This window comes from Hyperolius riggenbachi, chromosome 5 (assembly GCF_040937935.1).
Source record: "Hyperolius riggenbachi isolate aHypRig1 chromosome 5, aHypRig1.pri, whole genome shotgun sequence".
Classification (NCBI taxonomy): Eukaryota; Metazoa; Chordata; class Amphibia; order Anura; family Hyperoliidae; genus Hyperolius; species Hyperolius riggenbachi.
This window is the reverse complement of record NC_090650.1, coordinates 93,518,118-93,586,699: the sequence shown is the minus strand read 5'-3', so window position 1 is coordinate 93,586,699 and position 68,582 is coordinate 93,518,118. Positions and strand designations below refer to the sequence as shown.

The 68,582-nt window shown below is 44.7% G+C and overlaps 2 protein-coding genes across 2 annotated transcripts; one reads left to right on the top strand and one right to left on the bottom strand.

The window, feature by feature from the left end:
- Positions 1-8,543: 8,543 nt before the first annotated feature.
- On the top strand, positions 8,544-31,265 carry TOMM7 (translocase of outer mitochondrial membrane 7). Its single transcript, XM_068238644.1, has 3 exons — positions 8,544-8,692; positions 20,192-20,240; positions 30,914-31,265. The coding sequence occupies exons 1-3, from the start codon at positions 8,572-8,574 to the stop codon at positions 30,927-30,929; spliced, it is 186 nt and encodes a 61-aa protein (XP_068094745.1). The 5' UTR covers positions 8,544-8,571; the 3' UTR covers positions 30,930-31,265.
- Positions 31,266-35,294: 4,029 nt separating this feature from the next.
- Positions 35,295-52,287, bottom strand: IL6 (interleukin 6). Its single transcript, XM_068238270.1, has 5 exons — positions 52,188-52,287; positions 42,580-42,749; positions 39,601-39,714; positions 36,747-36,890; positions 35,295-35,471 (listed from the first exon to the last, which is right to left on the bottom strand). Exons 1-5 carry the CDS (start codon positions 52,285-52,287, stop codon positions 35,295-35,297), a joined length of 705 nt encoding a protein of 234 aa, XP_068094371.1.
- Between the last annotated feature and the right edge of the window lie 16,295 nt (positions 52,288-68,582).

Genomic DNA, 68,582 nt, shown 5'->3' with positions numbered 1-68,582 from the left:
TGTCAAATCGAACAGCCCCAGAGAGCTCAGTGCTGCCTGTCACACATTCCAGGAAGGCTGCAGACGGAGAGGCTCCTGGGCCCTCCGGGCCAGGTTCCGAATTGGATGTGGCTGACCCAGCAACATTTGCCACTTCGGTGGACAGTCCCTCTGCTGTAGACCCGCTAGCGCTGCGGGTTACCACTGCAGCTGAGGGAGTGCCCACATTATACACATCATGAATCACATCACATTTGGTCTTAAAAACATCTGAAGGGGAAAGATCTGGCCTGGTGCCGTCTGCCCCTTCAGTGGGCAATCCATCTGCTGCAGCCCAGCGAGCGCCGCTGGTTCCTCCTGCAGCTGACGGAGTGTCCACATGACACACAGCATTATCAGCCCTACATATATTGTCATTTGGGACATCACATAAAACATCAACATTATCTGTATCTTTACACACATTGCTACTCAGCACTTCACAAGTAGCATCAACAGTTCTTGCATCGATCGCCTCGATAGTCCGTGCGTCATAAATGACATTATCAATTTCTGCATTCTTTGTATCAACATGTCCCACTCCAGGCCTAGGCACTGGAGAATCACTAGGGCTGGCTCCTAGCACACAGTCCATAGCCCCTAGGGCCTCACCAGCACTCCACATTTGCACAGCATTATCAGACAGTACCTTGCAAGAGTCCTGAACTTCTGCTGGGGATGCAGGCTCCACGGGGTTTGGAGTAGGCTCATACCGGGCCACTAACCGTCCCAGGTCAGTACCCAGCAAAACGTTGGTGGGGATTTTGTCAGTTACCCCAACTTCTTTCAGTCCGCTGCCGGCCCCCCAATCCAGGTGGACCAAGGCGGTGGGTATGGCTGGGGTGACACCCCCAATTCCTCTGACAGCAATCATTTTCCCAGGTAGGTACTGCTCTGGGTTTACAAGCTGGGGATGTATGAGAGTCACTTCTGCTCCAGTGTCTCTCAGCCCAGTGGCAACTGTACCCCCAACCGTGACAAGCTGCAGATTCTCTGCATAGCCAGTGGCATTCCTGGTAGCACACAAAGCCGTTGGGACTTCACTGGCATTTGAGGCCTCACTGGATTTTGGGGCCTCCCTCTTCCTCTCTGGGCAAGTCGTGCTGATATGACCCACCCTGTCACATACAAAGCATTTCCGAGTGTCAGGTTGCTTGAATCCAGGAGACAGTGGTGCTTGCCTCCTCTGGGTGCTGGGTGAAACAGGTTTAGCAATCTGTTCTCCTCTCCAGCTGGGCGTAGTAGTCCTCCGGGACTCAGGTGCTCTATGGGCGGTGTAGGCATCGGCCATTTCCGCAGCCTCATCCACTGTCTTTGGTTCTCGATCCAGCACAAACAGCCGGACCTCAACAGGACAGATGTGTAGGAACTGGTCTTTTATCATCAGCTCCTGCAGGGCATCCAAGGTTTTAACTGACAGTCCTTTTAGCCACTGCTGGAAGGCAGTGCGCAGGTTGCAAGCATGATCCAGGTAGCTGTCATTAGGACCTCGCTGCACTGTCCTGAAACGTTTTCGATACACCTCTGGCGTGAGGTGGTATCGTGCAATGATGGCTTTCTTAATTGCCTCAAAGTCTGTTTCTTCCTCCTGGGGGAGACTCACAAACGCCTCCAGGGCCTTGCCTCTCAGCCCTGGTGTGAGGTATCTTGCCCACTGCTCACGGGGCACCCCATACTGCCGACAAGTCCTTTCAAACCCCTGTAGGAAAGTGTCTATGTCAGAGTCCTTGTCCATAGCGGGGAACTTATCCAGGGGGATTCTGTGGACTCGCTCACCTTCGCGTTCTGCGGGTCCAGCAGACCGGTTCTGCTGCTGAAGTTTAGCCAGCTCCAGCTGGTGTTGCCGTTCAGCTCTTCCCTCCTCTGCCCGGAGTCTGTCCCTCTCGGCCTGGCGTCTTTTACTCTCGGCCTGGCGTCGCCGTTCAGCTCTTCCCTCCTCTGCCTGTCGGTGCAGTAGGATCAGCTTTAGGCGCAGTTCAGGATCAGCCGAGTTCAGTAGCTGTAGATCAGCTTCCAGAGATGGCATCTCCAAGTTCGGTGGATCATCCAGGACATCGTCTCCACTCGCATCCTGTGGTGAGAGCGATTCCTCCTCTGGCGTGTCGTGAGCTGCATCCGCTGACGTTGAAGCACGGGCTCGCTCTGCCTCATCATGCTCCTCGAGCGCACGAACTAACTGCTCCTTAGTCTGGCCGCTCACCGTCTCAATGCCTTTGTGCTCACACAGGTTGAGTAGTATCTCTTTGTTTTGCCTTGCATAGCTGGATGCTTTCTGAGCCATCGTGTTGCAAAAAAGAAAAAGAAAAAGGGGGGAAGGGAAAGCAAATACCAAGTGTGTATCTTTGAACAAAAAAAAAAACGTATATAGATTCTGCACTGAGTAGACTTCTGTAGGCTAGTTGCTTCTAGCAAGCTTCCAGCCTTTAGTACTCAGAATAGCGAGCTAAACTGCGTACTAATGTACTAAACGATGCCACCACTGCCAGCCAATTATGTCAGGAACCGGCCCGCGGCACGCCTGCGTATACGGTTCCCGACTGCGGGTTTGACCAGATTAAGCGGGGAACAGCCTTATTTAAGCTACAACCAAGGCTGGAACCCCTCAAACACTTCCCACTGCCACCACTAGCGTTGCTAGACACGTTCACTCAGCTATCGAGTGCTCAATACGCAATCTGCGTTTTCGTATTTGGGTCAGCTTTGCGCTTAGGCCAAATACGGGAACGCCACGCACCCACACACACACCCAGTTGCAATCTTACACTGTCGTGAAGCAAAGACCCACTAACAGTCGTTCCGAACGATACAGTTAGCCACTCTGCTGTCGCTACTCGCACTGGCGTTGTTCGTACGTTGGGTCAGCTGCGCGCTTAGGCCAACGTATGACAAACGCCCCCACACACAATGCAATTACAATTTCATACGGTAGTGTTGCTCAAGCGTACAATTAGGCATGAACTTATACACGGTTACACTTCAGTCTCTTCTAGGCTATGAGTGTTAGTTTAGTACGGCAGAAGTCAAACTTATTAAATAATAATTTAATATTCCAGAAAAACATAGAACAATGCAGAACTTAATATATACAAAAAGATTACAAAAAACAAAGTAAAAATGTTACAAGATAAAAGTTACAAAAATAACACACACGGATATTTGCGTAAAATAAAAATGGGGATTAAAAAAAACGTTACCAGCTTAGGTTAGAACGTTGTTTGACGGGAGGACGCCGTTTCGACCAGGAGTCGCGATCCTCCCTAGCTATTCGCTACCTCCGAGAGAAGACAGTCACTAGGCATCCGCCTCTGCTTTTTATACTCTGAGCTACGCCTGTAGGCTGCAACTTCCTTGGGGAGGGGAGGAACTAGGTTTTAATTAAATCTCAGACATATTCCATTTCCAGGTAAAAGTCCATACATCAAAGATTGTGAAGTGAGCCTTTCAACTCCAGGTGAAAACTTGATTACGGCTTTTTCCTGTCTCAGTTCTCAGACATAAATGGGATTTCCAGAGATCCACATACATGAAAAGGGTACTATAGCACCTCCACTAATGATTTAATTTCCACAGGTAAAAAATGGTATCAACAGGACTTCACCCATTTCTAATAGCCTGTCATGTACATTTCAAACGTTCCTGTGTTAGTCTCCAGACTCTGGTCCTCTGGCTTTGTGTATTGAGACAATGGGCCGTCTCCTGAGTTCAAAAGCCAGGCAGATAATCCCATTAGCACTCTCAGAGGAACTGCATACAGACTCAAAGCCTCTCATATGGTCAAGACAATCACCCATTTCCTTGCCCAAGCAACTCAAGGTAACCTGCTCCCTTCTGGCAGAAAAAAATGAAAGAATATGTTCCTGTTATCCTTAATATCATCAGCACCTCAATATATCTCCACACTACCCACCCGGCTACCTACCCACCCGGCTACCTACCTTGTATTTGATATTGCGTCATATACTGGTTTATCGCCAGTATATACGCATATTGAACTGTTTTGATTTACTGTGTATGACTCTGTGCCTGTCTTGACCATTCTTCTGTTTTCTAATTCTGTACTTTGCCAGCCCGTACCGTTATCGACTATTGGCTTGGTTTCTGACTATTCTCTTGTCTCACGTTTCTGTACTGTTGCCGCCTGTACTGTTGCCGAACCTCTATTTGTCTGACCTTTCTCCCTTCAGTGGAACGTCTCCCACTGTAGGGTTACTTTCTGAGGCTTGCCTCTCTGAGACGCCCGCCCTAGCAGACCGTTACTGCCAGAGGCCGAGACTCCTCCACTGGTTCCCTTGGAGGATCTCACACACGGGGTTCCCATTCAGAGATAACCACACCTCTGAGGAATTACCGTGTGGGGGACATTTCCACAAACTTGCGAATTTATACTGCATTGTTCTTGCTGCATTGTTCGTGTGTCTACTACCTTTTTTGATCAGCCCGCATTACCGTATTAGCAATTCCGCAGATTGCTATATAATCGGGTCAATCCTTGTATTATTGGAGATTCTGCGGATCACCAATAATCAAGGCTCTGGGTGTGACACTGATCTTGATAGATCATTACAACATGCGACCAGCGTGAGCTCCCGAGCCGACAGCTTAAAAACACCGCTCCGGAGGCACTTCCGGTTTCCGCGCCGCATCACTTCCGGTCGGCGCACTCCACCAATCAGAGCGCTGCTGGAACGCATGATGCGGCCGGAAGTTTGGGTGGCACACACGCCAGAAGTCGCCGGAGCGCTTAGGAAGAAGAAAGAACGGTGAGAAGGGGTCCCTCCGCTACGAAGCAACATATTTAATGCTGCATAAAGGCATATTTGGGCAGGCGTCCCCCAGGTTATTTAAACCTATTAGGCACAGCGCCCCCCGACCTCCTCCAGACCAACAGATACAGGGGGAATCCCAAACTAATTTATAGTTTTAATGGGACAGAGAGAACCGGCTTAACCACTGTAAGTACAGTGAGGTAGGGGCAAAAAAATAAAAAATCACAGGCAAATCTTGCCCGACCGTCCTACCGGATCCCATGGAGCAAGGTGATCGAGGAAAAAAGACTGGGGGGGGGGGGGGGGGCAGCTTAGTTCAAATTTATAATGTATGATCCTATGGGGTAGAGGGGGCGGGGAAACTACCCAGGTGTGATGACATTAAGCATAGGGAAAGTGTTTTATAGTTGGAATTTCTTATCAGTGATGGTCACACTGTAGTCACTTCCTGTCTGAGTCAGGACTGAGTCAGCCACTTACATACCTGATATTTAACTCTTTCAGGTAGAGAAAGAAAAAAAGGAGCACGGCACAGCTATTTGTGTGCTAGGCACTGTACATACACATGTCTATCTCATCATGTCATATGTCACTTCGGGTATCCTTTAAAATACCCCCATAAAGTCACACCCGAGCACACCACCATGAACCTAAACTTTCGTATACACACAAGATGAAACTATGAAACTGGACCTCTGCCAAGAATCCAGACTATGTTCAGCAGCCCCCGACCCCACTCATCCATTTTGGCCGTGAGCATTGTTCTTCCTTCTTACCCCGCAACCTAGTATAGCCTGTACATGCCTGTATAGCCTTTACTCTGCAATGCAACCTGAGGGATTAGAAGTTGATCCTCACCAGGTGACATGCCTCATATATATGTATGCGGCTTCAAGGGAATGTCTGAGGACATAAATTAAAAAAAGAGTTACTTACCTGGGTCTTACTGCAGCCCCTGCTAGCCTTCCTGTGCCCTCCTCGCAGTTCTGGTCTGACTGTGAGAGCCGCTCACGCAGGAGCAGTAGATGCCGAAGTAGCGAGGGGTACCCCCGGCCCGGGCCACCAACTGGGAACGGAGCTGCGACCAGGGCACAGGAAGGCAGCAGGGGCTGCAGTAAGCCCCAGGTAAGTAGCTTTTTTTTAATGTCCTCGAATATTCCCATTAAAGCTAGTTACACATGCTAGATGACAGTCTTGTCCAAGAGTCCCGATCTCTGCCAGGCGACATGCCACGCACGCATGTGCCGTTTCCACTAGTATGCAGCGTATCCCCGCATTTTAGCTGCATGGGGAAACACTACCTATTTCTTCTATGGACTGCTGTCCGAATTGCACTCCATTGAGATTCTGGAAGGCATGCTTCAGTTTCCTGCGACACGCACCCAAATCCCTGATGCGTGTTGCGTGTTCATTTCGCATCACTACAAGTGACGGTGTGAGTCGTGCAAAACTAATGCAGGCTAAGTGGAAACTGGCCCGTGTGAATTTTGTCCAACTCCCCATGATCCTAGGTAGAATCAATGGATACAAAACTTGCAGACCTTTGGTTCTTGTAAACAGTAAACTTGCTTTAAACTGCCAGCCTTCATGTACAAGTTTATGCTTGCAATTAGCATGCAGCGGATAGGGGCCTTGTTCAATTTAGGGTTGCCAGGTGTCCGGTTTTAGACCGGACAGTCCGGTTTTTGGCCGCTGTGTCCTGTCCAAAAAGGCATGTTAAACCGGACAATTAAGATGTCCGGTTTTATGCCTTTTGCCACTTGCCGCCACCCGTCCGCCAGCGCTGCGCGACCGCTGATTCGCTGCCTGGCTGTCAGTCAAAGGCACAGCCAGCCAGCTTACGCGGCGTAAGTTACGCCAGCTTAAGTACCGCCCCCGAGCCTGCGCTTCCCGACGTTGCTACGGCAACGCCAACGCTGCGTTGCCAGCGCACGCATGACGTGCGTCACTCACGTCATTTGCAATGCGATTCTGCATCTGCGAAGGAAGCAAGGTAAGGTCAGGAGTCTGGAGATATGGTGAGTGAGTGACCCATAATTCTCTGGTTGTATTTCCGCTCTTTGTGTGCATTGGCTCCGCTCTATCTCCCCTCCGTATAGTCCAGGCGTGACTTTCAATCTCATTCAATCTCGCCTGAGCTTGCTGCTTACTATACTTTACACTTGAATTCATACTATTGTACAACACAATTTATACTGTTAGGGCCGGTTCACACTTGCGGTTCCCTGCCAAACGGACCGGATGACCTGACCGGATCCGGACCGGATCGGAACCGTACGGTTCTGATCCGGATCCGATCCGGATCCGGTCAGGTTGCATCAGGTGTTCATCAGGATGCCATCCGGATCCGTTTGGCAAAAGATAGTAGAAAAGGAATAAAAATGTTGGGGTCTGGGAGGTCAGCAGAAGGTGGACCTGTGGAATCAGGCCCTCCGCTGTTTAGCACTCACCTCCACCTCCGACATACTGCCAACATCTCCAGCACGTTTAAAGTCACTGCTGCTCCACTCCAAAATGCTTGCCCATGTGTCCCCATCCAAAATCGCCGCTACAATACGCATAGGAAGTGGGGTAGAACATCCGGATTTTTAGCCAGTGTGTTGTGCGCTCTCCGGTTCTCATTGGTTTGTATTGGCCGGATGGTGCAGTCCGGCTCCGCTCCGGATACGGCTGCCGGAGGAGCCGGACCAAAAAATAGCGCATGTTGGGTCTTATGCCGGAGTCCGGATCCGGTCCGGATCCGGTCCGGACGAAACGGACGCATGTGAACGGACGCATAGGCTTTCATTGCTATGCCGTGCGTCCGTTCCGTCCGTTACGCATGCGGTCCGGCTCCGGCACGGCGATTCCGGGCGGCGACCGCTAATGTGAACCGGGCCTTATACTGTTATATTTGTTATATTTGCTCAAAATGTGTACATACATGTATGCGCAGATTTATATTTTAACTTTATGCCTATGTATGTCCACTTTATTGTTCTCAATAAAAAATTTTGGTGGGAAAAAAAAAATAAATTTTAAAACTTCCCGCAAGAAATCGACCACTTCACTGTGCAAAAACGCCATAAATGCATTGCATTATTTGCATAGTTTTCCAGTTTTGTAATAGTTTTCTGCTCTGTCTCTTATTATGTGCATTTACTGGTGAAAAGCGGTCTCTTATTATGTGCATTTACTGGTGAAAAGTGGTCTCTTATGTGCATGTACTGGTGAGGACAGTTAGTGACATGGCTATGTACTCTGTAATGTGCTGCAGAAGATGTCAGTGCGATATAAATACTGTAAAAAACATTTTTTAAAAAGCCCATTGCTTAGCCCCACTCTACATAAAAGTGTGCTTCTGACTCCGCCCCTAACTCCACCCCCTGTCCGGTTTTCTCCATCAGCCGACCTGGCAACCCTAGTTCAATTCTCCTTTCCGCCTATGTTTTTTCCTAGGAGACCACTTTTCTTTTTCTGTTTAAAATACATTTTTAGTCCTCTGCAATTAAATAAACACCAAAAAGTAAGTAAAAAAAGAACTGTCAAATTTATTACGAGTATTTTCGTGCTTGCTGGTGGCTTGAAAGGCATTTTATTGATAAGGTATGAACAAATCATCTGGTCCTAGGAGAAAGCTTATTAGGAAAAAAGGGGAATTGAATAAGGGCCAGTGAATTCTGCACTGCAGTTCTCAGTTGCAGGTGTGCAGTCGGAGCAGCAGGTGGCGCTGTAGGCACAGGCACAGCCAGCAGTGTTCCTCCTAGTGGTTTCCGGTGCTCGGCAGTTCCGGTCTGTATCCTGCTGGATGTCCTCTGCAGCTACCATGCCTGAGCTGAGCAAAGAATCCAAACAGCGCCTGCAAAAGGTGTTCAAATGCGGCCAGTTCACAGTGCGCTGGGGCTTCATCCCCCTCGTCCTCTACCTAGGTCAGTGTCTGCACCAGCCGCCCTCTCCCTCCCCGTGTATTGCTGCTGGGCGCCGCGCACGCTGTGTCTCCTCCACATGTAGCTTTCCATTATCTTGCTAAAGGCAGCCTATTGTACGGAAATGTAACTAAACACAGCAGCTCCTGGCGTATTCTACGTGTCCCCATCACACACAGATGAATTGTAATTATGAACGTGGACAAAGTGACTACAGTGTATGTTTGTAAGGTAAAAAGGGAGGTTTGAGGCAATCCATACTGAGTAGAGCTACTGCCAAAGTCGTGCAGAGGACAGTGAGTTGAGATGGAAAGCTTGTCTTTTTACTATTGTAAGGGCTGGAACCCACTAGAGTGATTTTGTGAGCGTTTAGGAAGCGATTCAAACTGCTTGCGATTTCGCTAAATGCTCAGATAATGGTAATGAATGGGCCAAATTCCACTGGAGTGAGGGCCCTTTTCCACCTGCAATCGCTAGCGTTCACGCTGAACGCTAGCGATTGCTGAATCGCAAAACCGGCGATTCCCCCGACGTTTGCGGCCGCGATTTTGCTATGCTATGCACTGCATAGCAAAATCGCGGCAATTATCGCTCCGCCGCGCGTTCGCGTTCCCCGCAAAAACGAATCGCGGTAGTGGAAATGACCTACCGCGATTCCCATGTTAAAAAGCAAACCGTAGCGATTGTAAAATCGCTAGCGGTTTGCGTTTTTGCGATTCAGCATCGCAAACGCCGCTAGTGGAAAAGGGCCCTGATTGTGATTACTAAAATCGGAAAAGCAGGACATGCAGCATTTTTAGTGTTAGCCTTTCTGCAATGTAAAGTATATAAATGCTAGCAATAGCGTTTTGTAGAGATGTCTTACCTGGAAGGTTAAAAGGCAGCCATTCAGGGATTGATTTGTAGAGTAGATTCAGTCGCTTCGAGGCGGATTATCATTGTTGATCTTTAAAGTGCCTACATTTTCCACTTTTACATACCGGTATATTTTTTGCATTGGGGGTTCAATGCATCCCACTGCATTGTGAATAATTACATTGTGATTCAAAAGATCCGCACCATCAGCATAGATGTTTTTATTGTTGCTCAATAAAATCAATAAAATCCATAAGTGGGTATCTGTACAGATACCCACTTATGGATTTTATTGATTTTATTGAGCAACAATAAAAACATCTATGCTGATGGTGCGGATCTTTTGAATCACATTGAGCTGTACTTGTGACTCCAGAGGAGATCTCGGCACATCATCTTGCTACCATTGGTGCAGTGTCGTTCACCATTATACTTGTGAATAATTACAAACGTATGACCCTGTGGCGGAGTGCACCAACATGGTCATATGCATTGTGCCGCCCTCCCTAAAGCTCAGTGCTGGGCAGGAAGCACATCACTGGGCTTCCCATCGGTCCACGCATGTGTTCCAGGATGCACCACGCTCTGTTGTTTACGTGCCTCAGCCATAGACTTCCATAAGCCCAAGCACCATGCATTAACGCACTGTTGCCCTTGCATCAGCTCGGATACCTTCTGCGCACCGCAAGGGACGGCAATAAGTGGGAAAGTCTCCATACACTTTTATTACGGTTGTGTCCCCTTGGGGAAAAATAGGGTAACGCAACTCAGGAATTACCTGCTAGTGTTGAAGGAGCCTGATGGCCACCAACATTTTAAAAGCTGTTGTCTTCAAAAAATGTTCCAACTCTATTTTTCTTCGGTCACTGGAATTAAAGGTGGCTGAAGGAACATGAACTGTGCATGGGGTTAATCAGACTTGGGGAGTGAATGGTTGTCTAATCAAGGACTTTGTGAAACTCGTTCGAAATCGACCATCCGATAATTATTATTAAATCGGTGCTGCAGCAAGCATGCCCCGAACTAGGCAGGCGGTAGGCTTGCGGAGACACGGAAGCTGCCGAGTTGATACATTTCTCCGTGTTCCGCTCTACTGCAGCTGCCTGGGAGGTCTCTGTGTCTCCATTCACTTAACATTGTTATCGCCACATCAGAGGGAGCGGTACTTCCCGACCTCACACCACTTGCGGTGATCTTTATGAATTAACATTTTGCTACATTTTTTACAACAATCACCGCACAAGGCGGTGATTTATCGCTCTGCTCGGTAATGTCAGCTTTTGATGCGGAAGGAGCCTTTATGAATGCAGATTTTGCTACGTGTGCGGGAAAGTCAGATGTTTTAAGCATTTCCGCATGCGGAAATGCTTTTTGAATGATAGCCTATGTAGTGATGAGAACCAAAGGTCTGAAATAGGCTGTCACATGTGGGTTTGATATGACTGTGTAAAACTTAAAGCTATAGGCTTGCTTGGCTTACTAAGGGTGAAAAGGAATAATTTGCATATTTAGTAGCGGTGCATTGATGGTAACCACAAATGTTCACTTATAGTTGAGTAATTGCATATTTCTTTCTTTTTTAGGAAGGCAAATTACACCAAGCTTTGCTTTTTTTAGTAGGAGGTCTTTTTGGTCCCTTTTATCCCCCTATACATTACGAGTAGTTTGGGTCACCCTGAGCTGCTTGGGTACTCTGTTGTACTGGTCCTAGCCCTATCTCATACATCTGTATCAATCCCTGCCATGTACTGATGAGGAGCAATAGTCAGAAACCGGCTGTCACATGTGGGTTTGATATGACTGTGTAAAATTTAAAGCTATATGCTTGCTATACACCTGCAGCTCTGGATGGTTGTTTAGCTTACCAAGGGGAAAAGGAATCATTTGCATATTTAGTAGCAGTGCATTGTGGGTAACCACAAATGTTCACTTATAGCTGAATTATTGCATATTTCCTTCTGCTTTAGGAAGGCAAATTATACCAAGCTTTGCTTTTTTTAGTAGGAGGTCTTTTTGGTCCCTTTCATCCCCCTATACATTACGAGTGGTTTGGGTCACCCTCAGCTGCTTGGTTACTCTGTTGTACTGGTCCAAGCCCTATCTCATACAGCTGTATCAATCCCTGCCATGTACTGATGAGGACCAAAAGTCTGAAACTGGCTGTCTACGTGTGGGTTTGATATGACTGTGTAAAATTTAAAGCTATATGCTTGCTTTTCACCAGCGGCTCTGGATGGTTGTTTGGCTTACCAAGGGGGGAAAGGGGTAATTTTCATATTTAGTAGCAGTGCATTGTGGATAACCACAAATGTTCACTTATAGCTGAATTATTGCAGATTTCTTTCTGTTTTAAAAAGGCAAATTACACTAATACAGTGTGCGGCATTGCAGGAAGTGACGACAGTGGAACTCACAATGGAACACGGAAGAGGTGAGTCATCCCCGCCCGCTGCCTCTTACTAATAGTGGCGGCTGCTACTGTGCTTAAGCAGGAGGGGGAGTGCACATGGGGGACCCAGGTGAGGGGGGGTTCCTGCTGAGCTTAAGCTGGAGGTAGAGCACACATGGGGGACCCAGTTGAGGGAGGGTCCAACCCCCCTCCCCACCGCTGTGCCCAATACCCCCTTCCTGCCCTCTACCCTCATATGCGGCGTATGCTACGCCGCGGGTCGGCTAGTTATTATTATTATTTATATAGCGCCAACATTTTCTGCAGTGCTGTACAGAGTATATAGTCTTGTCACTAACTAGCCCTAAGAGGGCCTCGACATCTAATCTCTACCATAGTCACATGTCCATAGTAGTCTAGAGCCAATATTTGGTAGAAGCTAATTAACTTATCTGTGTGTTCTTGGGATGTGGGTGGAAGCCGATTCAATATAATTCTGAGGTCATACTACATACTGCAATTATACTGTATGATTCAGATAGAATATTTAGGATTTTTAACATATTTCTATCCCACATCCATAAAATATCATCAAACAATTTACTTTCCAAGCGTTTCCAGATGAAGTCGGTGTTCAGAGAGGCCTTAAGATTACGATGACTAACTTATTGGGTGATGTTACACTTTTCCTGTGAAGCCTGGATATATAAAACTTAAAATAGCTTTCTTGGTGCTTATGCCAAAGTATTTGCTGTGAGTAGGAGAAATATTAGTGTTTAATTACAAAAATGTACAGTTTCTCCAGAAACTACCCGCAACTTGTTCCTGTGAAGTTCAGCAGAATTGTGTGATGTCACAACACTGCAGTCACTGCCGGCTGGTGCCAAAGTGGGGGAGGGCCTTGCTTATGATGCAAATGCATGAAAGATCACTTTGGCATGCATTGATTGTGCCAGTGCTGCACGTAAGTTTTTCATTGTCGTTGTGCTCTGCAGTTTGTTCTGAAATATGGATGCCGATAGGTCCCCACCGATACACAGGCACACACACTTACACACAACTGAACAGAGACAGACAGATTTGCTCAATGCTGAGGATGGACACTGTTCTCTCCCTTTTGTGATGTCTGATTTGCTCTGCCTTACTGCTTCCCTCCCTGGGATCAGATGTCCCTGTGCCCCTCTCCTTTCTTCCCTCTGATGCTGTGGAGTTTTCCCCTCCTTCCCATGTAGGAATCCGACAGCACTTGCTCTCTGCCCCTTTGACAGCAGCTGTGTTCAACATTTCAGTGATGGCATTCTCCTGTGTAGTAAGGGTCCTCACTTGATGACATCATCAAGCGGGGCCCTTAAAGATACAGAAGAATGCTGTCACCGTAATGCAGACCACAGCTGCTGTCAACGGGGAGGAGAGTGAGTGCCTGCCGCTGTCTGCATCCTACATAGAGAGAGGATAGGAGCCGAAAGCACAGGGAAGGGATGAGCAGGGCACAGGGATATCTAAACAGAGGTAGGGGAGAACAGTTACCAGGGTCTGGCAGCGCAGGAACCCCTGCAGAGGTTGGGGGTCCTGGGTCAATAGCCCCTTTTGCCTTTATGGCAGCGCCGGCCCTGAGTGGGTATACATAGCTCTATAGTTTCCCTAAAATGTGGCTAGGAGACACCCTGGTGTGGTTTAAATAGCAGAGCAAGCAATGCATGTAATGCCCATGAAAGAATTTTAACAGTCAGGGTTTAGTAGAATAGACTGTATCGGCATGAAGTCAGCACGTTTTGCAGATCTGATGTCTGCTTCCTCCTATACAAATACACAATTGAAGGGAACCTTAAAGGGGCACTACAGCGAAAAACTATAAAATGTAAAATATTTGCAAACCTATACAAATAAGTACGGTACATTTTTTTTCCAGAGTAAAATGAGCCATAAATTATTTTTTTCCCTATGTTGCTGTCACTTAAATAGGTAGTAGAAATCTGACAGAAGCGACAGGTTTTGGACTAGTCCATCTCTTTATAGGGGATTCTCAGGGATATATTTATTTTCAAAAGCACTTAGTGAATGGCAGTTGCTCTGTCCAACTGCCAAAAAAACTGTGTATGGAGCAGGGAAGCTGGCCAGCATCGTTTAAATCCTTTTTAGGGAATATCTTTATAAAGAATAAAAGCTTTGCTGAGAATCCCCTATAAAGAGATGGACTAGTCCAAAACCTTTCACTTCTGTCAGATTTCTACTAACTACTGTAAGTGACGGCATTATAGGAGAAAAGTAATTTATGGCTTATTTTACTCTGGAAGAAACGCACTTCTTATTTGTATATGTTTACACATATTTAAAATTTCAGTTATTCGCTGTAGTGCCCCTTTATCTCTCAAAAAAAAAGTTTCACTTACCTGGGGCATCTACCAGCCCTCTGCAGCCATCCTGTGTCCTCCCAGGCACTCATGGCACCTCCGGTCCCCCGCTGCCAGCTAGTTTTGTTTTTGCCGATTCGGAGTCAGCGGCCCGCCACGCGTACCTTTGCACACAATCTCCCTGGTGCAGGAAGCTATCGCGGACATTAACACGTACATTTTTACGCGTTATAGGTGCAATGCGTAAAAATTTAGGCGTTGCACATGTAACGCGGAAAAATGTACTTGTTAATGTCCGCGATAGCTTCCTGCACCAGGGAGATTGCGTGCAAAGGTACGCGTGGCGGCCCGCTGACTCCGAATCGGCAAAAATGAAACTAGCTGGCAGCGGGGGACCGGAGGTGCCATGAGTGCCTGGGAGGGCACAGGATGGCTGCAGGGGGCTGGTAGATGCCCCAGGTAAGTGAAACTCATATTTTTATTTATTTATTTTTTAGAATTAAGGTTCCCTTTAAGTAGCGCCTCATAACTATCTGCTTGTCGTCGGATTTTCGGGGCTAACGGGTCCTGGATCAGGGCTACATAGAAAGGGAGAAGCCTTATTAAGATCCAGAGGCTTCCCCCTCCTGAGGTAAGTACACCACATGGGCACTTTATTTTATTACAGATTTTCTTTAAAGGTAACATCAATCAAATAATGCTTCCCTATGGTATACTTACCTGGGGCTTCCTACAGCCCCTTGCAGCCGAAAGGTCCTACGCAGCATCTCCGCTCGCAGCCATTGGCCCTGGCCCGTGATCCCCGCCGGTGCAGAGGGTGACCTCGAGGTCATCTCTAGCCCACCTTGTCCACGGTGTACTGAGCAGGCGCGGGACTACTGTGGGTGCGCAGTACAGTGCGGACAACGTGGACTTGATTGACAGCGGCGCAGTAGAGGAGGTCGGCCTCTGCAGCGGCGGGGGACGGTGACTGCGAGCGGAGATGCTGCATGGGACCCCAGGTAAGTATATCATGGGGCAGCATTATTTGATTGATGCTTCCTTTAAGCAATATGGTGCAATGCTGGAGAAGTTAAAACATAATTCTACATTTCCAGTGTGAATAGGCCCCCTTAGGACATCCATGCAAAGCTGACCGGTTTACCGATGCAAAAATTCAAATATAATGCTTGTCTATTTCTAAATCAGTCTTTTGTATAAATACTGCTTACAAGGCGGAAGGCAACGCTGAGGTTTATTACTGTTACAGTAACCCTTGTCAGATGAGGAACAACTTGCTTGTTGCTCTATGGAAGTGGTTTCCCAGAAGGCTTGTGGTTACAAGTGAGTGACGTGGACTGACTCAGGAGACTTACAGCTACAATGGAGATTTCCTCTGTTGCTTTGTGGTCATCTATGTTGGCACTAAGGGCACGTCATCTTCACAGCATACCAGTGTCAGTGAGAGGAAGGAACTGCATAACACTATTAGTGCTGCAACGTGTGTGTTTCCTCAATACATCGTCCAAGTAACTTGCTCCATGCAGTGCACAGTGTACAGTACACAGATAGCTGCTTCCGCCTGGATCTCCATGTATGGGTTATGCTGTAGAGATCCATTACACACACCTCCCTCTGATTCTACGGATGGGCACAAACCTGTGTATTTATATAGCACTGACATCTGCAGGGGGGGCAATTCATTTTAACCATGGAAATTGGAGTGCCATGGGAAAACCCAAGCAAACATGGGTAGAACATATAAGCTCCATGCATGTTATCCTGGCCCATTTGCACCTTGCACCCTGGCTTTGAAAGGCCAGAGTCATCCAGAACACCACCATTGAAAGCTTTTACTTTTTTTTTTTTCTTGCGGCTGCAACTACTACGTTTTGTACACTCATTAGATTAAATTTGACTAAGGTAACTGCTAAAGACCACCTCTCATGAGAATGTAGTGTGTGTTCAACAGCTCCCACAATCTCCATGCATCTGCGAGAGATCCGGTTTCTTAGTTAAACGATGCCCAACTCTTGTTCTCCCGCTCTGTTGTTGTTCCTTCGCCCCTCTCCATGGTAACAGAACGCATCACTAGCAAGGTGTCTGTACAGCATGGGCCCCAAACAGTCACTGGAGTGGTCGATTCCAAATCCCTACCGGGTGACGGTGGTTGCATATGTGTACCTAGTTTTAGTTCTTACTACAGGGTGGCACATATAAAAGAAGCTGCAATAAACCCTGGGATCACACAGAAGGGAGGGAGAGAGTAGCAGGCAGCAGGAGTCGGTTGTACAGCGGAACTGTAAACTTGTAAAAAAAAAACCCAAACAAATGGTTTCACTTACCTCAGCCGTCCTATCCCGCACGATCCTCTGTTCTCCCGCCATGGCTAAGTTTCGTTACTGTCGACGGCAACTGCGCCTGCGCGCTCCGGGCTATGCGAAGCTTTCTTCGCGTTCCAGCCCGCAATAGCATCCTGCTATTAGTGCAGGACGCTTTTGCGGGCTAGAACGTTAAGAAAGCTTCACGTAGCCCGGGGCGCGCAGGCGCAGTTGCCATCGACTTACAAGTTGACGGTAATGAAACTTAGCCATGGTGGGAGAACGGAGCATTGTGCAGGACCGGCACGGGAAAGGACGGCTGCTGGGGGCTTGGGGAATCCCCAGGTAAGTGAAACCGGTTTTTTTTTTTTTACAAGTTTACAGTTCCGCTTTAAAGGGACACTTAAGTCAAACAAAAAAAATGAGTTTTACTCACCTGGGGCTACCAATAGCCCCCTGCAGTTGTCTGGTGCCCTCGCCGTCTCCCTCCGATCCTCCTGGCCCCGCCGGCAGCCACTTCCTGTTTCGGTGACAGGAGCAGACAGGCTGGGGACGCGAGTGATTCTTCGCGTACCCAGACACATTAGCACCCTCTATGCTGCTATATGGTATATGCTATAGCAGCATAGATGGCGCTATTGTGGCCAGGAACACGAAGAATCACTCGCGTCCCCAGCCTGTCAGCTCCTGTCACCGAAACAGGAAGTGGCTGCCGGCGGGGCCAGGAGGATCGGAGGGAAACGGCGAGGGCACCAGACAGCTGCAGGGGGCTATTGGTAGCCCCAGGTGAGTAAAACTCATTTTTTTTTTGTTTGACTTAAGTGTCCCTTTAAATAGTGCACACACTATCCCATAGAGCCATATCAATCCCTGCCATGCACTGAAGAGGACCAAAAGTCCGAAACAGGCTGTCTGCATGTGGGGTTGGTGTGGCTCTGTAAAATTTGAAGCTATAGGCTTGCCAGACACCAGCAGTTCTGGATGCAAGCTTGGCTTCTGGGCCATAAGGAGATAATTTGCATATTCAGTAGTGGTGCATTGTGGGTAACTACAGATGTTCACTTTAAGCTGAATTATCGCAAATTTCTTCTGTTTTAAGAAGGCAAATCACACTTAGCATTTAAATAGTGGTGACACTTTTCTACTGCACTTAACAGCAAACATGGAAGGGCTAACAATCTATTGGTAAGTGACCCTGCGACTCTACATAAGAGCATACAGCATGCAGTATAGCATCAGACTGAGTATTCCTATCCCTCCGTTTCATCATGGTGTTGGACAGCACTAATTACACAGAGAAGAGTAATCTTCTGATGCATCATGATGGCGTAAGGTGCCCATACATCTAGCAACATATGGGCAGATCAACTAAGAGGTCGATATTTCTCTGTTGCCTGTCCATACACCTCAGGCTGATTCTTGATATATTTCAGCACAAAATCGATCAGGAATCGGCCTAGCGACCCTGACTCGAGCACTGTAATAACAGCGCAGGAGTTGTGCAGTAGCAGGATAAGCCATACACCGGCTATATCCTGCGGCCAATTCATACGTACGCCCCTGGCTGCCCCCTGAGTTAAAATGTTGTCACCCCCGGTGTCCATGCAGATTAAAATCTCACTTGTCCTGCGACTTCTGGCCTTCTCCGCCGATATCCCCGTGGCGCGTGTACCAGGTGGTGACGTCACACAAGAGCTTGGTGCCACACGGGGGTGACTGCAGAGTAGGCAGGGAGTCGTGGCAGCAGGACAGGTGAGATTTTACACTGCATCGGACCCTGGGGGAGCAGTTTACACTTTGGGGGTGGGGGGGCAGCGGCTGGGGGTCCCTTACGTTTGTAGGTTGTTGCGATATTGAAAGCCATGGGGCTTGATCCTCTAAACGGTGTTAACTGTTAGCAGGGGTGTGCTAAGCAGTTAACACGTGAAGTGCCGCAAATGTCCGCGATTGCGAGACTCTGCACACGCAAAAGTGTGCGTGTTAACTGCTTTGCACGCCCGTGCTAACAGTTAACACCGTTTAGAGAATCAAGCCCTTTGTAGGTTGTTGCGATATTGAAAGCCATGTGATCAAGCACTTATGACCGAAATCTTTCCAGCATGTCTGATCGTCACATTTGATCGCTTTCGGGCATGCCTGTTGCGGCACCTATTTTCATCCAATTTAATAAAATTATCTAACTGGATGCTTGATCGGGCCGCAAAAGCGGTAGGTGTATGGGCACCTTTAAAGTTTTGAACTAGATTGCAAAAATGAAGACATCATATTAGTACCTTGGATTTTCCAGTGTTCTTACCCCATTTGTACTGCGTTTGCAGAATTCCAAGTGCAGCACAGTAGGACACCACAATTCAATTACGATTTGAAAGCAGCTGAACTTTTCATTTACCCAAGCATCTCTGCTTCAGTCTTGGCCTAAGGTCTGGATTACATTGAATGTGCGGTGTTGGTCCATAAGCTGCCGCCTTGATGTGGTGTCCTTACAATGTGATGGCAACGCATCCATTGTAGGGCACTGCTGCATGTTCAGCACAAAGTGGATGAATTGCTGTAAGAGCCAGATTACAATGAAGGTGCAGCACCAGCACATAAGTTGCCGCATAGATTTTAATGCCTCTGTGTTGTGGCATTGCATCTGCTGTGTACTTAAAATGCATGCAGCAGTGTGTTTTGTGCTGAAAAGGATGCGTTGCATTTACATTGTAATGGCTCTGAGCTGCAACTGATACGATGAGGCAGCTTATTCACTGTAAACCAGCCCTACCATTGAGAGGCACAGAACCTGAATCTGTAACTTATGCTCTGCAACTCATTTACTGTAAACCGGCACTACCACTAAGAGGCACAACATCTGCCTTCTTACTCATTCACTTTAAATGGTGATGGTCATGTCTAGAAGAACCCGTATAGAAGCATGTGATCAGCTAATAGATTCGCATCCTGCTTTCAGGGCTCTTTCACATTAGACAACGCGTGCAGGAGCCGTTCTCCTGCACGCGTTGTCTGCCTGCGGCGTGTCGTCGGGTATCTGTGGTGCGACGCAATCAGCGGCGGTAGCTGGTAATTAAACCCCGCGGAAAACGCCGGCTCGCGGGTGCGTTGGACAAAAAACTGCACCCGGGTGCGTCGGAACCGCAACGCATCGAAACGCAGCGTCGGGTGTGAAAGGTAAAATGAAAGTCTATGGACTTTCATTTTACCTTGGTTAACGCAAACGTTAGCCGTTTGCGTTAACGCACAAAATCCGCCCTAATGTAAAGGGCCCTAAGCACATGATCATGACTAGCAAATCAGAGAATTGCATGTCATCTGACCAAACTGATCACATGCTTCTCCATGAGTCACCATCACTTACTGTAAACCGGCACTAATACTGAAATAAGCACAGAATCTTCCCTTTGACTTATGCACTGCAGTCCATTCGCTGTAAACCGGCACTAACACTGAAATAGGCACAGATGCAATGCAGTTTATTTACTGTAAACCAATTATTTACTGGTATGTCTAGGAGGTGTGTCTGCACAGAATGTGATTTTCAACATCTTCCCAGCAGTTGGAAGCATTAGGATTTTTCTATAACTACAATTATTATTTTTTCTTTTTAAAGGGTTTAAAAGGGGAGCTGACCCTGGAATGCCTGAGCCGACAGTATTAAGGTAAGTTTTGAGTTGCTCCTTAGTCTGTCTGTATGTGTGTGTATATGTACACACACACACACACACACACACACACACACACACACACACACACACACACACACACACACACACACACACACACACACACACACACACACACACACACACACACACACACACACACACACACACACACACACACACACACACACACACACACACACACCTTGACTAGTAGCAATAAGAACAACAAGGTTGCAGAATTGTTTGGTTGCAAAAATGGAAGATATTAGCCTCACAACATTAAATAAATGGGTTTTCCTGGCATAGGGGCAGGCATTTGTTTATAAATCGACCACTATCCCTCTGGTCCCAAAGCAGGTTTAGCATAGCTATTCTTGTGTGTGAACCTTACCATGTGGTAAAGAGTGAACCTAGCCTAACAGGCCTATTTCATAGGGGATTCCCATTCTAACAACACAGTCTCAAGCCTGAGTAATTTTACCATTTGGAGTATAGCGTCACCAGCCACAGTGAAAAACACTTCTCTGTTAAAAGCTGAAACACTGCTGACATTAAGCAAAGTGGGGAAATGAAAAATTCATTCGACTGATCCACTGCTGGTAATTGTGTCAGTAGCTGGGGTTTTGGTTTTGCCCAAGCAACATATTCCTTAGCATAGTGTACACAGGCTGGGAGTTGTGATTTGGGTGCTCAGTCCTATGCTTAGCAACTTAAAGTGGAACTAAACTCAGAACTTCCTCTCTGCTCTATAACATGTGAAGGCTTACATACTTATTTCATTTAAAAATATGCAAATTGCCTGGCAGTACTGGTCCTCTGCCTCTAATGCTGGGAATACACGGTTTGTTTTTGAGCCATTTAGATGGCTCGAGAGATAATTTCCGACATGCCCGATTTCCCGTTCGATCGTTTCGCCACTCGATTTCTCATAGAGGTGACTAGAAAAAGATAAGAAAAACGAGCGGAAGATAAGAGAATCGATTGCAGAATCGAGTGGCAAAAATGATCGAATGCAGAATCGAGCGGCAGAAACAAACCTTGTATTCCCAGCATAATACTTTTAGCCATAGCCCCTGAGCAAGCATGCAGATCAGATGCTCGACTTAGGTCTGACTGCATTTGCTGCAAGCTTGTTCAGGTGTGCAGTTCAGACACTACTGTAGCCAGAAAGATCAGCAGGATGCCAGAAAACTGGTAGTTTTTAAAGGAAATACATGCCCCCCCCCCCCCGCCTTCCCATATCCTTCTCCCTTTAATTGTTCTTTAAAGCTGAAGTGTAGTCTGGCCCAACCTATAATATGAATCTGGCTCACACAACTTATTATTGTCCGACGTTATCAAAACTGCCTTTGTCCCAGAGTAGTCTGTGTGGAAATCCCAATTCCCCCCTGTGTGGAAATCCCAATTCCCCCTCCCATGAAAACCACGAACCTGAGAAGGCAGCATTTTATAAAGGGTGCACACGCATGCATGAATACTGTCGTCTGCAGGGTTTGGGACTTGATTCTTTGGTCTGTTCAGGGCCTAGTGTTGTACAGAGGCATTGCTAGCCTGCATGCTGGCAATGCATTCTGTTGCTATGAAGCAGGGAGAAGGGACGAGTGGCGCATGATGGATCGGAAAGGGGTTAGAAGCAGAACAGTGGCCTCCACCTGTGCACAGATTAGATGATCTGGCAATCCACATCTTTCACAGGAGAATTGGGGCAGCCGTACACAAGCAAGATTCTTGGCAGAGGTGGCTCCGACAGGCGGCCTCAGCCGAGAACCATATAGCATGTGTACAAGGCTTCGGGTCCAGTGCAGCTGTCAGCCAGAAGCTTCCTATTCTGCTGAGCAAACAAGCTTATTTCCTTCACTCTGTATATCAGGGAAGGATAGCTTATTAGGCGTAATTTAGCAGGATTTAGAAGTTGTTATAATAGCTTGGCAGATCTGTTTTGAATTTTGACCGTAAATCCGCTTTAATGTTGTGTTTAAAGGAAACCTGAGACAAATAAAATGAAAGCATGTATACTTACCTGGGTCTTCCTCCAGCCCCCTTCAGGCCATGGGGTCTCTCGCTGTCTCTCCGCTGGCAGCCTCGGTATAGTTGTTCAGCTGCACCCAGCCATGAATGCGCAGCCTCCGCCATACTTCCGTGGCCAGGAGCGTTCTGTGCCTGTGCAGTAGTACTGCGCAGGTGCAGAACGCGATGGGGGGAGACGACTTAACTAATCTACCAGGACGGCCAGGGGTGGATCGGAGGGGCACGAGAAGACTGCGATGGAGCCTGCGGCCTGAAGGGGCTGGAGGAAGCCACTGGTAATGCTTTCATTTTACTCGTCTCAGGTTTCCTTTAACAGGGTGGACATTTTAAAGCAAATAAAAAACCTTAGGTACTCTAAGAAGCGGGAAGGCTCTGGATCCTGTAGAAACTTTTTGGTCCTCTCTTCATGTTCTCATTCCAGTGCTTTCCCACCAATAATATTATTAAACCTATAGTTTGAATAAATCTTCGGCCTTCCTCGAGCTGCCTGTGGAAGTACTCATGTCCCTGAGGATTTTGGAAAAGGAGCAGATCTGCACTGCACACATGCGAATCCCCACTTATGGATGTGCAGTACGGATGTGCCCATGTTCAGAGGCACTCGGGGGCGCAGGTGCTTCCGAGGAGTCCTGTAGGTGCCAAGTTTGAATGCGGTGGAAGGAGGAGGAGAGAGTATTAGAAATGCACTATGGGATCCAGAGCCTTCTGAGCCTTCAGTCTTATTCGGTGAGTATCTGTTTTTTTTTTTTTTTTTAAGTAAATGGGTATCGTCAAAAATAAATAAATAAATAAATAAAAATGAACCAGATTCTTGAGAGGGAAGCCTCTGGGCCCTATAGAGCTTTCCTGCTCCTCTAACTTGTTCCAGCGCTGGTTCCCCCGGTAACAATATTCGACCAGATTGGTCAAACACTGTTTTCCCCCGCCGAAGGAGGCTTCGGAAGTCTTTGGGGAGCCTGAGTGCTCCTGAAGACTTTTGAAGTCCCCTGTGGCGGGAGATTCAAACAGGGAAGCAAGCGTTGCAACGAAGGCATTGGGAGAGGAGCGGGAAGACTCTGTAGGACCCTGAGCCTTCACTCTCCTTAGGTAAGTATCTGGTTTATTTATTTATTTTTATTTTTTTTACAATTCCTATTAGCTTTAGGCTTCTTGCACACAGGGACGTTACAGGCGCACGTTAGTGCAGCCTGTAACGCTCCCCCAACGCACAGCAATGTAACACAAGTGGGCTGTTCACACTACCCACGTTGCGTTACATTGTAACACAGCAAAGTGCTGCATGCAGTACGTTATAGGCGGCTAAGCCGCGTTAGACTGTTTGCACATGCTCAGTCATGTTGGGGCGGAGGGGAGAGTGGCCGGGCACATGGCTAATTAATATACACTGCACTCAGTGACGTGCAGTGTTTACTTCCTGGAGCGGCCGCTCTGTGCGGCGATTGGCCGGGCGGGACCACGTGATGCCGCATGCGTCCAAGAGTACGCATCACGGCATCACGGACGCCAGAGTGAGCTGCACAACGCGGCTCACTCCGACGTCCACACCAGAGAGCACCAGGCGTTGCATTATATATATATATATATGCCCTATAACGTCCCCTAAACGCAACGTCCTGGTGTGTAACTAGCCTTAAGGTCACTTTTATATTGAATACTTTAAACTACAACTGCCTAAACCATTTGGTCTGAAACATAAAAATAGCATAAAAACAGTTAATTCAATCAAAATATGTAACAAAATAATAAAGTATGTTTTTTATAATACATTATAATAATGTTTTGTGCCAGACCAAATGCACCATATTTCAGGATCTATCCAGACTGAGTAAAACAGGAAAAAGAACACGGGACATTGGGAGCCCTTATGGTGTATTATCAAAAGAAAATTGGTAAAAAAGAATTAGGAGTATAATATCATCATCTTTTTTTGAGTGGATGCCTCCTTATATAAGGGAGGCAAGAATCCTATTTGAATTTACAGCTATAGATAAAACATACATACATATACGTTCTACATCAAGGGCGCCTCCTTCTCTGCTGTATCATGTTTCAGGACCTCTTTTCCTTGGGCTGTTACATAGTTATACATGTGCCACAGTCGCACTGTAGAGTTACTGCACCGTCACCCTTTCTTTACCTGAATGTGCTGTAGTACAGAGGCGACTCTACTGCTCAGAGTGCTTGTCATGCGACACTATGGCCAGTTGTGTATTGAGAATTGCCTATCCTGCTCCTCTCACTTTTGTGTTGTAGCTTCATGAGAAAACTTTCATGTGGTTGCTAGTTCCTTAATAGAACTCCTTCTTCTTTTGTGAGCTTCTTTATATAGAGAGTAGCTTGGTTTTCATTTGCACTTCCTTAAGTTCTAATTCTTGAATTGAAAACATTACAACACTCATAGTAAATTTCCTACTGAAGGGGTGTCCTCTTTGTGTCATCCTTCTCGTTTGTTAGAAACAGTGTATGTGATCTCATAACTGGTGTTGTAACTCTTCAGCTATTGGATCATTTCTCATTTTAATGTAAATTCTCTGTATGGGCATTTAAAGGACAACACTCTTTAACACAGAACATTCACTCTGTTGGATTTGTATTTAATGCTAAATTTCATTTACTTTCCGTCTCTCGGGCCTTTTGAGAACAGGGTATGCATTCAATGTGGCCTTATCATTAAATTGTGCACTTATTGAGGAGATCATCAGATCAGTTTAAAAGTTTTATTTTTTAAAGTGCTAGTACAGCTGTAATTAATCATAATTGAAATGCGGGTCTGTGATGGAGCCCTGATCAATACCACAATATCACAATGTAAGCAAGTATTATCCCGGCTGCAACCGGCCGTCAAAATTGTAAACGCCGGTCTTACAGGCAAAAGCAAAGTCCCCAGAATGACCAGATACAATAAACATACAAATCTTCAGCACAGTTCCAGTGTGCAATAAAATCCCATAACCGATCACCACAAATAACCAATATGCTTACCAAATGCTAAGCCCAAGCTGTAAGGTCTAAAATCACTTAAACAGCCAGGTCCCCACAGATGAAGTTGAGGATCTTCCTGGTCCCGTAGTTTATGGTCACAACTTTGGATACATGAACTTTCGCCAGATCCACATTCAAATGGTGTTAGACCCAAGATATAAGGTCTTAAATCAACATCCAGATCCCCACACATGAACTTTGGCCTATAAAGTCGCCAAGAGCGTATTTACCTGAATGATTAGGGCAAAAGTTAACCCCCCTAGTGACCAGGCCATTTTTTTACTAATGGGGCCACTGCAGCTTTAAGGCCTAGCTGCAGGGTCGCACAACTCAGCACACAAGTCATTCCCCCCCCCCCTTTTCTACCCACCAACAGAGCTCTCTGTTGGTGGGGTCTGATCGCTCCACGTTTGTTTGTTTATTTTTTTTTAAATATTTATTTTATTAATTTTTGATTAAATTATACTATTTTTTTTTAATACTCCCCCGCCCCTCCCCCCTCGCCCTCCCTAGGCTTCAGCCGATCACTTCCCAGCCTTTGGAGGGGACAGCCGTGTGACACGGCTGTCCCCAGTACAGCACTGCCTTAGATCGCAGCACTGTGCAGGGTAATTAGATGGCGGTTTCACTGTCTAACAGTCTCCGAGCGGCAGTCGCATTAGCGCGCGCAATCTCCTGCTAGCCCAATAGAGAGCCGCACGCCAATAGGCGTGGAGCGGTCCTCGGGCTGCCGCCCCATTCACACCAATCTGTGTGGAGCGGTCCTCGGGCTGCCGCCGCATTTACACCAATCTGTGTGGAGCGGTCCTCGGGCTGCCGCCGCATTTACACCAATCTGTGTGGAGCGGTCCTGGGGCTGCCGCCGCATTTACACCAATCTGTGTGGAGCGGTCCTGGGGCTGCCGCCGCATTTACACCAATCTGTGTGGAGCGGTTGGCAACAGGTTAATGGGCGTTACACTTGGGGTCCCTGTAATACAGACCCACATAATGCGGATCTGGTAGAAGCTGCAATATCCAAAGCCGTGACCAAAAAAACGACAGGACCGGAATATCCTCGACCTAATCTGTGGGGACTGGCTGTTTAAAGAGAAACTCCGACCAAGAATTGAACTTTATCCCAATCAGTAGCTGATACCCACTTTTACATGAAAAATATAATGATTTTCACAAACAGACCATCAGGGGGCGCTGTATGACTGATTTTGTGCTGAAACCCCTCCCACAAGAGGCTCTGGTACCATACGGTACTCTGGGCAAACTGCCACAATGTAACATTGACACACACAGGAAATGGCTGTTTATAGCTGTCTGTTAAAGCCAGAACAGCTACATAATCTGCCCACAGTAACAATGTCACCATGTAATACATGTCAGAATGTGAATCTGGGAGAGGAAAGATTTTACAATGAGCAAACTCTGACTAAATCATGTATACATAATTATTGTAAAAATTAAGCACCTTTTTATATTAAATTATTTTCACTGGAGTTCCTCTTTAAAGGACACCTGAAGTGAGAGGAATATGGAGGCTCACATATTTATTTCCTTTTAAATGATACATGAGGCTAAAATGGTGAATCTATCTTTACTTACCTGGGGCTTCTTCCAGCCCCTTGAAGTCTGTGTCCCTCATCGCAGTTCCGCTCTCACCCGGGTTTATTGCTGTCCCTTCTGTAGCAGCCAGCGACCCGGCCGAAGCAGCGCCTTCTGTGCAGGCCTGACAGTCTTTCTGATCTCTTTGGCTGCAGAAGTGTCTGAATCACACACCTGAAACAAGCAGGCAGCTAATCCAGTGCTTTGTGATCAAATTTACTGGAGATAGATGCCCCAGCATGGCCGTCTGATCATAATTTCGGCTGAATTGATTGATTTAATTGAGCTTGAATAAACCTTTACCTGATCTAAACCCTTGTTTTTTGGGGGGTTGGTTCATCCGGCGAGGTAAGATACCTCTTGTATTCATTTGTCTTTATAACGTATACTCTGAGAGATTTATTTTTGGGCACCTCCACCTTTCTTCATTGCCCAATACACCTCCTTTGGAGGTGTCCTTCCCACTAGTGTAGGACCATCCACCTGCAGGACCTGGAGTACCGAGAGGGGACAGTAGGTGATGGGTGATATAAGGTGTTTGCAGGTTCTGCAGCCCACCTTTGTGAGTATAACTACTCTTGCAATACTGAGTTAATGTTATCCTACGATGCTGCACCATTTGGCTCCAGGTCTCCTCTTTCTCACCCAGGCTACCGTGGTTCCCCCACAGTGAACGTCCCTACTTCTACATAAATGTAATATACTAAGCAGTTTAAGTTTACCAGAAAATGACATCCTCTTCACAGCAGCGATAGTGGAATATTGCTGGGAGTGTGTTTTCCGTGTTTTAAGTTCTCAACATTGTGGGGAACTTTGACAAAACAAAGTTAGGCTCTTTGTAATTTGGAAGAATCTCCACTGCAACATATGAGGAACTAATTATGCTAAACTATTTTTACAGCAGTTCTGCTGACAAAAAGAAGCTATTTTCTTTTTTTATCCCTAAAAAAAAAAAAAGCCCAATAGAATAAACAAGAAGTGATTAGAGTTGAGGGAGTCCCCTGTTTCATAACATCTCTGATTGCATCAGAGTATGCAAATCCTATGAAGGGATTCCACGGCTAAATTTTGGCAGTGGATGATGCAAAAGCTACTAGCTGAAACTTCTGATATGGGATCCCCAGGACGTGAAATTGGACACAATGACTTGTGTGAAACTCCACACAGTAGTCACTGTATTGTAGCCTCCCTATAGCGCCATTTGGAAAAACTAGCTATAAGGAGCTGTGGCAAGTCAGTCTGCACCCAGTGGCTCTTCCAAGTGAAGATGCAAACATGGCCATAGATGCCTGCATGACCTTATTGGGAGTAGTCAATACTGGGAGTGTTGGTTTCCCTCCCAATTATATACTGTAGCTTTACCGGGAAGTGGCTATAGAAAGATGCTGTCTGGGTTTCTTACTTTTTTGAGTGCTATTTTAACAGTTGGATTGAACTACCACCACCCAGTTAGTGATTTAGAAAATAAACAAAACCTTGAGATTCCCTCCATTAGGAATTGGACTACTCCAAAACATGTAAGATCTGTACGATTTTTACAACCTACTGTAACAGCAATATATAAAATAAGTAACTTAGAGTGCATTATTACCCTGGTACAAATGTATGTTTTGTAGGTATGCATACACATGTACTGTATCTTAGATTTCACAATTTTCTTTTGCAATGGGCTCCTTTAAAGGACACTTGAAGTTTCATGCTCCCCCAATAAAGTTTCATACCTTACCTTGGCAGTGGGAGGCCTCTGGATGGTCCAGATGTTTCCTAGACCCTCCCTAAGCCCACTGATCCATCGTAGAGACCTTTTTTTACCTATTCAACTCTGCACAAGTCAAACTGTTTTTTTTTTTTTTTTTTTGGGTGGTCCACCTGGACAAGAGTAAGGTCCGCACAAGCCCAGTAGAAGAAAGTGCCCATGCGTAGAGTAAGAATGCTGCTCGCAAATGGCTTAGTTTTGGTCATGTTTGGTCCCCACTTGCGCATGCCCAGTACAGATGTGCTTGTCCACAGTGGAAGAAAGCTATGTGACTTGCGTGGAGTCGAATAGATAAAGAGGATCCCTATGATGCATCGGTAGACTGAAGGAGGTTCCAGATAGCCTATGGACCATTCAGAGGCTTCCTACTGCTGATAAATGTGTGTACATTTTTTTTTTTTGGGGGGGGGGGGGGGGGGGGTCAACTTGTGTGTACCAGGCATTATAGTACTAGTCTTACTATGAAATTAACTTAAATCCCGTTCTGTTCTCCTGCATAGCAATTATTAAAAAATATATTAGTTACTTTTGCAAGCGAGCCTGTAGACCAGCATGTCAAATTCAGCCAGAAAACCTTAGTTTGTTTTGCAGCTTAATATAGTAAATATTACATCAGACTGTTATGGCTGCTGTTTAGAATTCAATCTTAAAAATGAAACCGTTAAACTGAAGTTAAATATGATACACTGTTCTATGTTACTAATGTTCTTATTTATTTATTTTTACTAATGGTAAATAGAACATCAGATTTCAGGAACGCCCTATTTAACCACTTCGGGACCGGCCGTCTAACCCTCCCTTAAGGACCAGGGCATTTTGCAGTGGAGGGGTGTGCGCACGGTTTGGGGGGGCCAGGTGGCCGGATCTTGTCTGTGGCTGGCTGGGCAGTGTCCCCTCCCCCATGGTGGCAAGTGTCCCCTCTTACGCCAGCAGCCATCACTCACCTTCCAGGCTCCAGCGATGAGCCGCAGTAGCCCCCTTCTTCTCCAGCCGGCATCTCCACTCCAAATGACGGTCGGGGCGCGGCTTGATGACGTCATCAAGCCGTGACCCGGCGCTGACGCCAGACGGAGCAAAGATGCCGGTCAGAGCAGAGGGGGGCGCTGATCGTCGCTGGAACAGCAGGGAGATGAGTGGATCCTCTTCTTTCCCCCCCTGCCGCCGCCGCCACTGTCAAAGTGATCACTACGATCCAACGGCGATAGTAGTGATCACGTGATCAGCAGCCATACGCGATGGCTGCTGATCACTGAGGGGAGATGCCAGCTGTCATATGATCGATGTGATACGATCGCGTTGGGACGGTTCTTTAGCGCGGACGTTAAATCAACGTCTGGTCAGAACTGTACCACCACCTGCTGGACGTTGATTCAACCTACGTCGGTCCCCAAAAGGTTAACTTTCTAGATACTGTGTTTATCTGAAGTTGAGGTTGTGTTTTTTTTTTATATATACTCTAAAGCTGACCACACATCAAACACAATAAAACGGCAGGTGTCTGTGTCCACCTGCCTCCATGTGTGTGCCACTGCAGTGTGCAAGCGCAGGGGCGTGGCCGTGCAGAGGTTGCGGCTGTAGGCGGGCGCATGCACAATACAGCGGTACACTTTAAACTAGCGCCTGTCATTGTTACAGGTCTGATGGCTAGCGAAACAATAAAAAGATGGTTTCCCCAAAACCTAAAGACAGCTTGTGTAAAAATCTGACGTTCTCTGAAAGTCACATTTTTCTACCGGTAATTACAGGGACCAGTGGGCACAATCGAAAGAATGGATGTACAACCCTTCTGAACATACCTTTGTGCTTAGGTCAGGTCAGCTATCATTTAAGCATGGCTGTACTCACTGCCCTAAGTTGATGCATCATAGTCTTGCTTTGCAAATGAGCAGGATTCTGCATCGATCGCTGTAAAAACAGTGCAGGAGATTTGGGCGCAGCCAGCGACACCATAGGCCGTGATAGGAATTACAGCTATAGTAATTATTATAGTAATCAAGACTAAGCACAAATGACTATTAATGACATCTTTCCCCCACTATCCACGACGACCTGGAGGTTGAATAGTAATTAACGCCGCCGGGACTTGTGCAGGAGCAGGGAAAGCCATATATCGGCTTTACCATGCGCCCAAATCTCCCGGTGACCATTTCATAGGTACGCTTGACATAGCATATACACCATACGACAGTGTGAGTACAATTCAAGCTCTACTAAAGTCACTTGTCCTGTTTACCCAGCACTTTGTATTTTATTACTTTGAAGAAAAAAAAAAAGATAACGCTTTGTTTGTTTTATTGTGTTTTAGCTTGCTCTGGGGATGAAGACGCCAGATTATGAAGCATTTACGCCCAAAGTTGAAAATCTACATTGTTAACTTGGAAGAGAGAAATACAGGTGCCACACGTAATGACTACACAGGAAGATGGACTTTAGTATCTCCATCAGCATCCATGGACTTATTACCGCCTTGGAGTTGGATCCATGAATGCAAAAGAGCAAAGAGAATTATAAAGACCATGTCGCAAATGTTTTGTTACTGTTAAAGTTATTTTATATACTTGTGTGTGTGTGTACATGTCTCATCTCTGCACATGCCTTCCCAATGGAATCACTTTCAGTTTGTTTATTTTTTTGGTAGTAAAAATATAAATTATTTACCTTTTGTGTATTTTCCTTTTTTATTATTAAAGATTAACACATCATCAGTGACCCCAGCAGGCACGAGGAATTGTATAGTGTTTCTAGCGCTTTTTTTTTTTTTTTTTTCTATATCATTTTTTGATTAGAAACAACTGAAACCGTACAAGTCAGCATTTCAACTTTTTGTTTTGTGAAGTGTCTTCTTGTTGTTGCAGTAGTCTAAAGATGCCTATACACTAATCACTACTGATATTAATTATATTATACTTGCTGATGGCCCGGTGTTGCCCGGGAATGTATTTGGCTGGTGTTGGCCCCGCCCATTTTTTCTAACCTTAACACACCCTAGTTTGACTTAGTTTGTGAGCTTTGTGGTCTTTGGCATCAATAATTTTCAATGAAATAAAACCAATCTGATTGGCTGTTTGTGGCTCCACCCCCCCTTTCTGAATTTGAACCCGTCACCCAATGGCCAACTGTACCAGGTTTGAGGCTTGTGCCATTAACAGTGCAAGAATGGCAGCAATTAAATATTCCCCTTGAAAATCCAGAGGTGAATTTTGATTGGCTTTTGTAGGCTCCACCCACTTTTTTGAGTATTAAAGGGAACTTGACTACTTAACGACCAGTAAACTTTGCTTCTATACGCGGTTTAGATTCACTTATCATCCTGATTGCTATTAGAACTTGGGTTTCGTTAGGCTTTAGGAATTAAAAATACAAATTAGAAGCAAATATTTATGAAATAATTTATTTGATTCCATCCGTACAAAAATGAATAGGAAAAAAAAAACGATAACAGTTGTAAAGTTACAATAAAGTACCATGCAGCAACTAATACATTGAACAAGACTGATCTTACATATTATACCCTTGTTATTTTCATGGAAAACATTTTCTGTTCCCATGGCAACTGTCAGGGCTATGTCACACCAGCAACTTTCAGGGCCCGTTTCCACTATAGCGTTGCGGAATCGCCGGCGAATCACCGCAGGCAAAATCGCATGCGGGTGCAATTCCGCATGCGTTTTTTGCCGCGATTTCGCATGCGATTCCGCATAGGTAAGGCTGTATGCGAATTTAACCATGTCACTGCCTGTGTAAATTAACATTAATACCAATGCGAAATCGCGGCAAAAAACGCATGGGGAAAACGCATGCGATTTCCCTATTAAATACATTGCGTGCGATTCGCCTGCATTCCACACGCAGGCGAATTCTGAGGGCCCTACCCTGCAGATTTTTTCTGCACAGAAAAACGTGCGGGGAAACGCACAAGTGGAAACAGTCCCATCCACTTGTACTGACTGTGCGAATCCGCATGCGGGCAACGCATGCGGATTCGCGATAGTGGAAACGGGCCCTCAAACATTTGAAATGGCGACAATACTTCTACAGTACTACAGTGCAATACAAACATTGTGCAATTTTAAAATGCTGCAGAAATGGCATCATTGTTCACCTCTTAGGCCTCATTTCCACGAGCAGGCAGTGAAAAACCAAACTCTCACAACTGCTTGCTGCTGCCTGGCAACTGCTCACTGCCGACTTTTAACTGCTTGCCAAACACACACAGTTCAACTGCCCCAGGAACTGGGTCTCTAGTTTCAGGACATTAGCAATTAAGGCCCTTTGACATGGGCAGTTGATAGGCAGTGAAATGCCCGTCGACCTCTCACAACTGCTTGCTGCTGCTGCCGCCTGGTAAATGCTCACTGCTGCTTGAAAACTGCTTGGTGAGCACACAGATCAACTGCCCATGTGAAAGGGCCCTTACTGCAGCCAGAGTGAGTGAGTGTGTGACAGTTCTATAGTGCAATCAGTATTTTTTACAATTCAAAGTTTTTTGTTTTTTAACGATTCAGAAAACAATACAATGCACCTTCTAGACAAAAAGACATTTTATACATCAGCAATGGAGGTTACATACAGAACAGTAAAAATAAGGAAAAATCAGCAACTAGAGCCTTGCTCAGCTGTTAGGGCAGGGAATGTTACACAGTTCACAGTTTTAGAGTTCATTGTCACAACTTATTGTAGCATTCTTCAGCAAGTGTCAAAATACAGAATAACTAAACACTGCATGTCATTCAGATTATATTCATAGTGCACTATTGTTTATTTGAAGAATATTATTATAGTGAACATGTTTGTATTAACAAGTCATGTAGTAAATTGTAGAGAAACTCCAATCCAAGCAGCATTGTAAAGATTAAGAGGCCATACAGCTAGAATGAGCTGACCTTCAGCTTCTAAACTATAATTTACCCTCTTAGAACAGAAGGTAGATTGTCTATGACTGTCCCACATCCAATATGTATCACATTGCTGACACAGGCTCCACCCACTGTCCTGAGGTGAAACATATTGGCAGGGAACTTACTTGACCGTGTGCTTTTACCCCCAAATCCGGGGTTTCTTTTGTTCTGCATTAGCTATTGTTTGCGCTCATGGTTTACTAGTCATTAATAACTCTTACTGGGATTATTATTAAAATACATCACTTAAAGCAAAATTTACAGCTGACTCCGCTGTAAGGAAAAACAGCTGCTGGTCCGAGGAGGATCCCATAAGAATCTGACCAGCTACTTGAAATGACTGTAGAAGGGGCAGGACCTTTACCTCAGAGCACAGAATTTGATTGGGTAGTCACTTTCAGAATAGCATGATGCACTTTTCAACTACAAATATTTCAGAATGGCATGATGAACTTACTCAACTGCAAAAAGTGGGCCACTGGCTTCTGTAGTACAAATAGTGGGCCACTGGTTGCTGTAGTACACACATCTGTAGTATGTGATAAACACATTTGTAGTCCAGAATTTGGATTACTTTGGTGGTTGAAAGTGGCAGATCTAATATAAATCAGTAAAGTATGTTACTACATTACAATATCCTTATCATCTGTGTCTTGCCATACGTTGTTTGTTCAGCAAGCTCGGATTTGCTGAATCAGAGATTTACATATCTATCACCTGACCAAACTGATCACATGCTTCTCCATGAGTTGTTCTAGACAGGACCAGCACTAGGAAGCCTATTTATGATGGAGATCTTACTATGCTATCAGCACCATGGCTATCTTCACTCCAAAATTTCTATGAAATATGATTTATGTGTTAGTCTCCCTTTCCTATTTGTTGTGGATGCAATACTTGACTGAAAGGTGAATATGTTGAAAAGTATACTGACATAAACCATCGCTATTAAGTTTTGTAAACAATGTTCTATAAAAAGTCTGCAATTATTTACTGTAACTTGTCATTCTAATGTCTATTACACAGTATGACACAGGTAACCATTTAAACAAATAAATTAAGATATAAATATAAAAATATATAGTTAAATAAATATAAAAAGATCATAATAATAATAAAAAGATTCCTAAATAACATACAAATATGAACCTCCTGTTTTCAATAAATAATGGAATTTTAGACAGTAATAGAGGTTAGATGGTGACAGGATCGAGGTCAATTGAGGATATCAGATTTGTGTTTGTGTAATAGGAATATGCCTGCCTAAATTTATAAAATATTGGTTTTGGATAAAAATATATATAAATAAATATACTAATAAAAAGATTCCTGGAAAATAACATAAAAATATAAACGTCCTGTTTTAAATAAATAATGGAATGGTAGGCAGTAATAAAGGTTAGATGTTCGTATCAAGGCCAATTGAGGATATCAGATTTGAGTTTGTGTAATAGGAATATGCCTGCCTAAATTTAAAAAAAATATTGGTTTTGTTTAAAAATATATATTTAAATAAATATACTAATAAAAACATAATACAAAGATTCCTAAAATAACATACATATATAAATCTCCAGTTTAAATAAATAATGGAATGGTAGACAGTAATCGAGGTTAGATGTTGACAGGATCAAGGCAAATTGAGGATGTCAGATTTGTGCTTGTGTAATGGCAATATGCCTGCCTGAAAATACAAAAAATGATTTCATATTGCGCTTCTAATCTATGTGGTTCTATATATAGAACAACTGTAGACCACTACACAGTAGTGAAGATAAACCTGAGTGTTCAGTTATGGTTTTTCAAGCTGTGCTCGACAGCCCGGGTTGTCTTCTGCATGTAGTCTTTGAATGATTGCAGAATGATGTAAATTGTCATTTTTTTGGTCCACGGATCGCTTGATTGTAAATCCTCAGATTTCTTTCCATGGGTTTTCTCTTTCTCTTCGCTGGGATTGTTTTCCATCTAGAAGACAATGTAAGAATTAACTAGGGTTTCCAAAGCGAGACAGGTAAAAAGGGCGTAAGGGCAACAAACTGCTGTAGACAGGTGGAGATCTATAAACCTGACTCCTCTCAGGCAAGTTGGGTGTGGTTGCGCTCTTTTTTGAAAAGAGGAACTGGATGGGCTTAGAGTTAGCTATTCCACGTAAGACCCAGGAGGTATACCCCTCCAAAGGAGGGTGAACGGCACAAGGAGAAAAGAGGCGCCCAGCGTATTATAAAAGTTAAAACCAGTTAAAAAGAAAAACATTGAGGTGGCTATCCTCAAATGAAGACACAATCACACAATTACTTTTAATGTTCACTGACGTGTTTCATAGTACTGTACCCACTTCATCAGGCCTAATAAAAGTGCCTAGACAGTGCTAAGAGCCAAGATTTGACACCTCTTGTGAAAGTGTTTGGGCACTTTTATTTGGCAAGCCACCTCAATTTTTTTCTTTTTAACCTCCTTGGCGGTATAATTAATTCTGATTCTAGGGTCTAAAGGTGGTACAATTTTTTCATGTGCTTTTAGACCTTAAAATAACGAAAAAATCATACCAGCAGAGAGTCTGCTTCAGCCCCAGCACTTACTCACCTCCCTGGGCTCCAGCACTGCAGTTTTCCCTCTGTCCTCCAGGTGGTGTTGTAACCCTAAAGTGAGATTTACAGCCGTCCTCATGACGATAGACGGGGATCTCACCAGGGGGGAGAAGAGCCTCAGAGGAGTGGAAGAAGGATGGTTGCCGATGTCGGGATCACCCGGGAGGTGAGTTGAAATGCCCACTGCGCGCATTGCCCTGCATAGAGCCTCCGGGGGCTACCCTGAGTGTAAGTCGGGGTTACCGCTCTGAGCTGCGGTTTTCCACCCTGACCGTAGGTCAGGGTTACTGCCAAGGAGGTTAACTGGTTTTAACTTAGTTTTATCATACACTTGGCACCTCTTTTCCCCTTGTGCCATTTAGGTTGGAGTTCCACTTTATCATAGACACAAGAACTAATCCAGATACAGGGGAATTTGTAAATGACAGTGAACTGTAATAGCATGAACTTTACTACAGTGAATCAGTGAAGGGTGAACGTTAAATGAATCTGAAATTTTCCCCTCTGTAGACCCCACAGCATTAAACTTCTATAAAGTAAAAAAAAAAATACCTCAGATATGACGAGACGTTAAGCATGTCTGCACTAAATTTCCTTGTTGGGTACTATTTTGTTTAAAGTGAAAGTCACATGTTCTAGAAATGATGCGTACCTTTTTCACGGTTTCTGTCAGATCGGATGTCTTCAATTGTAAGAATTCCACTTTCTGCCTTTTGCCTTCAAAAGATTCCTTTAAAAATGTCAGGTATGGTTGGAACCTGTCCAGATCCCGGTGAATCTCGTGCAGACATTTTTGCTGCAAGAAGAGAGAATTATTAAGTAAAGATGAACTTTCACACAACCGAAACACATATTTTTCCTTAAATTGTAGTTTGAGTGTTTTAATATACTAAAACTATTGTGTAAAGTTAACAGTATGCACAAGTGTAATCCTGAATTAAGACCACCACCCTTGTCAAGTGTTGTCAGAGGATTCAATAATAAATTATGTAAAGAATCCACCTTCTTCAGCGGTAAACGTAGTGAGTGGGGCTGTAGCTGTATACATTCTGTGCTGATGCTAATCTCCCAACATGCATTTTGTTCAATACTAGTTGGCATAGTCACATGATCTAGAGCTTAGTTCGAGATTTTTAGCTAATTTCAGAGTAAAATAGAAGGGGAATGACTGAAAAAAAAATCTAAGTAACTCATGCTGGTAATATTTACCAATATTTTACTATGATCTTACCTCTCCCTACTCTTACACAGAACCCTTCGTAGGTGGTGCCTAAGGTTTAACCTGCCCCCTGATGGCAGAGCCGGATTAAGGCTAAATGGGGCCCTAAGCAAAGTAACTGATTTGGGCCCCCCATCATGTCGTAATAGAATCAGAAGATGCAGCTGCACAGCAACATGCCGCCCACACCGGGGCAGCCGAGCTACTGGTTGCTATGGGCAACAGCCAGCTTTCCTCTGTGGGTGCACAATGCAGGGAATAGCAGCGGCAAAATGCAGAGTGAAAGATGAATGGCTGGGACATTTGCACTCAGGGGCTGGGGCACCCCTGTGAAGAGGGTGCCAGATATCACACCAGCACTTTCCCCCTGCATCTTCAGCCTGGCAATAGCAGAAAGCTCTGGACACTGCCAAACCGGAAGCCGTTCCCCAGACAGAATTACATAACCACCCTCACCACTGAACAACCGAATTCCTCCCAAATTAGACAGCCACCATGCAGCCTCCATCCCAGTGAATACAATAGTCCAGCAGAGAAGGCAGCCGCAGCGGGGGAGAATGACAGCATCAGATGACTCGCATTCACCTATTGCGATCCAAGCAATAGAGGTCCCGTCATCCGGAGCCCATCTGTCTCCTCTAGAGTGCTGCCGCTCTGTTACTACTACTATTACTACTTCCTACTTCCTGTCTGATCTGAGAATTAGGAAGTTCAGAGCGAGCGGCTGTACTGTAGAAGAGACAGATGGGTTTCAGATGACGGGATCTCTATCGCTTGGATCATGGATAGGTGAGTGAGCGTTTGCCATCTGCTGCTATCATTCTTGCTGCAGCTGTGGTTCTCTGTGGTAAGGGAGGGAGCAGTGGGCAGCGGCAGAGAGCACAGTAGCAGGAGGGGGACCTAGGAGGAGAGCCTGGCTCTGAAGGCAATCAGCAGCACATGGCATCTATTGACAAGACAAGACAAAAAACAATTATATCGCGCTTTTCTCCTGGCGGACTCAAAGAGCCAGAGCTGCAGCCACTATGACGCGCCCTATAGGCAGTAGCAGTGTTAGAGAGACTTGTCTAAGGTCTCCTACTGAATAGGTGCTGGCTTACTGAACAGGCAGAGCCGAGATTCGAACCCTGGTCTCCTGTGTCAGGGGCAGAGCCCTTAAATGGACTCCGAGCAGTGCCTGTGGGTATGCCTTTAAGCATACCCACAACTAATTAATTACATCCTCACACCTACCAGCATGATGTTTTTAATTATATCCCCCTGGGTTCCTTATATTTCATTGCATTGTGCTGAATCGAGCTGCCGACTTTGGAGAAAAGTCGTCCTGTGTAATACAATTTACCTATGGAAAGATGCATATCATTTTGAAGCTCTCTTTCTCCTCTTTCCAATGATAGATAAATTGCCACCCTACGCCTTTTAGTTTTCGCTATTTTCGCGATCCAAATTGCCGTGGCTTCGATCGCGAAAATAGCGAAAACTAAAAGGCATAGGACAGCAGTTTATATATAATTGGAAAGAGGAGAAAGAGAGCTTTAAAATGATATGCATCTTTCCATAGTTACTGCACTGCTCAGAGTCCCTTTAACCATTATACCATCCAGCCACCGCTGACAGCTTGGCGAGGGCTGGTTTATGTGCTGATGGGGCCCGTCTGACTCGGAATGGGGCCCCAAGTGACTGCTTTTGTTGCCTGGTCGGTAATCCGGCCCTGCCTGATGGTACCTAACCCTTAACCCCCTCCAGAGGGCACCTAACCTTAACCCCCTTCCGATTGGGCACCTGACCTTAACCCTCCCAGTTGAGCAACAAAGCTTACTCCTCGACCACTTGTTTAAAAGGGCACCCGCTATTTGTAGTTTTGTGCCTGCTATTTGCAGCCACGATTCGCATAGCAGATGGCCCCAGCGCCCGCTATTATATAAAGATGCGTCTTGTGCCATTTTTTAACGCTCCCTCAGATAGTAGTTTCCTATTGCCTCTGCATCTATAAGCTTTTTTTTAAAGATATTTGCCAGTAGGGATGGTAACTCAGATGCAAATAATTTCGATTTGATTCAGCACTATGCAAATTTTGTATGCAAATGTATGCAGTTTGAACTTAAACCAATCAAATTCTTCTGAGGTAAAATTTGATTGGTCCATTTTCAAGCTACATAAATTTGGATCTAATATTTGCATAACAATGCATCAACTCGGAAATATTTGCATCTCATTGACCATCTCAGGTCAGGCGTTTTAATTTGAATGACTCTTACATGGTAATTTCCGTGTATGACATTCATACCTTGTCAAAATCCTTGCTCAGGCATGGAGATCCAGTTGTGATTTCAGGAATTTTCATCTCCTTTTTCAAGGTACGTTCCATACTGTTGCCGCATAGATTGGGGGTTGCACAGAGCTGCAAGGGTGAGAGAGTACTAATATAAATAACTTAATTCTAAAGTGACATACTAATATACATAGCTTTATAAAATTATATATTAAAAAAACAGTTGGATTGTGAGAAATGATATGCACTGAAGACAAATGCAGTACTCATTTCCAATATGCAAATAGCTGCACGGGCATTATAAAAACAAAGCAAAGAATGGCAACTCTTGCACGTGAATCATTGCTTTAAGTCGCTGGGCAATGTGCAATTTTCAAGAAGATACAAATATGTCAGCCTCCATATTTCTCTGTCTTCAGGTGTGCTTTAAAGTACAGAGCTGTCAGGAGAAAGACAGTTGCTTCCCCAGCAAAGAGCTGTGACCTGACCCTGCCCATCTCCTTCTTCTGTTTCCTCCTGTGGAGCACAGGAAGAGGATGGGCAGAGTCAGCAGGTGTTGACAGGAAATGGCTGTCTGGTGCCTGTGGGTGGGTGATAATGGGATAGGAGGGGTTTTGACAGAACACACTGTTGTTCGGACCAGTTAAGCAGTACTTCACATTCACACAGGAAAATAGAACAGCAAGTGCAAACCTAGACAGCTAAGTAATACTAAATTCATAATGCAGAAATGGTTTCCGTGCAGCACTATATGCATTGCAAATTATGATATATATTACTCAATATGCATTTAAACAGAAGTATGAATGATAACTGATGATTTTTCCTGCAGTCCTTATTTAGATCGCAGTTTGCCCTTTACAGTAAATTCCGAAGTAAAAATTTTTACTCTTTGTAAATGAAAGTGAAATTGTTGCACAGCGTGGAGTGTAAGCATTATGAGCACAGCACACAAGTATGCGGCCAATCTCTGACTTTGTCTTCTGGGAATCTGTCTGTAATAATAACCAGAAATCAGTTATGAAGTATCATAACTACACAGACTCTGACGCAGGAAGTACACTGAGCTGGCTTTATACCCCAAGGGATGCAGAGGAGAATATTATGTAGAGAGAAATGAATAAGGTTACCGGCAAGAATGCTGAGTGAAACCAGAGATGATTTCAGGGCTGACTGGAAAGTTCTCACTGACCAGCTGACACTAAGCCCTGCCAATACATGTTTTGGTGTTTTTCTCAGCCAATTGGTATGCTTGGTGTAACAATGGGCTTTCCTTATGATGTCTGGAGTGTGCTCATGTCAGTTAATAGTTGCTCTGCCTCTTCCCTTGCACAACATAAATGTTGCCACGTGTTGGTACTTGCAGGCCTCCTGTACCTCTATCCAGGGCTGCCATCATAAGTATCTGGACCCCGTACTGGGAAGACCTACTGGACCTCCTTCACTCCCCTCCCTCTGTATTTAAAGGATACCCGAGGTGATTTGTGACATGATGAGATAGTCATGTGTATGTACAGTGCCTAGCACACAAATAACTATGCTATGTTCCTTTTTTTCTTTCTCTGTCTGAAAGAGTTAAACATCAGGTATGTAAGTGGCTGACTCAGTAGTGACTCAAACAGGAAGTGATTACAGTGTAACCCTCACTGATAAGAAATTACAACTATAAAACACTTTCCTGGCAGAAAATGGTTTCTGAGAGCAGGGAAGAGATGAAAAGGGTCAACAGTTTATAGATTTTACCTCTGGCATACTTCATTGAATGTGTCATTGAGCAAAAATAATAAAACAGTCAAAACTTAAAAAGTAGACTTAAACATAAACTAAAACTGTGGATTATCTTAAAAAGTCATTTTTAGGAGACGGAAGATAGATACAATCGTTTATTTCATTAGTTTATTTTCGCCTCGGGTATCCTTTAATATGAAGCCCCTATATTTAAGGTGTTCGCTGGAGTTCAGCTAAGTACTGTGACACATGTAATTCTATGGGAGTACCTCACTGCAAAGCTTGAGCTGCGCTTGCAAATTACAAACATGCTGCATGTAACATTTTCTTAGCGATTGCGATGCGATTCTCATTCACTGAAATGAGAATGGAAACGCACAAGCATGGCAATATCACAAAAATTCAAATTTTTCAAAATAGGCCAGCCGAGGCGAATACAGCCACGCGCTGTGACAGACTTGCAGCTGGGGCCCATGTTTGTGGGATTGTTCACTGGGCCCCAGACTCACTCGGGTCCCACCTGTGATGCCCTGAAGGCCTGCCTGTATCCAATTTCTCTGGACCAGAGATCGGGCCGTACACAAAGTAAAAGCTTATGGCTAAGTTCACAGTGGGAGCTGCATTGCATTCCCTGTACAAACAGGAACACAATGCAATGGATGGAAAAGTTGCATGGAACGTAATGCATGCTTTGCGTCACATACAGTGAACCATACAAATAATGAAAGTCTGCTTCACTGCCATTTTAACTATGCATTCTTCTTTAATACACTGCATGCTCCATGTAAGAATACCAGTGTCCATTGGATCGTATCGCACCAGATGCACTGAAGGTCGCAAAGACAATTGCCGTGTAATGCTGCATGTTAAAATGTCACTTCGGTGCTGCTGCTCTGCCTTTAATACAAAGTCTCTGGCCCAGAATGAGCATGCAGATCAGATGCTATGACTCTGGTCTGACTCCACTGGCTTGCATGCTTGTTACAGGTGTGTGACTCAAATACAGCTAAAGCCTGAAGCTCAGCAGGGCAGCCAGGCAACTGGCATTGCTTATAAGTGAATGAATAAGGCAACTCTTACATCAGGTGCCCTTTAGGATTACAAAAACAGTCTCCAAACTTTGTAAAATACCCAGGTCCCATTGTTCCTTTCTGTGTTTGCAGTCAGAGCAGCCAGCAAGTCGCCCTCAAAACAAAACACTACATTTTCATTTTGTGATATTTAATAATTACTTGTCATATTGCAGTTGAGCTGAAAGACACCCACCTCTTTGTACAGGATCCTAGCTTCATCAGTTATCAGTTCGGCTAGCTTGAAGGCACTGTTGGACGTTTCATCCGCAGAGTCTTCCTTGGTTATCGGTGCGGGGATCACAGATTTTATTGTGCATGCTACTAGCAACAATGCTAAAAGCTGAATGGATGCTGAGTGGAAACCTGGAGAAATAAATGTTTTCCTTGTCAGAAATAAAATTCACAGACTGCTACTTCGTGGTTTCTCTAGCATGTAAAGGTAGGGGCTCATCCAAACGGGCGTCTGAACCTGCCGCCCGGCGTCCCGCTCAAATGCTTTTCTGCAAGCGAACAGAAAAGCATTTGCCAATTTCCAGGGGCACCTACCATTGTTTGTAGTTTTTTGACCCCCGCAGAGGGCTTGGTGATCTTGGAAGCCAGGAAAAAATGACAACGGCAAAAATTACTATTGAGTATTTACGCAGACGATGGTAAACAACCACACCAGCGTTGTCCATTCATAAGCTACGAGCTCTGCAGCCGTCAATTAGCGACCGTGTGAACCGGCCATTAAGAATCAGATCTGCAGGCCGGTGCTAGTGTCCTGGATCATTCCATGGTTTAATCCTCATCTTTATGTGTTATGTTGTGTTATGTGTGCCTTCTTAAAACTGAAGGTTTTAGCAATAATTCAGGTTGGAGTGAGTATTTGATGTCTCCCTTCATTGTTGTCCCTGTAGGCTATATATGTTTGGTATAGCTGAAGAATATTACAGCTGAGTTTTTCCACCTCTAGTATGCCATCATTACTGAAAAATAGTTATACAAGGTCAAGGATATAATTGTCTCTTAAAGTGACTCAACTGACTTCTCTGACATCCCAAAAGCTAGTATAAGCAAATAGCGAGTATCCCGCTGTGGTGGAAGGAAGCAGCGCAAGGGTCTTTCTGCTCATAAATTGAATGGAAATGACCTGATGGGGCATGGACTTTATTTGAACCAGAATTACAGAAATATACAGGCTGCCACTGCAGACTACCTGCTCAGATAGCAGGTGCACAGTTGTTTTGCTGATCCTCTGCCTCTATTGCCTTATAAGCTACTCAGTCAGAATGCGTAATTGTTTTTTTTTTTTTACTACAACAAAAAGCATTGCAGCAAACAGCTGGTATTTAAATAAAGAGGATAGCATCCATGTTTTTCTTAAACCAGGCTGTCTTTAATTGCCTTTCCCTTCCCTTGTGCATTCCCTCTTCATCGCCTATCACATTTTTTTGGAACTGGAGAAAAATGCTTTTTCAACATTTGATCTGTTGCTATGTTTAAGAACAATTGTGATTCTAGTACTTGTATTTAGTATCGAGTTTGCATCTCCAGAGTACAGTACAGTATTCACAAATATGTTTCATCAAATCAGTGATCGTCAACTACAATTAGCTTCACTTTACAACCTTAATTTAACATAGTAAACCTGTAGACTGCTATTGCCTCCCTACCTTTCTGAGAATGAAAGTTTCCTTTTTTAAAATGACTTTTTTAACACAGTACAACACTCTACTCTGTCTTTTTTAAAATGCATACCTTGTGGAGTCAACAGTTTCTATATCTGGAACAAGTATGCTCACCCCTGACATCATCACTAACTGAATACTTGTTCCAGATCCATGCCTCAGTAGATGAGTACAACAATAGACAAGCATCTATAATCTCTTGGTGTAATCTTCTTTTCATCCAACTGTTAGTTACAAACTATCGTGCCAGCTCATGGTGAACCAAAAATCCTAGGAGTGTGTAAGAGGCTACAAAGGACCAAAAAGCCCTCCTACTAAAATGCTATGCAAAACAAAAGTTTGCCTTCTTAAAACAGAAGGTATTTGCGATAATTCAGGTTGGATTAAGCATATGATGTCTCCCACAATGCTTCACTGCTGAATATGCAAATCATCTTTTGTTGTCCCTGTAAGCTAACCACACCTCCAGAACTGCTGGAATGCAATGATGTGCCAGTTTGTTAATTGTACAGAGCCACAATAATCCAACATGCATACAGATTGTTTCGGACTGATTGATCCTCACCAGTGCATGGCATGGATTAATGTGGCTCTATGGGGTAGGAATTGAAACATCCAGAGTTACAGACTACCCAGCAAGCTCATGGTGAACCAGAACTAGAGGTTTGTAAGGGGCTACAAAGGACCAAAAAGCCCTCTTCCTAAAATGTCCACAAGACAAGTAACTAGAGAAAGCCCAGCTTGAAGTCTGACCCAAGGAACACTGTAACTAGCATATAGCCATAAACAGCTCTAGAGATTGCCGCTAGACAACACAGCACAGCTGCCAATCATAGTACTCACATCATTACAGCTTTGAAATCATAGATTAGCTGAACTGTGAACCAAAAACTATAAACACAAAAGAGAAGCATAACAATTTTTCTCATACGTCTATGCAATGTATTCTAAATAGTTTCCTCTATAATAATAATAGTCATAATAATTACTGTGCAAAGTTGCTGTCCAGGAAAGTGAAACCTTCTCAGTACAGTGCCTGGTATGCAATACATCCTCCTACAGAAGCTTATTCATACTAGCATCTAATGTCAGTGCATGTGAGCTCTTATCTCTTCTGCTGTGTGTCACTTACTTGTCACAATCATCCCGCCTGTTTTTTTCTGGGCTGTTTTTTCAGTGGCCACTGAAAGAGCTCAAGAGTACTCTGTTTGTGAGTGAGTGAGTGATCTCCATGCTGCCTCAGCTTGTTTTTATTGAGCGAAATGGGGAAAGTCCTGCAAAGAGGAACAGCCCACAAAATTCTCTTAAGCAACTGCATTTACATTTTAGAATTTTAGATCCTTTATCTCCTCGTGAAGATATTAAAAAAGGCAAAAAATTCTTGAAAATTTCCCATATCTCTTTGTGGCCCATATCGTATTCGTTTTTCTCGTCAGTTTTCTGACCCAGTCATGAATGAAATAGGGTTCTCTGTGTGTTATAAGAAATAAGGTAAGTTTATTAGATATGAAAGACAACAGCATACATGGCAGACTGCATGCAAGAGTCAGCATGGTGAATAGAAAGCAGGTTAAAACAACCAGAGCCGCTTTGGGTCCACCTGGAGTCGGACCTTCTGACCCCACTCACCATGAAAGGGATTACATGGGCTAGGAAAATTGATACACCAGTAATAAATGCTAAATCCCCAGTTACGGTCCCCTCTCTTGCTATTTGGACAGCGGTACGGTTTAAATTTAAGCTCTAGTCCCCCGCCTCCTTGCTGACAAATCTTTTTGGCAACTTTGACTTTTATCCAGGTTACTCATGGGCTGCTTTTTAATGGTGGTCCCATCATAAGTTCATCACGGTGACCAGATTTGCTAGAGCATTTAAAATCATGACCAACCGATACTCTATCAATAACTATTATCCATCCCCCCCTCAAGAGTACTTCCATTTTTTGGGAACCTTTAAAGTATCATATGGTTTGTTGGCATATACTCCCCTTGAGATTATTTGCAGGGACAGACATCTTGATAGGGGCTTAATATGCCTCCTATACTCCACCCTAAATAGCCCTGTTGGGTCAGAGAAGCCTCAATTTATTAAAAAATGGGAGGAAGACCTTGGGAGATCACTGTCGGATAAGAGATAGGCGTACTGTTGCCCAAAAAAATAGTATGTGCTACTCCAAATTAGAAACTTCTATTACGCTTTTGCAATGGGACTACTATACTCCAGCCAATCTTCATAAACTAGATTCTACTAGATCCCAGAACTGCTATATTAGCTGCAGCTCCACGGGCTCCACCATGTGGCACTTCTGGTGAGCCTGTCCAAGGGTTTGCACACAAATGGTTCTCTCCCATCAAATCTACAACACCGCGCTCATAGACTCCTTCAACGTGTGGCCTCATCTGCAAAGCGGGTTATAGCTCGCAACTGGAATACTCCTCATCTACCCTTCGAAGATCTCTCCACATTACTCTCCGAAATTATGCTAGCAACCCATATCACTGATAAAATGACTGACAACATGAGAGTATTCCCCATCACATGGTCGACTTGGATCACATGACTGGAGAATAGTGGCTTATCCCATATTGTGCACACTTTCTAATACATATTGTACTTTCCTTCCACTATGTAATCTTCTACTAATGGATTGCTGCGTATATATGCTCTTTGTTTTGTTTGATGTGAGACTGTTTTTCGCTGAACTTCAGTACTGCAAGAAGCTTTTGAAATTTGATTACTGTTGTAGTATTAAACTATAGCCCCTGCGTGGCTTTTATTGGCGTTTTGTCCTAAAGTTTATCAATACTTCAATAATAATTTTGAAACTAAAACAACCAGAGTCACTTTGAAAACCGTTGATTAATGCTATGCAGTGAGGTATACATACTAAATTGCAATGACTAGACAAGCTTGAGCCAGCAGAAATACCTCACACACATGCATACCCTATACACAGAGCTCTAACCCAGGGACGGAGCAAGACCAAGTTGCGCCTGGGGCAAGGTCAGGTTTAGGCGCCTAAAGGTCAGGTTTTGGCGCCTAAACTGCCATTCATTTTGCCGCCTTTTTAAGAATTCAACAAACTGCGCCTGGGGCAAGATACCCGCTCGCCCCCCCTAGATCCGCCCCTGCTCTAACCAGCACATGTACAGTGCAGCTTAGCAACAGCTAACCATAAACCAGTCCCTACAGAGAGAATTAGAAATGACACCATACTTGGAAAATCCCCCAAACTCTCAAGAGTGGCAAATCCTGAGTCTACAGACTGAATCCGAAGACATAACAACAAAAGTTGTTTAGGTGATACCTTTAACCACTTCGGGACCGGCTGCCTAACCCCCCTTAAGGACCAGGGCATTTTGCGGTGGAGGGGGGCGCATTTGGTGGGGGTCAGGCGGCCGGATCCAGTCTGTGGCTGGCTGGGCAGTGCCCCCTCCATGGTGGCAAGGGTCCCCCTTTATGCCAGCGGCAATCACTCAACTTCCAGGCTCCAGCGATGAGCAGCAGTAGCCCCCTTCTTCTCCAGCCGGCATCACCGCTCCAAATGACGCTCAGGTCAGGTCGTGGCTTGATGACGTCATCAAGCCGGGACCCGGCGCTAACGTCAGACGGAGCAGAGATGCCGGACAGAGCAGAGGGGGGCGCCGATCGTTGCTGGAACAGCAGGGAGGTGAGTGGATCCTCTTCTTTTCCCCCCTGCCGCCGCAGCCGCTGTCAAAGTAAACACTACGATCCGATGGCGATCGTAGTGATCACGTGATCAGCAGCCATATGGGCCAACTGCAGCCCTCCTGGCCAATTTATGTGGACCTTGAAAGCTTCAAATAGGCATCATTGTAAGTCGTGAAAAAAATGACAGCACACTGCCTTCCCCTCCAGAGGAGCACACCCGGTGACAGTGTTTCTGGTTGAAACATTGTTAGTTTGAGCATAGGTGCAGCAAAAATCCAAGGGACTCCTCAGTGAAATAAGCATGGGGCCACTCCTAGCATTCATATCCCTATTTGAGTGGCTGGTAAAAGACAAACACATGCAAAAGCCCCCCCCACCTCCTTCCACACATACACACTGCACAATAGAGCAAAGTAATATTTACCTGCTCCAGTGATGCTTCAGGTTTCTTCTGTTCTTCTCATCAGTTGCACGCTCTGTGCTTCCATACCTCCAGCTTCTGATCACGTGACAAGCATTTGGAGCCAGAGGCATAAAGCATAGAGCATGTAGACCAGAGGAGATTAGAAGGAATGCTGCAGTAGGTAAATATTAAATGGCTCCACTACAATACTCTTTAGAAGGAGGAGGGGCAGTCACAATAATTACACCACTTAGTTTGTTTCAATAAATGTTAAATCTTAATATACAACTTGGCCCTCAACTCAGACTGTTTAAGATATTGGCTCCTTTTGTGATTTAATTTGACATCCCTGCATTAGAGGGTGAGAGAAAACTCTATAGTGACAATTGCTGCACACCGTGTCACAGCATGCCATAGACTGAGAGGAGCATAAATGAACTGTAAACCTAATAATGTCCACAAACCGCTTACCCATTGTAACCCTATCCCACCCTACCTCCCGGGACTCACATAGTATATAGCATATATGACCCCCCCCCCCCCCCCCCCAGCGCGAATTCATGGCTTCCGTTATACATATGTTCTGGACCTGCCCTAAGGCAGCTTTTCTCTGGGATAGGATGCACTCTCTTGTGCAAATTGATCTGGGGCTCCCTGTTCCTAAAGACCCTAAGCTGTTTCTTTTAGGCATTAAACCACAAGACTTGCAATATTCTCAGCATAAACTGATTCAGTTTATCGCCCTTGCGACTAAACTACATATAACCATGTATTTGGCTATAAACTGATTTACAATATAAAGAAGTAATTCATAAAATGAATTATCTAATGCAATGTGAGCGGCTTAATGCAAGAATTGCAGATACCTTTGATCACTTCTGCAAGGTTTGGCAGATTTGGTTATATATAACTTGCTCTAGGAGTGTTGCTAATCTGATTTACTGATTTGGAGAGACCTTCATGTTACCTAGAACCACTTTAATACCATCTTATATTTTGCTGTCTTAAAGAATACTCCTGCGTTGTGCACAGACGCCTTCAGATGATGCTTCCGATGATACTTCCTCATACCTTAACTTCCTATAGATACTTGTGTACTGGGCTATTGGGAACCTTAGTGGTCTCCCTCCCTTTTTTGGAGTTTAATAATATAGGTACATTCAAATGTTATGCTTTTGTTGTCTTTCTGCTCTATACCTGTTAACATTTACAGAATGTTAATTTTGATGAATAACTGTAATATTGGCTAAAATATTTGCTTCTATTACTGTGATTAATGTTGTGATTGTTCATTTTCCTTTTGTAAATTTCAATAAAAGTCTTTGAAACCAAAACTCCCAGCAAGCAAAAAATTGTTCAAAATAATGACTTTTTAGCTACTTTTTAATACTTTTTCATTTGCTAAGTGGAGAAAAATTATTTTTTTTAGAAAATATAAAAACTCAGTAGAAAAATGTATATTTGCAGAGTAGAGGACAGTTTCCATGATTCAGGGCTTTTTAAATGAGTTTGCACCCATAGAGGACAGCAGTGTTTTGGATCATGTTTAAATTTGGTTTCTGCTTTACATGGCACAGTTTTGACTTGCGCATGCAGCAATGAACTGTATTTGCAGACACAAAGTTTTGGAAGTGTACCTGAGGCCATGCATTGATTTCGGCTACAGAATCATGCCTGATTTTAATGCTGGGCCACCTGTTGGCCTGAAGACCATGGCCATCAAGGACTCGTTTTTGAACGTAACCCTTCTGTACAAAGATTTCTCTAGGTTCTCAGAATCTTTTAAGGATATTATGTACTATAGACAGTGAAATCTCAACATTCTTTGAGAGAGGCATGTGGAACGCGCCTGCACATGCACAGATGGCCGCAACCACAGATATGGTCTGTGATCTTACAGAGGGGCTATCAGCGGACAGGAGGGCAGCGGAACAGCAATGAGGGACCACATAGACTGCTAGTGGCTAGAAGAAGCCCCAGGTAAGTAAAACTTCACTTTACTTTTCAGCTTGGATATCATTTAACCTCCTTGCCGGTTCAATTCCTCCGGCAAGGAGGCAGCGCTGGAGGTTTTTTTTAGTTTTTTTTTTTTTTAAATCATGTAGCGAGCCGAGGGCTCGCTACATGATAGCCGCTGAGCGGCGGCATCCCCCCACCCACTCCAATCGCCTTCGGCGATCAGAGTATGCAGGAAATCCCGTTGAGAACGGGATTTCCTGCAGGGCTTCCCCGGTCGCCATGGCGACGGGGCAGGATGACATCACCGACGTCATGGACGTCGGGACGTCATAGGGAATCCCGATCCGCCCCTCAACGCTGCCTGGCACTGATTGGCCAGGCAGCGCAGGGGTCTGGCGCGGGGGGGGAGCGGCTCGGCGGATTGCGGCGGATCGGCGGCGAGGATCGGAAGTTACAAGCAGCTAGCAAAGTGCTAGCTGCTTGTAACAAAAAAAAAATTATGCAAATCGGCCCAGCGGGGCCTGAGCAATCCTCCTGCGCAGGTTACCCCGAAACTGAGTTCGGGATAACCGGCAAGGAGGTTAAAGAGAATATTTGCATATTTGGCAGTGATGCATCCTGGGAAACCATACTTGCTCACATAAAGCTGCATGATTGCAAATACCTTCTGTTTTACTTTCACATGTTATATTTAAAATAGGAAAGATGTTGACTTTGATAAATTGTTTAGCACTTCAGAAGGAATACTTTTGAATCTATGAACTTGCTACTTAAGCTCCTACAAGCTAGATCAGCCTTTCTCAACTTTTTTTATTCTGGAGGAACCCTGCAAATAACTTTTGGATCTCGAGGAACCCCTGCAAACAATGTTTTGATCTCGAGGAACACCTGCATTTATTTTGCAGGAAGCATGGTCTTTAAAAGTAGATGTGGCTGTTTATTTCACTACTCCCTATTACACTGCCACTCATTATACTGTCTCCTGAGCCTCCAATTTAGTGCTTCATGTTACAGTACCACCTATTATAATGTGCTCTATTATACTTCCCCCACGATAGGGGAAAATGCCAAGGAACCCCTGCAGATTGCTCAAGGAACCCTGGGGTTCCAGGGAACCCTGGTTGAGAAAGCCTGAGCTAGATTATCAAATTTAATTTGTCTTGCATCCTGTAAGCTGAGAGTGATATACATTGGATGCAATTATTATTCATTACTGTGGATAGAAGTAGTACACAATTCTAGCCACTAGGCAGCAGTGGTGTACAAGTTTAATTACGTTTTCACAGCAAAGGAAACCCTTTCATTGAATTACAGTTAAACCCATTATTTGGAACTCAGGCAAGTCTCAACTAACTATGCCTGAGGTGGAAAAGTGGGGGCAGTACTTTTGCAAAGAAGCAGGAAAAAGGGCACGTGCGGCAAGTCGACTAAATGGGGGCCGCCATAGGCACCAATACAAAATAGCTTTTTTTGGCGCCACAGCGGAAATTTGACTGCCTGCTATATTTACGGGCTTTGTGGGCGCTCAAATGCCGCTATTATGCAGCTCCTATGGTGGCTTCCATTTAGTCCCTTTGGTCCACTTTTTACTGCTCTGTACATTATAGTGCAGTAGATGTATAGACAGGCCAGGGCACGGGGCAGTGCAGGCAGTTGGTACACAGTGTGTGGTCGCACTCATTCACCATTAATTCGGTGGGTGGGGGGGGGGGGGGAGTGCTATTTTCATCCGGTTGCTATGTTCAACTGACAAACACACAATTCAGTTCCTGCCTGTGACGGATTTTGGGGCTCTTGCTGTACTATGTTAGGAAGAAAGGAGGTATCTTTGATGCCTGGAGCTTCATAAGTAGGGATGGCCAGTTCCAAGGTGATGCAGGATACGCAAATGTTATAAAATGAAATATTAAAATGTATGCAGCTTAAAAATTGACCCATCGAATATTGCCAAGGTGGCACTGTTAGTAGATGTTAACTGCTTGCTGCTCTATTTTAACATTTTACCTGCCTTTTTGTTTGTTTTTATGTGAGCTGCAGCTCCACTTTGCTTTTTTCCTCCACCAATGCAGAGCGGCGCAGGGAGCGCTTGATATTTACCTGATCTGGATGCACCGCTGAGCGACTCTGTAATGCTGACATCATCTTGCAGGTCCCGATCATATGATATGACATAGGACCAGAAGGAGAAGGTCAGCATTACAGAGCCGATCTCCTCTTTCACCACTGAGTGGCGCTGTAATGCTGACCTCCTCCTTCAGATCCTGATCACATGTCAGATCATGTGGTCAGGACCTGGAGGATGATATCGACAAAACAGTGCCACTCGGTGGTGGAAGAGGAAAGCCGATCCCACAAGGGTAGTGCGATTCCTGTGTCAGGATCAGGTGAATATAAAGTGCTCCTGGTGCCACTCTGCATTGGGTCGCATTAGGCAGCATAAAGGGGAACTTCAGCCTAAACACACATACTGTCATTAAGTTACATTAGTTATGTTAATTAGAATAGATAGGTAATATAATCTCTTACCCACCCCGTTTTAAAAGAACAGGCAAATGTTTGTGATTCATGGGGGCTGCCATCTTTGTCATGGGGGCAGCCATCTTTTTGGTTGAAAGGAGGTGATAAGAAGCAGGAGACACAGTTCCAACTGTCCTGTGTCCTGATTACCCCTCCCAGCTGCACACGCTAGGCTTCAAATGTCAAATTCAAAATGTAAAAAAAAAAAAAATTGCACCAAAACAGCAGATGGAGAACAACAACATCAGAAATCCCATCATGCTTTGCACAGCATTAGGGGAAAAATGCCCGGGCAGTTTTTTTCTGTGCAGCTAAAAATGAGGCTTGTTTAAGAGAAAAAAAGTTCTGATGCTGTGAAACAGTTAAAGAAACACCAGGCCTTTCCAGTGCTGCTGAGTCAATTTTTAGTCTGGAGGTTCACTTTAAGGATCAGTAATATAACTCCAGGGGCCATATGCAATTCACTTTTTCACCTGAGTTTTCTCCAACGTGATATTTTTACAACTTACGATAAAATGCCTTTTAAGCCACCAGCAAGCAAACAAATACTCAAAATAATTTTTGCAGTCATTTTTTACTTACATTTTGGTACTTTTTCCATTGCAACGTTTTAACCACTTGATGACCCACCCTTTACCCCCCCTTAAGGACCAGCGCTGTTTTGAGTGATCTGTGCTGGGTGGGCTGTGCAGCCCCCAGCACAGATCAGCGTGCAGGCAGAGAGATCAGATTGCCCCCCTTTTTTCCCCCCTATGGGGATGATGTGCAGGGGGGGTCTGATCTCTCCTGCCTGCGTGTGGCTGGCGGGGGGTGCACCTCAAAGCCCCCCTCCGCGGCGAAATCCTCCCCCTCCCTCTCCTACCTGCCCCCCCCCCCCCCCCCCCCCCCCCCGGCGATCGAGGCTGCACAGGACGCTATCCGTCCTGTGCAGCCAGTGACAGGACGTCCCCTGTCACATGGCGGCGATCCCCGGCCGCTGATTGGCCGGGGATCGCGGATCTGCCTTACGGCGCTGCTGCGCAGCAGCGCCGTACAATGTAAACAAAGCGGATTATTTCCGCTTGTGTTTACATTTAGCCTGCGAGCCGCCATCGGCGGCCCGCAGGCTATTCACGGAGCCCCCCGCCGTGATTTGACAGGAAGCAGCCGCTCGCGCGAGCGGCTGCTTCCTGATTAATCAGCCTGCAGCTGGCGACGTAGTACTGCGTCGCTGGTCCTGCAGCTGCCACTTTGCCGACGCACGGTATAAGCGTGCGGTCGGCAAGTGGTTAAAAAGTTATTTTAAATTGAAGATGAAAAATTATCTCCTGGGAGAAAACTCAGGTGAAAAAGTGAATTGCATATGGCCCCAAGTGTTTTTGACTGAAGACCTATTCCTAAGGCTGGACGCACACCAGTCCCTGCTATATTGTGGGCGCTTTTTCATTTTTCCATTGTGTTTATCGTTTGCAATTTCAGCATGTGAACTTGTGTTTTCATTTGTAATTTTTTGTTTTTCAGCAATATACAATAGAATTAGAAAATGCAATATTTGGAAAAAAGCTTCAGAGAAAAACACAAAAAAGGACATGGCGGCAGACATGTGAGGGCTCACCTAAGAATGTTACATAGTTACATAGTTACATAGTTATTTTGGTTGAAAAAAGACATACGTCCATCGAGTTCAACCAGTATAAAGTACAACACCAGCCTGCTCCCTCACATATCCCTGTTGATCCAGAGGAAGGCGAAAAACCCTTACAAGGCATGGTCCAATTAGCCCCAAAAGGGAAAAATTCCTTCCCGACTCCAGATGGCAATCAGATAAAATCCCTGGATCAACATCATTAGGCATTACCTAGTAAGTGTAGCCATGGATGTCTTTTAACGCAAGGAAAGCATCTAAGCCCCCTTTAAATGCAGGTATAGAGTTTGCCATAACGACTTCCTGTGGCAATGGATTCCACATCTTAATCACTCTTACTGTAAATAAATGGCTAAAATGTTTTTCCTCCATGCGCAGATCATGTCCTCTAGTCCTTTGAGAAGGCCTAGGGACAAAAAGCTCATCCGCCAAGCTATTATATTGCCCTCTGATGTATTTATACATGTTAATTAGATCCCCTCTAAGGCGTCTTTTCTCTAGACTAAATAAACCCAGTTTATCTAACCTTTCTTGGTAAGTGAGACCTTCCATCCCACGTATCAATTTTGTTGCTTGTCTCTGCACCTGCTCTAAAACTGCAATATCTTTTTATCTCCATGTCTTTGGAGGTTTATGATGACCTATTATTCTGATGGTTTTATTATATATATCTGTAGAGATATGCTTCTCGATGCCCTTTTACATTGCCGTGTCACTGTTATATTTCTCTCTGCGGCACTGGGCGCCGCTTTTTTATGCTATAAGTACATTTTTGTGCTGAACTTGTTGACACCCATGTACATACTATTATGTGTTGTCTTCTTTGTTTACTGTACCTTGAAATAATTGAAAAGAAATAAGCTTTAAAAAATAAAAATGTGTTTTCCTACTTTTTATTACCCATTCAGTTATATTTGCTTTTGTGCACAAGCAATATTGTCTGTCCACAAATTACAAATTCCCAAAATACAGTTTATCTGCTCTGAAAGCTGCCATTGCATTTTATTGCATAGCTGCTGTATTCGTATATTAAAATCTATCTAGTGATCACTTCTCAGCTCAGTACAGCTCAGTTTCAGCAGTTTGCTAATGTTTGCTAAATGTATCTGACAAAGAAATGAAAACAAAAGAACATGTTATCACCTCTTCCGATCCAGCCAGAAGCTGTCCACTGAAGCAAGGAGCTTCCCACTGAAGAACCATGTGCTGTATTTAAAGGGAACCAGAGATGAACGATTCACACAAAATAAACATATCAGTTGATAGCTTGTAAAGAATAAATGCTCTACCCGATAATTTTGCCACTCTGGTGTGCCTTTTTGAGTGCTTTTTATCCATTATTGCTCCAGGAAATATCCAATATGGCCGTCGGCTCATATCCCTTCTGCTTCCAGGTTATGAGGTGTTCTGGATGTGCTGTCTAGCCTCTATGAGACTATAGACAAGCAGGGCTGCTGCTGCAGCATTTCATCTGTGTGCTTTCAACTTCATATTCTGGTATGCTGTGTGGCTGCCTGTAGGAAGTGTCTCTCATAGTAATGAAACTGCATACAGTAGATAATAATGATGACTGGCTGCATAAACAGAGCACACAGACCACACAGCCACACTTGTCTGTTTCAGAGATTTTTCCTGCAGCAGAAGCCCCTCCCATGTCATCAGAGCTCTCAGTATGTAAAGCAGGAAATCTGATCCAGGAGGGGGGAGGCTTAGGCTTGAAAAGACTCCACAAAAGAGTGACTCAGCTATAATGATTTCAGGTCAAACCTCGACTGACTCAGTCAGGAATTCTTATCACAGCTGATTATAGACAGATTAAGCAGAGAAGATTTAAACTAAAAGCAGAGTAGGTGTTTACTGTCATGTTCCCACTGATAAATGTAATAAAATACATGAGGGTGCTTCATCTCTGGTTCTCTTTAACTGTTTGAATGCTGTTCTGCTACAATTTTTTGTGGCAGTAGATTTTATGCTGTAAATAATGTTTTAGAGCAGAGAGGAAAGGCTGAGTTTCATACCACTTTAATTAACTGAGCTACACACTTTTGAGGAGCTTGCTGTTCGGAATAGTTGGACGGTTGTGTGGTGTGTATATATGCGTGGGTAGTGTACATATGCGTGTGTGTTTATATCAGTGTGATTGGAGGTTTGGATACTTGTGTGTATGGGGAGAGGGCACTCCACAATGTGTTTTTATATTATGCAATTTTTATTGTCAGTAATATTGTTTTTACACTAAGCGTTAGTTGAGCGGCCTAGTGCTTTGTTCTTGTTTAGATGCTCTTTCTGTACCAACTTATTTTACTGACCTTTTACCAATTAACACGATTAGTTATGTTCCATTGTGTTTCTATTTAGAATCACAAAACGTTTCCACTTTTATTCAGTATATCTTTTGTGCCAACTTTCTTATAGTGTGTTTCTTGCATCAAATTACTTTTGTTTTTATATATATTCAGGGGTATAGCTAAGGGTGGGCAAGAGGGGACATATGTCTTGGCAATTTAGGGGCTCTCAGTGGCTGCCTGCCACCGCTGGCAGCATATCTATCATGATGCACAGAATTAACAATTATCCTGCAGCCTCTTCCACCCTGCCCCACCAGAGATACCAGATACAGCAGTGGAGGAGAGCATGCCTGGCTGGGACTGGGAGGAACCCCCGCCCTGCTTGAAAGATGCCAGATCCCACTGGAGAAAGTGAGCTGAGGAGAATGTGTGGCTGGCAGGGAGAGCAGCTGGGAGTGTGGACAGCTCTGTCTACCCATGTAAAGGAAAGCTACTGGGCATGCATAGCCATTAGTTCCGGGTCAAAGGTCTTGACTAGACTGTCTGGAGGGCACAGGCAGTCAGAAGAGGGCATTACAAGCACCGCAGGCCTAACCATGTGGAAGGGTGCGCTAAACCCGTCTTTGTCCCCGAGCACTGTAAAACCCCAGCTACGCCTCTGTATACATTTTACACAACTTCTTACTAACTTTTTGTATATTTTTATATCTGGGACAATATCTGGCTACATGCAGTATACACATATGGAACAGGGGTAAGGGTGATTGTTATAGACCTCCCTCTTTCACTGCTCATTAAATCAGTAGTATTAATTATGTGTGTGTGAATTAACCCGCGTCAAGTACTTTTTTTATTTTAATGTTTTTGCAGGATCATGTATGTTTTCTGAAGTCTCCAATATCTCCAACCCAAATTATTATAGCAAATGAAACCTACATTGTTTCAGTTTGAACAATACGTACAGTGATGACACCAGGGATAGTCTCCAGTTATCAGTTTCATACAGAAGCGGGTCACACTACAGGAAAAAAATCAGTTAGAAAAGCAGTAAACATTACAGTGTAAAAACTGAATTTTTTTTCTATGTTGATAGAAAAAGAGTCTGGGAACCCCCTACCTTCCACTGCCATTTGGAATTTTAATCTTCACAGTGTCAGAGAAGTCTCTGTTTGTGTAGAACAATGTGCCATTTTTCTGTCAAGTCAACGGCCAAATACTATGGAATAATCAACTTCTTTCACAGGCTGAATAACTAATAACATAGATTCCAGGCCTAAACTGGAGAAGATGAGGTTTCCCATCTAGCCCTTTAGCCAGGGGCAGTTTTTAATGGTTTTGACTAGTGTAAAGTGAATTTTAAGATATTTCCTCTGTCATCAGCTCGTCTGATTGGATTTCTCAGCTCTGGATTTAACATACATTGGTGGATCTTGACCTGATATTGCCAGTTAGACTGCAAATCAGTTGGGGAATAGCATTCGGTTTATTACCTTGCACTGGTCGATCCTGATCAGATTCCTGCATTCATCTGGTTGCGAATTGATCAAAACAGTGCACTGCAAGCTTTCTACGGATCAATTCAAGCTGCCACACCTGGTCATGTCTTTTTAATCAGTAAAAAACTGTCTGAAATCAATAATAGTATATCAATTGAGATTGGGGGGGAGGGGGGAAGGGTCAGTAGATGGTCAGTAGATAGATATGAAATGTGACAGAAAATTGATCACACGGATCTCCATCGCCAAGACGACTATCTATCACAAAAACAATACAATTTTAAATACTTATGTACACATTCATGTAAAATGTACATTTGTCCGAGAATAGAATGCACTGTAAATGACTCTATTCTACCTACAGTTGGTATTATCATTCTGTTTAATTAGTAGACATCTTAATGGGTAGTTCTCATAGTTTGTATCATCTTTCCAAAAGATCTCCCTGGAAAGGACCTATGCAAAGATGTGGGTCTGCCTCAATACTTGCATGCCACTATTCTGGAATTTAAACTGTCCATTTTTGAAAATAAAGGAAATCCTGAAAATCTTCTGTGAGGATCTGGACCATTTCAAAACCTGTCAGAGGTTCAGAGTTCTCAGTAATTTAGGATTATATTGTCAGGCTTATGAGATATCAGTTCACAGCTCAGTCCTATGCCTCAATCCAACACCATCTTCTTCACCTTATGTGGCGCGTCCCCGCTTGAACGGGAGGTGAGGAAACAACACCTGCCTAACTTTGGTTACACCCAGGCTTCGTAGGTGGAAGGTATAGGAGCTGGACGTAGAGTAAACTAGATAACTCACCAGAACCTAACAGGAGACAAGTGTAAGTCCAATAACAATCCGAGGTCATACACGCAAGACCAGAAATATTGAGATACACAAGAAGCAGGCAATATCAGGGTCAAGCAATCCAAGGTCGGTCCAGGCAGAGTTGAAAGAGTAATCAAGTTTCAGGCAGAGGTCGGTACAGGCGGCAATCAAAGAGTGATCAGATTCCAGGCAAAGGTCAGTACAGGCAGCGATCGGAGAGAGAGATCGGTTTCCAGGCAAGGTCGGTACACAGTTAATCCAATAATAATATAAATCTCGCACCCAGGAAAAGCACCCAGCCAAAGCTATCACGGGCAATGACAGAGAGCACTCAGCAGGTTTAAATACTTCATGCAACCAATCAGTAGCCGGCCACATCCACACAGGAGCCAATCGCACGCATGCCAACAATCCTGTTCAAGTGTCAGCTGAGAGAGGGATCAGCTGACAGAAGCATCAATACATGTCAGCTGACTGCCATCAAAATATCCTGGCTTTGTGTCAGCATCAGCTGTCAAAACAAAACACCCTGCCTAAGTGTCATCTGACTACCCTGTCAGCTGACACTACCTCTCTCGCTGCCTCAGACCATACTGTGGCAGAGGGGAGCAAAGCACCCGCCCACCACTACGCGCACAATGATCCTCTTAGTGCGCATCACTAGCGGAGAATGGCTGCCGACACCCGGAAATGGAGGACCCGGCGCGACTTTCGTCTGAAGTGGGCGCATCGCAGGAATCTCCAGGTGAGTTCCTAACATATATATTTTTTTGTGATACCATGACAATGTTTTGCAGTTCGAAAAAAAGTTCAAAGCTTTATTTGCACAAATTCAAAAATATTCCTTATTAAAAACAAGACAATTCAATTGGTCAATTTGCAAGAAGATCACAGATGTAGTCTAAGCACATCGACAACCACATCCTCATGAGGTCAATACTGTTACAAATTCTGGCTTGGAGTGGTAAACAAAATACTTTTCTAGATTGGTCTTTCTGCTAGATGCATCACGAATCCTTGTTGCGCCAGTGTGAGATGGTACTGGACAACATTTGGTTAGTACAGATGGTCCACTATATTAATTTGCTAATAAACTGAGCCTCTTTCTGAGGTTGTTTTAAGACTCAAGAAAAAATAAAAATCTTTTTAATGCTAATGGCCTGACGAAGGGCATAGGCCCGAAACGAACCAATGTAGTTGCCTAGAAAGTTTACCACTCGAGCCAAAAATTTGTAACAAAAGTGTTGACCTCATGAGGATGTGATTGTCGATGTGCTTAGACTAGTGGCGTAGCTAAGGAGCTGTGGGCCCCGATGCAAGTTTTATAATGGGGCCCCCCAAGCACTATCTATATAATAATTGATACGGCGCACCAAAACCTGCCAATGGCAACTACAGAGTCAGAGGTGCAAGAAGGGGATGGGGAACAGTTTGTTACTGATTACTACTATTCAAAGTATCTATAGAAGTGATTATTATGAGCACAGGATCTATAGAGAGCTAATACTGTAGTTGAAGGAGGGCCCTTCGGAGGCCCCTCTGGCCCAAGGGCCTTGATGCTGTCGCAACCTCTGCAACCCCTATTGCTACGCTACTGGCTTAGACTACATCTGTTATCTTCATGAAGACCGACCGATTGGATTGTCTTCATTGTTTTCATTAAGGAATATTTTTGTATTTTGTCCAAATAAAGATGTGAACTCTTTTTCGAATTGCAAAACATTGTTGTGGTATTTCAAAGAGATATATAATCCTTACTTAATTACTGAGTGTTCTACTGGAATAAAGTGGATTGCCCTGTGAAGGATTGCCCTTTTCTGCCCTTTGTATCAAAAAGGAGTGTTTTCCAAATTAGGAAGAACACCAGAGGTTCAGAGTTGTCAGTATAATGCTACCTACTGTAAGTAACAGCAACATAGGAACAAAGTAAATTACAGTTCATTCTACTCTGGGGTGCATGTACTTCTTTTATATGCATGCCGAAAGCTATGAGACCCCACACTATCCTCAATGTAGGCCAATTTGCATGCAATTAAACTGTAGGTAAGGTATGGACAAAAGTGCTGGCACTGCAGTATGGCGTGCGGTGGTAGGGGAGGGGGGTATCTTTCCCACAGGTTTCCGGTACATTGGTAATTTATACAGCATGCTCAGGCTGCAGATTTATCTGTACATCCAAAAGAGAGAAGAGAACACCGGCACTGCTGTCAATGCTTTTAATATGCTTGTAAACATACATCATACTGTTGTATACAGTGCATATGAAATATCAAGGTGTCACATATCGGGAAATGCTGGAAGCAAAGTGCGGCCGTTTCGTGCAGATATGCTTCTACGGAGGCTGCTGCTATGCGCTTCTATGGTGGCAGCCTCCGTAGAAGCGCATTTGCGCGAAACGGTTGTAAGATTTACACTCCCTGCACCCACCGTACCTTGCTTCCAGCATTTCCCGGTATGTGACACCTTTATATTTCATATGCACTGTATGCAGCAGTATGATGTATATTTACTAGCACATTAAAAGCGATTGACAGCAGTGCCGGCGTTCTCTTCTCTCTTTTGAATGTATGCAATTAAACTGTACCTGAAGTGACACGACATACGTATGTACAATACCAAGCATATTAATACTTGGTACATAATGACTGAGCTGTGTTTCTTTTTTTCTTTTTCTGTCTGAAAGAGTTAAACTTTCAGGTATGCAAGTGACAGTTTCTCTCTTGTCAGGACCTAGTCTGATAATAGTGTAAAGCTCAGTACACACGCTAGATGAAACTCAGCCTGGGCGACTGCAGAGGGTGTATGGCAGCCACCGACCCTACTCAACTGCTTGGCCTGCAATCACTTTTTTTTTTTTACATCTAAGGTTTTTTTTTCTAAATGTGGGGGGTTGTGATGCAGAATCTAAGTGAAAATACAGTAGAAATGTCTGGGGCTTTACCTGCATAGTGGAAAATTCCTTTATTTCATAGATCGTGTCACAGGGTTAACACACCCATTTTTACAGGCCAGCACAGCTATTGGACTTGAAGATAACCCTGTGACGCTCTGTAAGAAATACCGGTAGTTATATTTAGTATTGGCCAGCGAGAGTCAGACCTTCATTAGATGATTCTGACTAAATGTTGCAACACTGGTTCTTTGTGAAAATGCAGAAATGGCAGCAAGTATTAATGAACGACAACAGATTTGGTAAAACACAAAACTTCCCACTATACAGTCATCACAAACAATGTAGTCAATTAAATGCTTTCACTTTTTTCCCCTTTTTATATCTTAAAGAAGCACTATCGCAAATTCGGCATTTTTTTTTTAATTTATAGAAATAAAGAAACAAGCATGTGGTAAAAGTGCTTAAAAAAATGAAATGATAAAGAAAATATGCAGACCTTGCACATAACTAACATAATCATTGGGCATCCTGTTGCCATTGCGGCAATGCCACACAGCCCATTTAGTTGTGGGGGATGTCTAAGGTAACTGCTGGTTTTGAGAAAAATGTATCTCCCTACACGATAGCAGCGGGGTGGACCAGTGTCCAATGGGGAGAGGAACCCTGTAGCCCACCAGGGTCTAAAGTAGCAAGAACAAAGTTCCGCAGCACCACATCAGTGTATTTAATAGCTCTTTATTGGGATAAAAACAGAGAGGCTGCCATACAGCTATATACAGTGGCTTGCAAAAGTATTCGGCCCCCTTGAAGTTTTCCACATTTTGTCACATTACTGCCACAAACATGAATCAATTGTACTGGAATTCCACGTAAAAGACCAATACAAAGTGGTGTACACGTGAGAAGTGGAACGAAAATCATACATGATTCCAAACAATTGTTACAAATCAAAAACTGCAAAGTGGGGTGTGCGTAATTATTCAGCCCCCTGAGTCAATACTTTGTAGAACCACCTTTTGCTACAATTACAGTTGCCAGTCTTTCAGGGTATGTCTCTACCAGCTTTGCACATCTAGAGACTGAAATCCTTGCCCATTCTCTGCAAAACAGCTCCACCTCAGTCACATTAGATGGACAGCATTTGTGAGCAGCAGTTTTCAGATCTTGCCATAAATTCTCGATTGCATTTAGATCTGGACTTCAGAGCCGGGACAAGGTCCTCCAACACCCAAGGCTGACACACGAAAGTGCGCCTCTCCATTCCTTGCGCCCCAGCCATTAAACACTAATTGCTATTAGACTAGTAGGCACTCCAGGGCCCCCAACCCCCCAAATCCTTTATTTCTAGTTATCTGGCTTGCAGTCACTGACATGTATCCCCTTTTCTTATTTTTCTCTGCTTCAAACACAATAGGTGAATAAAAGCTGAGTGAGTTTTGCGCCCCTTCCTACACTGCGCCCTGAGGCTGGAGCCTCTTTCGCCTCGGCCCGGACTTGGCCATTTTAACACATGGATATGTTTTGTTTTAAACCATTCCATTGTTGCTCTGGCTTTATGTTTAGGGTCATTGTCCTGCTGGAAGGTGAACCTTCGCCCCAGTCTCAAGTCTTTTGCAGACTCCAAGAGGTTTTCTTCCAAGATTGCCCTGTATTTGGCTCCATCCATCTTCCCATCAACTCTGACCAGCTTCCCTGTCCCTGCTGAAGAGAAGCACCCCCAGAACATGAAGCTGCCACCACCATATTTGACAGTGGGGATGGTGTGTTCAGAGTGATGTGCAGTGTTAGTTTTCCGCCACACATAGCGTTTTGCATTTTGGCCAAAACGTTCCATTTTGGTCTCATCTGACCAGAGCACCTTCTTCCACATGTTTTCTGTGTCTCCCACATAGCTTGTGGCTGGAAAGTGTAATGGTTAAGGGCTCTGCCTCTGACACAGGAGACCTGGGTTCAAATCTTGGCTCTGCCTGTTCAGTAAGCCAGCACCTATTCAGTAAGGAGTTTCTTGGGCAAGTCTCCTTAACACTGTTACTGAGTGCGCTCTAGTGGCTGCCTCGCAAGAGCTTTGAGTCCGACAGGAGAAAGGCGCTATACAAATACTGCAATTATTATTAATTATTATTGTGGCAAACTGCAAACAGGACTTCTTATGCTTTTCTGTTAACAGTGGCTTTCCTCTTGCCACTCTTCCATAAAGGCCAACTTTGTGCAGTGCGCGACTAATAGTTGTCCTATGGACAGAATCCCCCACCTGAACTGTAGATCTCTGCAGCTTGTCCAGAGTCACCATGGGCCTCTTGACTGCATTTCTGATCTGCGCTCTCCTTGTTCGGCCTGTGAGTTTAGGTGGGTGTCAGAGTTAGGGTTAGGAGGTGGGGATTTTAGTGTGTGGGGTCCTTAGGGGTTAAGGTTAAGCACCACGGGGGGGGGGGGGGGGGGTTGAGTTAAGGTTAGGCACTTCAGGTTCTGGCCGTAACATATATAAGAGAAATAATCCCTGCGGGATGAGGGTTAGTGTCACAGATGTTCTCAAAAAATGTCTTTCCCATTGGGGAGTCTACGTTAATGAGATGTTGTTTTACAAAATGGGATATCTGCATATAACGAAATAGTTCAGGGGCTGGGAGTGCGAATTTTTTCGCGCATATAAGCAAAAGATTTGATACCGGTATTAGTGACAAAGTCTTGGATTCTATGAAGTTTATTAGCGATCCACCACTGATATGGGCCGGAGGAATTTAAAGCACCCGGAAACAAGGGGTTATCCAAAAGAAGAGAGGAGAGGCCTATGAGCAGACATCAAGCGACCAGAATACTTGCAACTATCCCAAACCTGGAGAGAGTGCTTTATAATGGGGTTAGTGATCTTAGTGCGATGTACCGGGGTAAGCCAAAGTTTTTTATATTGATAGGTGCAATAAGTTGGCTCTCAATATCCACCCAGGCAGGTCTATCACTTTCTAGATGCCAATTTGCCAGAATGGCCAATTGAGCTACTTTATAATAGTGAGTAATATTAGACACTCCCAACCCTCCATCTGTCCTCAGGCGATAAAGATAAAGTTTTTTGAACCTTGGTTTCTGGGCACCCCAAATAAATCTGTTAATTTTCTGCTGTAGCGATTCAAGAAATGAAGACGAAAGAGGGATAGGTAATAGTCTAAAAACATATAGTAGTTTAGGGAGAAATGTCATTTTTTTTGGCCGCAATTCTGCCCATCCAGGAAATGGAATACCTCTTCCAGCACTCCAGTAGGTCCGTTACTTATTTTGCGAGTGAAGGAAAGTTGTATTGGTAGAGCGTGTCATAGGTGTTAGTGAGGTATATGCCATGGTAGGGAAGTTTATGGGGTCCCAGTCAAATTCAAAGGCATCTTGTAATGCTTGCATCAGTTTAGATGGAAGGGAAATATTTAAGGCTTTTGACTTTTCCGGATTAACGCATAAACTCGAAATAATTCCAAACTGATATAAGATCTTGATTAGAGTAAGGATTGAGCTGGTACGTCGTGAAATGCAAACTATTAGATCATCGGAAAATAAGCCAACCTTATCTTCTCTTTCCTAGCATAATGCCGTGTATCTCTGGGTTGTTCCTGATCTGTATAGCAAGGGGCTCAATAATAGAGCAAATAATAGTGGGGAAAGGGGGCAGCCTTGGCGAGTTCCTCTTGATATGGGGTAGGGAGAGGATTTAAAAACATTGTAAGCTACCGTTGCTAAATGGAGCGAGTAAAGAGCCTTAATCCACTTGACCAAATTAACTCTAAAATCACATTTCTGGAGTGAACTAGGGGACGTAGCGCCGGCGGCGCTCGCTCCCGATTGGTCCAGAAAAGACGGATGACCACTTCCGGCCCGCTCCTTCCGGCTTGTGGAACGCTCCGGAAGTGCAGTAAGCGGCGATGATGGGTGCGCTCCATCTGACGTCCTCCTCCCTCCGCTGGTCCACCTGGAAAATGAGGTATTTAAGGGGTGACATAGGGGGGGCTCTTTTGTCCTGAGGAAGCACTCGTTTGAGGAGTGTGAAACAGCTGTGCTGTCGACATCTTGTACATGCTTGTCCCCCTCTTGCTCTCCCAGCAACTGTAGCTGTTGTATTTTTTGCATACAATTTTTAAACTATTTTTCCAATAAAGGCTTTTTTATACTGGATGTGCCCATCGCTTTCAACTTTGAGTACCTGGCTGAGTGGAACTGTCATTGGTTTGGAGCACTCCGGGGAGGCCCAGTGAAGTAGCCCAGTGCACCAAACTCCCTCTACATATTCTACATTTCTGGAGTGAAGTCATAAGATAAGACAAGGAGGCCGAGTCAAACGCTTTAATTATGTCAAGTGATAGAAGCATAGACGGGAAAATGGGTGGTGTGAGCATGGTGTATTAAATGCAAAAGGCGTCGTACACCATCCCTTGCTTGTCTATATGGCATGAAGACTACTTGGTTGTTTATAATTGAGATAATTGCAGAATTAAGAGGGGTAGCTAAAATTTTTGCCAAGAGCTTGATGTCTATATTTAGTAACGAGATGGACCATTTTGAAAGGTCAGAACTGGGTTTCGAGATCATAGTGATAGTGGCAGTAACCGATTCCGGGTGAAACTGGGCCCCTTTAACCACTTGAGGACCCACCCTTTACCCCCCCTTAAGGACCAGCGCTGTTTGATGGGATCTGTGCTGGGTGGGCTCTGCAGCCCCCAGCACAGATCAGGGTGCACGCAGAGCGATCAGATCGCCCCCCTTTTTTCCCCCCTATGGGGATGATGTGCAGGGGGGTCTGATCGCTCCTGCTGGTGGCATGTTGCGGGGGGGGGCACCTCAAAGCCCCCCTCCGCGGCGACATTCCCTCCCCCTCCCTCTCCTACCTGTCCCCCCAGTGATCCGGGCTGCACAGGACGCTATCCGTCCTGTGCAGCCAGTGACAGGACGTCCTCTGTCACATGGCGGCGATCCCCGGCCGCTGATTGGCCGGGGATCGCCGATCTGCCTTACGGCGCTGCTGCGCAGCAGCGCCGTACAATGTAAACAAAGCGGATTATTTCCGCTTCTGTTTACATTTAGCCTGCGAGCCGCCATCGGCGGCCCGCAGGCTATTCACGGAGCCCTCCGCCGTGAATTGACAGGAAGCAGCCGCTCGCGCGAGCGGCTGCTTCCTGATTAATCAGCCTGCAGCTGGCGACGCAGAACTGCGTCGCTGGTCCTGCAGCTGCCACTTTGCCGACGCACGGTATAAGCGTGCGGTCGGCAAGTGGTTAAGAATACTATTAAAAGCTAGTACTAATCTAGGAGCGAAAATGTCATTTAATTTTTTATAATGTAGAGCTTTAAAGCCATCAGGCCCAGGCTGCTTATTTGGTTTAAGCGATTTAATTGCTTGCTGCACTTCCACTAGTGTGATTTCTTTATCCATAAGGTCCTTCAAACCCTCATGGAGTGCCGGAAGAGGTATATTTGACAAGTAGGCTACTATTTTGCTTGCTGAGGATTTATCTGGGGAATTATACAGATTGCCAAATTATGCTGGAAGATTTCAACAATTTTTAGGGGGTTTTAGGTAAGCTGATTTTGCTCTGTCTGCAGAGTAATGGGCTTAAAAGATGAGTCGGGCTGTCTGAGACGATTGGCTAAAAGAGTATCAGGTTTATTATTTTTAAGATAGAATTTCAGTTTAGAGGGAGCAATTTGTTTTTCTGCCATTTCAATCATGCAGAGATTAGGCGCAGTTTCCGCAATTCATTTTTTGCATCCGGGCTGGGGTCTTTTAGATAAAGGTTATACTTCACTGAGTGGTCCTTTTCTAACTTTGTGAGTATTTGTTGTCTGTATTTTTTCCGCTTAGAAGCTATCTGTATCAGCATTCCTCTTATGACTACTTTATGTGCTTCCCAGATAGTGAGATCCGATAAGCCCTCGAAGTTCTTATTAGTGGAGAAAAAATTGAGGAGTTCTTGTTTTATTTGTTGAACTGTGTTATCATCTGTAAGGAGATAATTATTTAACACCCAGCGAAATTCAGAGGGGCGTTGAGTGAGAGACGAGATTGTCAAAACATTCATGTCATGGTTAGAGATGGCCCGAACCGTTCGCCGGGCGAATCTCTCTGTGCCCTGTACTACTTTTGGGTCGCTATGACCTGGAGTAGTACGCCTGCGCTGGCCCGGCGGTGCGCGTCCTAGATCGCACTCCTGTTGCCGGGCACTCTCTGCGCATGAGTGTGACGTCACTCATGGCGTCACGCACATGTGCGGAAATTGCCCGGCAACAGGAGCGCGATCTAGGACGGGCACCGCCGGGCCAGCGCAGGCGTACTACTTCAGGTCATAGCGACCCAGAAGTAGTACAGGGCACAGGGAGACTGAGATGTTCGCCGGCGAACGGTTCGGGACATCTCTAGTCATGGTCTGACCATGGAGTAGGATGTATGACTGCCGATTTGATCAAAGGCAACATAGATAACATAGCCCAACAATGGTCTATTCTGGAAAATGATGCATGTGGATTGGAATAGAAGGTAAATTGCCTCTTAAAGGGGTTGAGTTCTCGCCAGGTGTCTACCAGATAGTGGGAGGTAAAGAGGTTGCGCAGTATCTCGTTTTGTTTTGTGTCTGTTTTAGCTGAGGGGGTTGATTGACCAGGGAGTTGCTTGTCCCAGACTGGATTGAGACTGTGATTGGTGTCACCACAAAGAAGGAGCAAGCTTTTGCTGTGTGCCATAGTGACTTTTAAAAGATGTGAAATTAAAAGGTGCCTGCTTTGAGTTAGGAGCATAATATGAGACCACCGTGATCTGTGAGTCTTGTAATATGCCCGTAACCGGGACGTATCTGCCTTCCGGATCAGCTATTGTTTTAGTTG

Coding starts and splice junctions, on each gene's coding strand:
- TOMM7 (XM_068238644.1), top strand. CDS start 8,572: ATGTCCTCTGCAGCTACCATGCCTGAGCTGAGCAAAGAATCCAAACAG. Junction 8,693..20,191: donor CCCCCTCGTCCTCTACCTAG/GTCAGTGTCTGC, acceptor TTCTTTTTAAAG/GGTTTAAAAGGGGAGCTGAC.
- IL6 (XM_068238270.1), bottom strand. CDS start 52,287: ATGCTGACCTTCTCCTTCTGGTCCTATGTCATATCATATGATCGGGAC. Junction 39,715..42,579: donor CTAGGATCCTGTACAAAGAG/GTGGGTGTCTTT, acceptor TCACCCTTGCAG/CTCTGTGCAACCCCCAATCT. Junction 35,472..36,746: donor TGACAGAAACCGTGAAAAAG/GTACGCATCATT, acceptor ATTGTCTTCTAG/ATGGAAAACAATCCCAGCGA.